At 37.1% G+C, this 60,948-nt stretch overlaps 2 protein-coding genes across 3 annotated transcripts; both read left to right on the plus strand.

Moving 5' to 3' along the window:
- Window positions 1–9,979: 9,979 nt before the first annotated feature.
- LOC110927096 (probable LRR receptor-like serine/threonine-protein kinase At1g56140) lies at window positions 9,980–21,647 on the plus strand. 2 transcript variants are annotated; one of them, XM_022170700.2, is made up of 24 exons: window positions 9,980–10,209; window positions 13,627–13,810; window positions 13,975–14,046; window positions 14,130–14,201; window positions 14,315–14,386; window positions 14,516–14,587; window positions 14,661–14,732; window positions 15,089–15,160; window positions 15,242–15,313; window positions 15,398–15,469; window positions 15,921–15,992; window positions 16,085–16,156; window positions 16,274–16,339; window positions 16,432–16,509; window positions 16,607–16,651; window positions 16,778–16,839; window positions 16,939–17,324; window positions 17,396–17,591; window positions 17,662–17,799; window positions 17,888–18,009; window positions 18,603–18,813; window positions 19,635–19,866; window positions 19,978–20,128; window positions 20,899–21,647. In XM_022170700.2, exons 1-24 carry the CDS (start codon window positions 10,080–10,082, stop codon window positions 21,331–21,333), a joined length of 3,156 nt encoding a protein of 1,051 aa, XP_022026392.1. In that variant the 5' UTR covers window positions 9,980–10,079; the 3' UTR covers window positions 21,334–21,647. The 2 variants fall into 2 exon arrangements, with proteins under 2 accessions (XP_022026392.1, XP_022026393.1); XM_022170701.2 differs by having other exon boundaries at window positions 10,056–10,209; window positions 17,891–18,009.
- A 9,834-nt stretch (window positions 21,648–31,481) lies between these two features.
- LOC110927097 (probable LRR receptor-like serine/threonine-protein kinase At1g56130) lies at window positions 31,482–60,708 on the plus strand. Its single transcript, XM_022170702.2, has 24 exons — window positions 31,482–31,666; window positions 39,178–39,361; window positions 49,727–49,798; window positions 49,944–50,015; window positions 50,170–50,241; window positions 51,129–51,200; window positions 51,291–51,362; window positions 51,451–51,522; window positions 52,145–52,216; window positions 52,302–52,373; window positions 53,148–53,219; window positions 53,342–53,413; window positions 53,631–53,696; window positions 53,844–53,921; window positions 54,018–54,062; window positions 55,955–56,016; window positions 56,117–56,499; window positions 56,910–57,105; window positions 57,203–57,340; window positions 57,435–57,553; window positions 57,737–57,947; window positions 58,362–58,593; window positions 58,680–58,830; window positions 59,958–60,708. Exons 1-24 carry the CDS (start codon window positions 31,546–31,548, stop codon window positions 60,315–60,317), a joined length of 3,066 nt encoding a protein of 1,021 aa, XP_022026394.1. The 5' UTR covers window positions 31,482–31,545; the 3' UTR covers window positions 60,318–60,708.
- Window positions 60,709–60,948: the final 240 nt, after the last annotated feature.

Here is a 60,948-nt window from a genome sequence, read left to right on the forward strand (position 1 = left end):
GGCGGCGTACGTGGAGGGGTTGAACAATGAAGATCTGATGAATTCTTCGATATCTGATTCTGTGAGCCTACCGCGAAGGCTAATGGAAATTCGTCGTAGATGGATGCATGATAACACCCAACTCCACCAAGCGCGGGCTACTATTCAAGAGTTGACGGATGATAAGTATCGCTTGGAGAGTCAACTTCAAACTGCTGGGTTGAAGGAAGCGAGGTTTTTGTCTGAGAAAAACAAGGCTGAGGAGGATTTGAAGAGGGTTACTGCCCATCTTGCTGAAGAAAGGATTATGTGGGCCCGCGATGTGGCGGAAAAAGACCGAGTTCTGGCTCAAGCCAAGAACATACAGGAAGAGTTGGAGCACAAGGCCATAGCGGAGGCCCAAAAGGTGAGACTTGAATTATCGACACAATTGGAAAAGTTCCGTGTTGACACTGATTTTGTGTCTCAGGTTCAGGAACGATACCAAGGCCTGACCGCCGAAGTGGAAGCCTCCCATACCAAAATCCGGCTACTTCAGGCGGAGCTAGAGGAGCGAGAGGGAAAGGTTAAGGAGCTCCAGAACCATTGTGATGTTCTTGTAAACCAGAATAACAAGCTGGCTACATCTTCCGCTTCCCAGCTGAAGGAGGTTGAAAATGCATTGGCACAATCTAACGCCGAGGTGGACGAGTTGACTAGCCAGTTGGCGGCTATTCGCGGTGACAGGAACTGGTTGATAACTAATGGGCTGGTGGGGGCATTTGAGTACTTACGCGAGTCGTCCCACTTTACCAATCTAATCGATCGTCTCTCCGCGGCTGCTTATCAATCCGGACATCATGATGGTGTGTATAAAGGCTATGTGGAGTGTCATCAGTTGGACAAGATACCTCCAGACTTCCACACTGTCAAAAGCAAACTCCAAAGTGACATGTCAAATGCCCTTGAAGCGGCATACACCGAGCCGCTGCCCTGTTATGGCGATTTGATGGATAAAGTGAATGAAGATAGTATAGAGTCGCTGCGTTTGATGCTGGACCCCATGGAGGAATCTGAAGAAGAATGATAGATTTGTTTTGTTTTGTTTGTTATGTACTTTGTGGCTTTGCTAATGACACTGTTTGACTCGGGTTTGGTGCCCGTGTCTGTTTTGATTTGACAGCCATTTTAATGCTAATGCCATGATTTCTGACACCGCCGTATTTTGAAAATATAGCTCTGTGACGTGTAATGATTATTTTCTATTAATGCTTCTAACGTCATCATCGTCACGTCTTTTTAACCTCTCTATAAATTTGCCTTCTTTTCCTTATTTGGTACTTATTCAGGATGGAGAGAAAAAGGTATAGGCAACGTCTTTCCGAAATCTTCCGAGTGCTGGATGCTGCAGATGGCTTACTCCAGTTGCAGAATCCAGTGACAAGGTCGATGCTTCGAAGAAGAAGGCCACTTCCCAATGTTGCGCCGACCCGGGCAAACCGGGCATGCCAGAGCATTGTTGTCGAGGACCCTCAGCCAATGGATCCTGAAATGCCGTCTTTGTCAGTTGACGTTCTGACAGATCTTATCCCGGTGGATCGTGACCGGCGATGCCGTATTACGTACCAACGTCGCTCTGGTGGTCACCTCAAGAAGCAACAGATGGATGGGTCGGGAATGGTGGTTCCGGTGGTGGATGGTGAATCATCTGGCAACTTTGCCGTTGATCCAGTTACATTTGTTGATGGTGATGTGGTGCTGCATACCCCTGCAGTGGTGATGGCACCCAATTTCCATCAGTAGATGTGTTGAACATGTTCTGTTTTTTGGTTCCCATGTGTTGGCTTTTAACGACAGGGACAAGTACTTGGTTTGTGTGAGATAGGTTATGTGTATGTAAAAATGCCTATCTGTTTTGTGGCGGTTTATGTATCTATTACCAAGATACCCGCCGTTAGCGCTGTATTTCTTAACCCTACAACTTGTGTCAATGAAAATATTTCGTGTTTAAGGGTGTTGTTTGTATTTTTACCGTTTGATGCATTCGCTGTGCGATGGTAACTCATGGTAAAAACAAAAGTAAATGTTTTTTATTAAACTTGAACTGAAGTAAAAACGAAAAGACACCGCTGAGGGTGAGTTACAATTGTGAACTGAGAAAAATAGTTAACTCCTGCTGTTAGGAGCAGGGTTTTACAGGTAGCATTTCCTTAACTGGGCGATGTTCCAACTGCGTGGTACTGGTGTGCCGTCTAGTCGGGATAGGCGATAGGCCCCTTTGCCCAGATCTTCTTGGACGACATAAGGGCCTTCCCAGTTTGGGCCCAGCTTTCCCGAAGGTTCCATCCTGCTTGCTTCGTTGTCACGCATAACGTAATCTCCTGTTTTGAAGTTCTGTTTGGCCACTCGCTTGTTATAATATTTTTCTAATGCTTTCTTGTATTTGGCTTCGCTGATGGCGGCTACCTCGCGCCTTTCCTCCAATAAGTCCAGGCCTTCCCTTATAGATCTGTCATTGTCATCGCCTGTGTTGAGGCGGCGTAGTGACGGTAATCTCGCTTCAGCGGGTATCATTGCTTCCGCTCCATAGGTTAGGCTAAACGGGGTTTCGTTGTTGCTGGTTTTGGGCATTGTTCTATGTGCCCAGAGGACATTTGGCAATTCTTCCACCCAGGAGCTTCCCTCGTGGCCTAGTCGTTTCTTGATGCCATCCAGCAAACTTCTGTTTGTCCGCTCTACCTGGCCATTCCCCTGGGGGTGTGCTACTGACGTGAAGATTTGTTGGATGTGGAGATTAGTGCACCATTTCTGGAAAATTCTGTCTGTAAACTGTGTTCCATTATCGATCACCAGGTAGAGCGGTAATCCGAACCTGCACACTATGTGTTCCCAGAGGAATTTTTTGGCGTTGTCTGCCGTTATTTTGGCCAAAGGCTTAGCTTCCACCCATTTGGTGAAGTAATCTACCGCTACAATTAGGTACTTTAACTTTCCGGGGGCCGGCGGGAAGGGTCCTACGATATCCACGGCCCATTTCTGGAAAGGCCATGCTGCTGTCACCGGTACCAGGCTGTTCTTGGGCCTTATTGTTTGAGGAGCGAATTTCTGGCAGCTGCGGCATTTCCGTAGTTCCATTACGGCGTCTTCGTGCATCCCAGGCCAATAATATCCCGCGCTATGGATTTTGGCTACCACCGCCCGGGGTCCAGCGTGTATGCCGCATAGACCTGCATGGATTTCGCTGATGAGATACTTTGCCTCTGTTGGAGAGACACATCGCAGCAGTGGGCCCAGGTAAGATTTTCTATATAGGATACCATTATTGATCTCATATTGCAATGCTTTCGTTTGTATCTTCTGTGCTTCACCCTTGGCGGGAGGTAGCTCCCCTGTTTCAAGGAAACATAGAACCGGAGTGTACCAGCAAGGCTCTTCCGCTGTAACGGCGGAAACATTCCGCGGTTCAATTGAGCGTGTCTGCAACGTTTCGACTTTGACTTCCTTTTCCATACCCGAGGTGGCGAGTTTACTGAGAGCATCTGCTATCTGATTCTTGCCTCTATGTACATGATTGAGCGTGACGTTGTCAAAAGAATCCATGAGTTCCTTTGTTTTCACCAAGTATTTTGCCATTGATTCATCTTTGGCTTCGTACGTTTCGTTTACTTGATTGTTGACCAGCAGCGAATCAACGTATGCGTCCACCCTTGCCGCTCCCATAGATTTCGCCATTCTCAGACCTGCTAGTAGTGCCTCATACTCCGCTTCATTGTTGGAACATTCGAAATCGAAGCGTAAGGCGTACATCAGCCTGATCTCATCTGGGCTTATCAACATTAAACCGGCCCCAGATCCCTTTCCACTAGATGACCCATCAGTGTATAGTTTCCAGGTCTGCCGGGCGGTACTAGACTCTGGGATGTCCTGGACGACTGGGTCTAGAATGGCTTCCCCTTCAGGTATTTCTGCTAGAAAATCAGCAATTACTTGCCCCTTCACTGCTGTTCGTTTTTGATATTCGATATCCAAAGCGCCAAGTTCGATTGCCCACTTGGCCAGTCTGCCAGAAATCTTCGGCTTGTGTAGGACTTGTTGCAACGGGTAATTGGTTAAGATTTGCACGCGGTGTGCCTGAAAGTATCTTCTCAGTCGCCGCGTGGCGTGTACTAGTGCCAAGACCAGTTTTTCTAACGTGGGATATCGTGTTTCGGGCCCCGCTAATACCCGACTTATGTAATATACCGGTGTTTGCCTTCCATCTCGTTCAACCATGAGCACAGCGCTTACCGCCGTATGAGCTGCCGCTAAATACATCTTTAATACTTCGTTAGGTCTTGGTGCTGTCAGCATGGGTAATCCCTCTATGAAGCGTTTCATGTCTTGCAAAGCTTGTTCTGCTTCGTTGGTCCACTTGAAGTTTTTCTTGTTAAGGCAATCTTTCAACGTTTTTATGAAAGGCAGGGACTTCTCGGCATGTCTTGCCAAGAACCTGTTGATTGCCACCAGCCGCCCATTCAGGGCTTGAGCTTCCTTCAATGTTCGTGGGGAAGGCATCCGCGTTATGGCGGCCACCTTTTCTGGGTTAGCTTTGAAGCCATCTCGGGTGACTACTACCCCTAGGAACTTCCCTTCTTCCACCCTGAAAGAGCATTTCTTTGGGTTTAATTTAATGTTATATTCTCTAAGCCGCTGAAAAGTTTCTTCGATGTTTGCTAACATTTGCTTTTCTTCCCTGCTTTTGATTACAAGGTCATCGACATAGACCTCCAAATTTCGTCTGATTTGTGTCTCGAACACCTTGTCCATGAGTCTTTGGTAGGTAGCTCCGGCGTTCTGTAAACCAAAAGGCATTTTTGTGTAACAAAAAATGCCCACGTCGGTATGAAACGCTGTTTTTTCTTCGTCTTCTTTGGACATCTTGATCTGGTGGTACCCTTTGTAAGCGTCCAGGAAACATTTGAATCGGTAGGGTACCAAGGAATCGACTTTTAAATCAATCTCGGGTAGTGGGTATGCATCCTTGGGGCACGCCTTATTTAGATCTTTGAAGTCAATACACATTCGCCACGTGCCATCTGGCTTTTTTACCGTAACCGGGTTGGATATCCATGTGTGGTATTGCGTTTCCCTGAGGATTCCAGCTTCCACTAATTTTCGTACTTCTTTGACGACCGCTGCCTGTCGGTCCGGGGCCATGCTACGTTTACCCTGAGCCACTGGCTTAACGCCTGGGAGCGTGGCGAGCTTGTGTTCTGCTTTGTTACGGGGGATTCCTGTCATGTCAGAATGCTCAAAAGCGAAGATGTCCACATTTCTTTTTAACAGTTGCTTCAGGTCGTTTCTAACTTCTGGAGACAAAGTGTCCCCGATTGTGACCATCTGGTCCGGATGGCGTGTGCTTAGTACCCATCTCTCTGGGCCCGTGGCTCCGGTGGGCCCTTGGCGGCATCTTTTGGTACTCAGTACTTCTCCAATCTTGTCACGAAACACAGTAGCGATACCTCGCGGTGTAGGAAACTTCATGAAACCTCTTGCCGTGGAGACTATGGCATCCAATTTTCCCTAGGTGAATCTTCCGATTATCACGTTGTGGTACGACTCAACGCGAACCACAAGGAAGGTCAGGAGTATGGTTCTTTCTTTAGGTGACTGCCCGAAAGTTACCGGGAAAGTGATTTGACCGATAGGGTCAACCTTTTCCCCTCTGAACCCTTTGATGGGGGCGTGAACTGATTCAAGCAACTTTCTGTCTTCTGGTTGCATTCTGTTGAAGCAATGTTCATAGATAATGTCTTCCGAGCTCCCGGTGTCGACCAGGATTCGCCTCATGCGGTAGTCTCCTACTGCCGCGGATATGATCAGGGCATCTGTAGTGAGGTGCAAGTCCTCCATTCGAGGTTCTACGGTCATTGTTGCCAACATCCAAGGTTCGAGCATGGAGAAACTCCGTTTTGCCCCCTTCCCATATCCGCGTGTACCATGTTCAATTCACGCGGCCTCTTGCCTGCCGCCTTGTCATTTTCTTCTTTGACGACAGGCGGGCCTTGCTTGATGTCTCGTACTAGGTGTGCCAATTTGCCCGACTTTACAAAATATTCGATCTGTTTCTTAAGCTGAAAACAATCGTTGGTGTCATGCCCGCTCCCTTTGTGGTACTCACAGTATTTACTCGTATCCTTGTTAGGGTTATCTTTCAATGGTTTTGGTGGGTTAAGTCTGAGGTTTTCTGAGGCTAAAATTTCAGCCGTTGTCTTGCTTAAGTTGGGGTATTCGGATCGAGGTTTCGACGGCTCATTCCTTGAATAGGAGTTTCGGTGTCTGTCATACCGCGCGTCTTTGTCGTTTCTCTGGTATCGGTCTCCCCTACTTTTGCTTTTAGATCCCCGGTGATCTTTTTCCTCCTGGTTCTTTAGGGCTTCTTTCTTCCTATTGGCTGCGTGGCTAGCTGCTACCGCCTTCTCTTGTATGACGTATACTTTGGCTATTCGAAGTATTTCATCAATTGTTGGGGGTACACCATCCCTTCCATGTAGCGTTCTCAGTAACTCGTCATCATTGACCCCCTGGAGGAAAGCTCCACATGCCAGATCATTCGTCACGCCCGGGATCGCCAAGCTTTCCTTGTTAAATCTGATGATAAAGTTTTCTACCGTCTCATTATCTCGCCGACGGATGTGGAGGAGCTCGTTTCTATCTTTCGTGTGTCTGCGCTGCTGGCTAAACTGTAAGATAAACTTTGATTCTAAATCTTCAAAGCTGTCTATTTCACCTGTAGGCAGGCTGTCCCACCAAACTCGGGCCGCGCCCACTAGCGTTTGTACGAACATTTTGCACCATAAGGGCATGGACCAACAGGCCACTTCGCCGGCGCTCTTGAATAAGTTTAGATGATCATCCGGGTCGGCGAGACCATCATACTTGCCAACCGTTTGGGGCATCTTGGGTTTTTCCTTGATAGGAGCCTCGGCGATCCTTCGAGTGAATTTGGACCGGAACGTTGCGTCTATCGGCTTGTACGGTCTGGTAAGTTCATCTTCTTCCACATTTATAGGCAGTGTTGGTGGGGCGTCCATACCCGGGGCAGCTCCCACTATAGGGTTAGTGTTTCCTATTGGGGACACCCGGGGTCTAACCGTGTTTCCCCTGTCGTACACAGGCTCAGCCGTAGGCAGAGTCTGGGTATAAACCGGTTGTGGCGTTGGGACATTCCACCAAGGCGGCATGTAAGCCGCGTATGGCGATTGAGTGCTACCCTGCGCTGTTCCCTGGAACGGATACGCCGAACCCCCGTACGAGGGTAAATACCCATAAGGGGGTGCATAACAATACCCCGGGAAGTATACTTGGTTTCCTGGTGTGACGGGGGCGTTCTTAATTCCGGCCGGCATGACGACCGGCTGGTGAGGCGGTGTTGATAATGCCGCCGTGAGCGCCGCTGAGTATAGCGGTGGCATCGAGTTGGAAATCAGAGGTTGATAGTATTGAGGCATGCTAGTTTGTGATGCGATGGTGCTGGGGCTCGCCGATGTGATAACAGGGATGGAGGAGAGGCGTGAAGCCTGTGCGTTAGTGGTTGTTGCTGGGGTGAACATATTACCGCTAGCTCCCCCCAACTCCCTTGATTGCAGTTGTGAGGGCATGTAAAGAAACGGACTCGTCACCACAGTCTGGGAAGAGACGGTGGTGATGTTGTCAAAACCTGGCGGTGGTCCTTCTGCCTCGAACTCTGGGTCCAGCGACCTCGTAACGGCTGGGGAAGGCTGTGTGGTGGCACCGAGGTTCACCCCCAACGTCCGGTTATTGTTTGTCATCGTTTGATCTGCTACGTTCTGATCACTTGCCATGAGGTTCTGTCACTGAATAGGTCCCACGGATGGCGCCAATGAAGAAACACTGACCTATGTAGTGATTATGGGCTAGGACTTCAATGATTAGTGACCCGAACGCCTGGCTGCAAAACAGAAACACCGTTAGGACTCGTTACAGGAATGGGGTTATTCCTGTAACCACCCTCCGGCGTGAGAATAAGTCTCGGTTTGTGGAAGTAAAAGGAAATTGGGAAGAGAAAGTTATATGAGAGCAAGATGATCATACCTTATACGTTTACCTTTATTTATAGGTTTTCCATTAGGGTTTCCTCTAACCTAGGATATATTCCGATAAGTTAGAGATTTACATGATCTTCCCGAAAAGTTGGAGATTTGGTTGTGTAACTTCCATGCAGATATGGAAGGTTCTAGAATAATCATTTATATTTATATTAAGATAATAGGTTGTAACCGGGTCGGGTTGACCGATGCGGGTCACACCTCGTCAATTATCATTTGCTTCGTTTCGCCGTAGCGCGCGACGTCAACAAACCTAGTAAATTATTAAATTTCATCAAACCACTTCAACCTAAGAATATGTGTTGTGAAGGGGTGAAAGTGATTTCTTTTTGCTGACACCACACCGAGTGGTTTCGCTTTTTACACCCACTAAAATGTGTTATAAAGTGTGAAATGTGGAGTAGTTCTTTTGTTAAAGGGGTATGAGATGTGTGAATAAGGTTGGTTGGTTGAAGAAGTGATCTGATGGATTAGCTAGCACGCCCAAAGAGAAACCTATAGAAATACGGGCAAAGCCCTTTCGTACCTGGGTGTTACGCGCCCACGGTCCACCGTGGCACAATTCTGCATCCATCTTTAACCCCCACGATACATAGTCTAACCATGAACGTAACTAGGATATCATATATTTTCTTATAATCAAAGGTCGATGGCTTTTGCCACCGACCCATCACACCCCTATACTTTCAAAATACTCATTTTCACCCCCTATATTTTCTATAAACTCTAAAAATTGTCATTTTCACCACTTGAGTTCTAACTTTTCAAATTTACCCCACATATTTTCATTCTTTTGTTTAAAAGAAAAAAAAACTATTTTCTCATGTGGTTATTTTTATGTACTTGTCGGTATAAATTGACGTCTGACGCAGTTTTTTTGGAAACGAGTCGAGTCAAATAAAACGCGTTTTCATGTTTATTTTTATGTACGTTTTCAGTTGATATATGTTTTGACGTAAATTAAAAAAGACAATATTTTTACACGTGTTTCTTTTAATATACGTGTCGGTATAAATTCACGCTTCAGCATAAACGATACACGTTTCTACATATTTTTTTTGTCAACGAGTTTGATCAAATATAATATGCTTTCTTGCTTATTTTTGCGTACATTTTCGTTTGGTATACGTTTTGACGTAAACTGTGTTTGGAAACAAGTTAGGTCAAACATAATACATTTTCATTGGACGATATAAATTCGAGTTACTGTACGTTTTGACACTGCCAAACCCTGATGCAAAGGTGATGGTAGCGTAGTGGTTAGGTGGAACACTCACTAAACAAACCAACCCGGGTTTTATTCCCTTTCTTTTTCTAGACGCAATGCTTATATAAATTACATTAAGTTAGATCACATAATATGACGCTAGCTATAAACAACTAAAACATTGTTGCGAGAAACACGAGAACAATCTAGTCATCTACCTATAATTAAATCCTATAATTAATTAAATCCCTCCACTTGTGGGCTAGTGGTAGGATGCTTGAGTTTTCTAATGGAGACTCAAGTTCAATTCACACTTGTACACTTGTGTCATATTGTGGTGTATATTAGCAATGAAAGATTTGGACTATGCCTTGTGTGAGGTTGTCAGTTCAATTCCTGAGCCCATCCGGGTTTTCGTCACACCGTGTGTTACGCCAGAGAGCTCTGCTCTTGTGGTGGTACAACGACTGTTAAGTGGCAGCCGACGGTATGGTTTTCTGAGAGAACGCCCAAAAAAGCCAAACTTTGAAGGCAGCGTGGGCCCGGTTAAAACAACATAGTCTTGCCAAAGTGGAGTAATACATAACTCTCCGATTTAGATAATGTGATAACCTTATAGATGGAGACATGGAGTTCCCTCTAAAAAAATCAATCTATAGTTAAGTTTGACACCTTTCATGTGACCCACCTCGGCTCGTACGTGTAACATCCCTTCACTCAATTGAAAAACCTTTTGTACATATACTACCCTATTGACCTTTGTTTTACTGATTTTCTGTCAATCATCAGAGAAGATCACGTATGCGATGGTTTTCCGTTTCAATTTTCCGGCACCGTTAATTTCACTTTCGAATTTCATCATCATTTTCTTTCTCTGCGTCATGATGCTTCAGAAATCCAGTGCTCAACCTGCTCCTCGAACGGATCCTTCCGAAGGTACTCTCAAATTCTTTCTCAATTCTTACAGTTTGTTTGATTGAATACGCGGTTAAGCTGATTAATATTTGATATGAGTCTAGTATTCAAGTGTTTGGATAATTGGATCTTAATTTTAGCTCATGATGCGTATTGTAATTCAGTCGGTTTTTATTTCGTGCCGGAATATGAACAAAAACTTCGTTTATTAAAGTTAAATGAACGAACATGAACATGCGTTCGTGTTTGTTCGATTCGTTTAGAATAGCCGTCAAAGTTCAGAAATGTTTGGAAACAGTTATGTGTTTCCTTAACAAGATAATACATATAAGTTGTCAAAGTTCAGAAATGTTTGGAATCAGTTATCCTGTTTCCTTAACCGGATAATACACATTACACAGTTTCAAAATCAAAATGTGTAAAATTTTCTGAGAAATTTTGAAGGCATTGATTCGTCAAAATTGGGGACTCTACTTTTAGCAAGTATTGTCGTATTGACTAGCTGGAGGCTTTTTGAAAGAGAAATCACAAATTAATTATTTCGGTTTCTTTATTTATTTTAATTTAAACTTAAAAGTTAAAACAATTTGTAAAGTAAGAAGTGGACTTGTAGTATATAAATATGGTAAAGTTTGTTATGTATCTACTTTTTAATTATTGTTTTAAATAGTCCAGTGTGAATATTTGAAGATATTTATGATAGCTGGTAGGCATAAATTACATATATAAATTACATTGTAGAAATTATTGCATGTCCTTACAAAAAAAGAAGAAATTATTGCATGTATTTATGATTATAGGTTTATAGTGTGATGTGACATTGTTACCAATTTATATAACAACTTGTAACATAAATTAACAACTTGTATTTTGCTGACTTTATAGTTGAAAGACTTACATGTTGACTATTGTGAGTACCAAATCATTTCAGATTAAACATTGAACTAATAGATATCTTTAGGAGAAAAATCTTCATCGACATATAAAAATATATAAAAGAGTTGTAGCATATGCCAACACCTTCAATGTACTTGTTAAGATGCATCAAGCATTGACCTTTGTGATTCATATATTATCAATCTATATTTTATTTTAATGCTATTATAATTCAAAGTTACTAAATACAAGGGAGACACTGTTTTTGACGTTTTTTTCTTCTTTCCCAATAGCAATGGTTCCCAAAAAAATTGCCTATCTCTTGGTCAAAAATGATTAAATTCATCTACAAATACCAATTAAAATGCATATCAGACGTATCAAACCGACTATAGCGGTTCAGTTACACTAAAAATATAAGAGTACATCATAAGCAGTTTTAATAGATTAATATATCTTTTAGATTTAAAAGAATAAAAGAAATATATTTCTTTCAAAAAATAATTCTTGAAAAAGTTTTAAAAGAGTATTTAACTTTATTATCTAGAAATATAACATCAACTTATAGATTAGTTTATAAACTCTCTTTTGTGACAAATTGTGAGTATGGAATACCTTACCCATATTAGTTGAAAAACACTTATATACAATTATTGAAGGATCCAAGTTAAAATGTTATAATCTAAAAAAAATATCATAAATTTTTAATTTGGATCCCAAACCATCAAGTCAACCCATGACAACCGGTTAGTAGTCTCATCCGGTATAGGAGGGTCATGTTCTAACAAGTAACAACATTGTTTGCACTTTGCAGTTACCAAAACAAGAACCTTTTGATTCTATTCTCTCATGTTCACTACTAAGAGTTCACGGAACATTTTTATAAAAGAAATTCAGATTTTATAAAATGTGTTCCCAGAGTCTAACTTAACGAGGGAAAAGTCGTGTTCCACAATTTTTTTTATAAAGGTTTAAATAAAAGAGGATAAACATAAGAAAGCTTGATGCTTACCTTCTTTCTTCCAAATTGGAGAAGAAAGAAGGTGACCAAACTCCAACTCTTAACTTATAGTTGGAATTGTAATGTAATTTTTAGAGTAAACTGTCATTTTGGTCCCTGTGGTTTGGTTAATTTTGCCATTTTAGTCCAAATCTCAAACTTTTTGTAATTAGGTCCCTGTGGTTCCAGTTTTGTTGCCATTTTGGTCCAAAAATGAAAACAGACCAGATTCCCCTAATTAAACCCTTAACTTTTGTCCTTTTCCTCAGGGGTATTTTAGTCATTTATGTTTTATTATAACTGATTATCAATTAAAATTAATAAAACTAAATTATAAAAACTGAAACTCAGTCTCTCTCTCCTCTCTCTCTCTCTAAACTCATCTCTCTCTCTAAACTCTATCACCACACACACAGAGAACTTAATCAAACACCCACCACCAACCGGATAACATCCACCACCACCTCTAATAGCCATCGCCCACCAGAAACACTCCACCACCTCTAACCGCCATCGCCCACCACCGGATCGGAACCCTAGAAAACTACTAGCCGCCATCGCTAGAATAAGGAGTTCAAACCAATAGGGTTAGGGTTTTGTTGTCGGCAGCACGTTAATTGTTGAGCCAGAGGCTTTTCCAGCCTACGGCTGCGTAGTTCCAAATAACATGATTCCGTATGTTGTTCCGGCACCGTCGCCGGAGACGGTGGCGTTGCGGCGGAAAAATTGAGAGCTTGAAGTTTCTGCAACGCTAGGGTTTTGGCTCTGGTTCGAACACCGAGAGAAACATCGAGTACAGCTATTGTGTTGCCGGTGAATTTAGGTTTCCTCATGTATTTCCCCATTGATTGATGATGATGATGATGATACTCTGTTTGAGAATGCCATAGAACTGTAAATTGTTTGAAGATGATGGTTGCAGGAGTTTGGAGAAGAGATGATGATGATACTCTGTTTGATGATTATTTTGATGATTTGGGTGCCGGAACAAACTCGTGGGTTAGGGGCGGGTGGCTATGGGAGGTGGGTGGTGGTGGAGCATGGTGGGTGTGGCGGAGAATGGGGTGGAGAAGATGATGGTTGCAGAGAGGAGAATGGGGTGGAGAAGATGATGGTTGCAGAGAATTGGGGTTTGGATTAGGATTTGCTTGTGACTCATTTGGGGAAGATGAAGATTTTTTATTTAGTTTTATTATTAATTAATAAGCAGTTATAATAAAATGATAATGACCAATTTACCCCTGAAGATAAGGACAAAAAACAAGGATTTAATTTGAGGAATATGAGCTGAATTCACTTTTGGACCAAAATGGCACAAAACTGAAACCACAGGGACCAAAATGAAAGTTTTGGACTAAAGTGGCAAAACTGCTCAAACCTCAGGGACCAAAATGGCCGTTTACTCTAATTTTTATTCTTCTCATGTCGGAAACACATAAGATTTAATTTTTAATTATTTTTTCTTGGAAATCTAGAACATGAAATTACATTATATCTTTCGATTTCCTTCCTTTTCTTTTGTACTCCTTAATTCTCATTCCCTTCTTTTAATGATGGTACAGTTAGCGCGTTAAACTCGATATTTGAAAAATGGGACGTGCAAATACCAAGGAACCTATGGAACATAAGCGGAGAACCATGCACTGGAACAGCCCTCGGACAAGATTTCGATGAGGATTACAACAATCCATCCATCGAATGTGATTGTAGCTTCGACAACAACTCCACTTGTCATATTATCAAACTGTAAGTCTTTTGTTTTCTTGAGGATTTTGACATGGAATCACCAGATTTGAAATTACATTTACTATTATTGTGAATTTACATATAAATGGGTGTTCTTTTACCAAATGTATTGCGTAAAAAAGTTTTAAACTGGTGTTCTAAAACTTCTCATCTTATGCATCCAGCAAAGTCCAACAACTTAACAGGCAAGGGGTCATTCCTGAAGAACTTGCTGCTCTAACTTATCTCACTGTATTGTATGCATTTTTCCTTTTATTTAAATTGTTTTAGTGATGGTATCATTTCTATATGCAATCAATTATATCTTTCACCTCTGCAGGAAAATTGATCAGAACTCGTTCACTGGTACCTTGCCCGCGTTCCTTGGAAATTTTTCTTCCATGATGTACTTGTAAGCGCAGGAGTTTTATTAAGTTAATTATTTATTTCAGTTGACACATATTTATAATCACAGTTTTGAACTACTTCATGGTGGTCAACTTTTATTTGATTGATGTTTAACAGGTCGTTAGCCCATAATCAGTTCTCTGGTACGATACCTCGGGAGCTTGGAAATCTTAAAGAACTTATAATGCTGTGAGTATCCATTAATGTCATTTTCTACTTATAGTTATTTTATTTCATTGCATTCCATTATCTTCTTTCTTTGTTTAGAAATAAAAGTTGGATACTTACAATATGGTTAACGTTGTCTATTTGTTTCAGGGCTATTAGTTCCAATAATTTTTCAGGCACTCTTCCCCCAGAACTTGGAAACCTGGTCAATATGCGACTACTGTACGTTTCTTTGAATATATGAATGATATATACACACATAGATAATTCATACAATCTTAACAAAAAATTGCAGTTACCTCGACAGTTGTGGTGCTGGCGGCGAGATTCCCTCAACATTTGCCCGCCTCACAAATATGCGTGAGATGTACTATTTTTTTTAGTCCCATGAATATTCTTTTTATTTTTTAGTAACGTGCAATTTGCCTGCCTGTGGTTTTGTGGCGGGAGCAGCTTGCCAACCTCAAACTTAAATTTTGCTGCTTGCAAAATGTAACACTTTGCATCCCTGCCGTGTATTGAAATATAAATGATATATCGTTCAATAGATGACGGGGTTGCAAAGTGTTACATTTCGCAAGTAGAAGGACGCACGCAACAAAAATTAAGTTTGAGGGTGGCAACCTGCTCTTGCCACCATAGGAGGCAAATTGCATTTTACTCTATTTTTTAAGAATAAGTGAAAACCATGTATATTGTATTCACTTATTTTTTTGCTTTCAGGTGGGCTTCAGACAACCCATTTTCTGGAAAGATACCTTCTTTTATAGGCAACTGGACACAGTTAGAGAAGCTGTGAGTAAGAATGGTTATAATGCACTATTTCTATAGGTACAAAAATGTAATTTCTCATTTTGTAGATGTTTGATTTTATAGAAGACTACAAGGGAATAATTTTGAAGGTCCTATACCAGCTAGTTTTTCAAATTTAACCTTATTGCAATCTTTGTAAGCTACATGTTTTCTCTCTTTCTACATTCTCTCTCTCTCTACATATCTCCTATGTTTATTCAATTATATGAAATTTTGTAGGCGAATAAGTGATTTGCAGAATGTGAGTTCATCTCTTGATTTTATCACAGATTTAAGGAATCTAACTGACTTGTAAGGGACACAAATCTCTTTCAAATGCTATGATATATACTAGAGATGGCAGAAGACCGGGTAGAATGGGTAATGGGTTCGGGTGTACGTGTTGAAACGGGTTGGGTTGAGTTCACCCGAAACGCTTTTTGTCTACCTTTTGGATTACCTAGTGTGTTAAATATAATTGCAATAACTATATGATTACAAAATTAATTCAATTTTTTGGGTGACATGATATAGGAGGTTGTCTGCATTATAACTAAACTTTTGGTGACTTTCGGTCCATTTAATTCTTTCCTATATAATTATTTTTTATTTATACGTTTACCCATTAGAGTTAAGAGATACCTGAATCGACCCATTAACTAGTAAATGGGTCAAAATTGCCACCTTTACTATATTTCTATCTTCTTATGGGGTTTTCAGATATATACCAAGTTACTAACTGTTTTACTAATGTCTTGACTAGAATTATAAGAAATGCATTAGTTTCTGGTCCTATTCCAACAGGCATTATTCAATTGCAAAAACTAGTTACACTGTAAGTTATTATGCAAAATTTAAGTAAATATACTTTCCAGAATTTTCTAGAAGGCAGACTATATTTCATGCACTATCCATTCAATTTGGCAGGGATTTAAGCTTCAACAATTTAAACGGTTCACTTCCACAAACATTAATGAACATGAGTTCCCTAGTTTCTTTGTAAGTTATTACAATATCTGATAAATGTAGTTGTTTCTGTTATAGGAAGTTTTTTATTTGTTGTGATTTTTATATTATTTTGTATACGTAGTTGTTAATCGTTCTTTATGTGGTCAGGTTTCTTGGAAACAATAGCCTGACTGGTTCTCTTCTTCCTGACAAAAGTGAAAATCTTCAGAACATGTAAGTTGATTACAACTACTTGAACATTAATCAATTATTAGAATTTATTAAGATTTCATTCTCATGGTGCTTTTGAAATTTTAATGTTTCAGCGATTTGTCTTACAATCATCTGTCGGGATCTTTTCCTCGATGGGTGATTCCATCATGGGCAATGGCTAATCTGCAATTGTATGTTTACTTCTCTGCTTTGTTTTTCAGGAATTTAGTGGCTAAAGACTTTGGTGGCACATAACTTTAAATTTGAAATGTTTGTTTATTATTTCAGGAATTTGGTGGCTAATAACTTCAATTTTGACAGCTCAAACACAAGGTAATCGTTTACATACCGTGTTACTTGATATGGTCATTGTTTCGAGCTGTCAGATACCCTAACTATATAGATTTACTACATTCAGGTGTTTTATATTATTTTGAATACTTGCATCACCATTTGCAGCATTTTCCTAGGATTAAATTGTCTTCAGCGAGGCTTTCCTTGCCACAGGAACACGACGCCTTGTAAGAATTTTTATCCTCCAAGAATTTTTATTCATTGAATTTAGTCAGAAATGACACGTTGACCTGGCGATTGATGATGATATTTGTTGCTTGCTAAAGATACCAGCTTTGCAATCAAGTGTGGTGGCTCAGAAATGAGGTCCACAAACAACATTTTATTCGAGGCTGAGAATGCTACAACCCTTGGACCAGCTTCCTATTACGTACATGAAGAAAAATGGGCAGTTAGCAATGGAGGCATTGTCATTGACCGAATTCAACGCGACCCATCATTTGTAGCTTCCACCTCAATCCAAGTCAATAACACAAGATATCCAGAACTTTACAGAACTTCTAGAAAGTCTCCAGGCTCTCTTAGATACTATGGTTTAGGGCTGGAAAACGGGCCTTATACTATAACCCTTTTCTTTGCAGAGACTGTTTTCAACCGAACCCCACACACCTGGCAGGGTCATGGGAGACGTGTCTTTGATATTTACATCCAGGTTAGATCTTTAAATATTGTTTTTTTGTCAATTCTGTAAAGTCAACTTAAATACGTTCTTATGTTCTCTAGGGAAATCGTAGACAGAAGGATTTTGATATATCAAAGGAGGCAGGTGGTATTGGAATAGCTCTTGAAAAGAATTTTGACGTTATTGTGACACAAAGTTATCTTGAAATTCATCTTTTTTGGGCTGGCAAGGGGACCTGCTGCATACCTGAACAAGGAGATTATGGACCTTTAATATCTGCCATAAGAGTGTCGGCTGGTATGCAATACATACATGTTATTTCTTTCTGTTCCGAATCTAGTGATTGTTAACTTTTTTTGTATAATAGGTTTCAAACTCAAGAGCAATTCAAACAAAACTGGAATGATCATTGGTATTGTAGCTGGCGTGACGTGTGTCAGCCTTCTGCTCTTAGTTTTTGGTGTGTACATGAAAAGGAAAAGGTCAAAACATGCGGAAGAAGATGGTAAGATTTTAATTTCGTAGTACGTTTTTTAAAAATTATTTTTGTATCTTGGAGGGAGTCCTTACCCTCTTTTTTCTTTCATTTTTAGCAGAGTTTCTTGGGATAGGGCCTAAAGTAAAAACTTATACCTATGCGGAATTGAGAAGTGCAACGGCAGATTTCAGTAGTTCAAATTTGCTCGGAGAGGGTGGTTTTGGACATGTTTACAAGGTTTGATATTAACTGATTTGCGCTCATATGATTGCATTCTACATTTTTTTATCCCTATATATTCCAAGTCCAGATATATCATAACCACCGAATCTCGTATCCCTTTATCTTTATTTTACAAAAAAATGTTTTATCGTTTCATGTTTCACAAAAGTTGCATTTGCAAAAACTATTTTGTTCTAAATGGCTCTTTATTTTAGAACAAGTCATTCATCCTTATTCTTTTTGGGAAAACTGTATAAAAAGTAACTGAATTTCGACTGATTTTGTTTCATATACTAACCTTTGTTTTCAAGACACAACAAATTTTCAGAAGATAAAAATTTGTAAAGAACGGTGCAAGATGTAAATACTTATTATTTTTAATGACAGTGGACTACTTCATATCATATTTTATACGCCAATGAAATTATTTTCTGGATCCGCGGTGGTAGGATACTGTTATACTTGTTTTTTAGGTGTTGTTTTTGCTGCCAATTGTACATTATAAATCTTTGTGACATGTAAAGAGTAGTTCCAAAATTCACCATTTAAATTGAATGCGCATAATTGTTTTTTAGTGTTGTGTAATAACAAGTTATAATATGTCCCAGGGGATACTGAGTGATGGAAGTGTGGTAGCCGTGAAGCAACTGTCGGTAGCATCACACCATGGAAAGAGTCAGTTTATAACAGAAATTTCAACCATTTCAGCTGTCCAACATTGGAACCTTGTGAAGTTGCATGGTTCTTGTATTGAAGGATCTAAAAGACTCGTGGTTTATGAGTATCTTGAAAATAAAAGTCTTGATCAAGCGCTCTTTGGTATGTGAAATATTTATACACCTTGATCATATTTTAGTAAATATATTTCACATGTTTAGAATAAAAGAGGGGAAACATCAATCTCTTCTTCTGTCCCAAAATTATTGTCCACATTTCTATTCTAATTTTTCGAGCCCGGGGTTTCACTGGAAGCAGCCTCTCTATTCATACGGTGTAGAGGTAAGGCTGTCTACATCTTACCCTCCTCAAACCCTACCTTAGCTTTGCTATTGGTGGGATTTACTGAGTATGATGATGATGATGACTTCTATTCTAATTTTTTCCGAAAACAATTCCCAAATTTAAAATTGAAGAGTTATAAATTATTAATATTCCCATTTTACCTTAACTACCCTTATCATCATATATGCATTAAGGGTAACATACACATATTCTGCTAATTAAAAGCTGCATTAGTTGTACATATCTTAAGTCATCTATTTATGTTCATGACTTCAGGGGCAATTATTTAGGGACAGAGGAAATAATAATTATGATCAATCTTCATGGTTTTTTCCATTGTTGATCAATTTGCATATTAATGGGTCGATTCGTGTTATGTTTTATCTTTAATGGGTCAAACATGTAAATAGAAAACCTTAGTTTTAAAGAAAACGTGAAAAGTGTAACTTTGATGCATGAACCTCCTAAATCATTTTATTCAACAGTTTAGATTATTACTGAACTAATATGATTTTACTAATCATTTTTTGACACTAACTATCTAAGAAATAACAAAACATTATGGGACAAAAATGTTCCCGGTCAATCTTGTGATCTATATCTATATCTAAATATCTTTCTATCTTGATTTATCTTAGGAAAAAACAATCTACACCTTGACTGGTCAACTCGCTTTAATATATGCTTGGGAACGGCAAGGGGACTGGCTTACCTTCATGAGGAATCAAGGCCTAGAATTGTGCATCGCGATGTGAAATCAAGTAATATTTTGCTTGATGGAGAGTTATGCCCCAAAATATCAGACTTTGGATTAGCAAAATTATACGATGATAAGCGAACCCACATGAGTACCCATGTTGCAGGAACTATGTGAGTTCTTCTAGACTTGTTTAAGAAATATGTTACTTTCATTTACTAACTAACTAACTAACTAACTAACTAACTAACTAACTAACTATCAATAACATGTATCCTATATAGTGGCTATCTTGCACCAGAGTATGCAATGCGGGGTCATTTGACATCAAAGGCTGATGTTTTTGGATTTGGAGTTGTTTGTCTGGAGATTCTTAGTGGGAGGCCCAACTCTGAGGAGAATCTGGATCCTGAACGGAAGTATCTGCTACAATGGGTAAGATGATTGGTGATGTATTTGGCCCGTGGCTTGAAAAGCTGATGCTTGATATAGATTGCCTAAATCTTGAGTCTAGTTGGTCTCCGCTGGGTTCATATGAGCTTGAGTTTTGGCTCGGCTCGTATATGCTTGGTTCATATGGCTCATATAAAATTAGAAGTGAACTTTTAAACAAATTTACAAAAGTTGTGTTTAGTCAAGACTAGCGCATGGGCTAAAGCAAGCTTTTTGTTAGCCATATCGTATCGACTATGCTCCTACACATGACTCTTAAGAGGTGGCAACATGGGTGGGCCCACAAGTTTCAGTTAACGGGTCAAAATAGATTTGTGTTGAAACTAGTCATATTGGGCACGTGGTTTAAAAAAAGAGTTGGGTTAAAACTAGTAATATTTTAGTACGGGTTCGGTGCGTTTGGCTTGCCTTGCCCTCATGACACCATTTGTTCATTTTTATTTTCTATAAATAGTTACTTGAGAATTATGATTGGAAACAATATTACTATAGTAATAATCTAAATCTTTAGACAAAATCGATTTAGTCAAAAATAGACTTAAGATGACTTTCAACGCTTTGACCCGTTCCTCTTTTAGCTGATGTTTGAGATAAAACACAACACACAAGGGTAAAGTTGCCACCATGCTAGGTAATTTTTGTGGTGATAGTGAGAACCTGTTACCTGAAAACTCTCCGGTGGTTGTATTAAAATGAATAACAATTTCCTTAATTTCATATATAATAATAAAAGAACTTATGGTACTTTTCAGGCATGGAGTCTATACGAAAGCAACCGGCACTTGGAACTCATAGATCCATCTTTGTCATCTTTTGACGAACAAGAAGCTACCCGTATGATAGGGGTGGCCCTTTTATGTGTTCAAGCATCACCAACTTTAAGACCAGCAATGTCGCGGGTGATTGCCATGCTTTCGTGTGACGCTGAAATAACCCCAGTCACAACAAAACCAAGTTACTTGACAGATTGGGATTTTAATGATATTACCAACACTTTTGGTGATGAAGAACCTATTTCTTCTGAAAGTACAACCATGCTGACTGCAACTGAAACTGCAACTACAACTACTACTACAACTACAAATACGACTACAAATACAACGATATCAACTGGTGTTGAGTCCATGTCATCACCCATAATGCTGTCAGAGTTAATAAACAATGGGAGTCTTAGAGAAGGAAGGTGACACACCGTTGTTGATTATTGTTCATATGGTTGCATTGAGTTTGGAGTCTTATCAATGTGGTTCCAGAGCTACGTAGGGTCGTGAGATTCAACTATGGTTTGTATCAGTTTAAAAGAACAACAGAGTAGTAATATCGGTATTTGAACCTGTATTGGTATTTGTTTTTATGGTTTTTGAGCGTGGTAAAACATTTGTCGATATCCTTTTGGGCATTCATGATTTTACCTTTTTGGGTAACATGAGACAATTTTTGTCTAATTAAACCATTGTAAATAACTTTTTTAATATTGTAATGCACATAATTTACTGCCAAACCGGTACCACCAGAGCAATATTCATATGTTTTGGGCTAGGAAGGGAACCTGCTGCTTACCTGAACAGGGAGATTATGGACCTTTAATTTCTGCCATAAGTGTTTCTCCTGGTACCAAATATGGAATACATACATGTCATTTTGTTTTGTTCTAATTCTAGTGACTGACTAGTTTTTTAAATTACAGATATTAAAGTTAAGAGCAGTTCAAACAAAAAACGGGTTAAGGAGGGAGTATTGATACGAACCGGGCTTGTCTACTATTCTGTTATTGCTTTTGTTTATTTATTTTAAGTCTTTTGATGGTTTGCATGTGTCTAGGACCATTATGGCCTTTCATCTTTTATTGGGGCCGGTGTCTTGTGTAACTATGGTTATTTTGTATTTGGTGATTAAAACCTGGTAGCCGATTACATTCTGGGTCATCCAGAAATCGGTTTTCTTATTCTCTTGCATTCTGCTTCTTAACCATATCATGGACATGGAATGCATATGTGTTATTTCATAATATTCTGAATCTAGTGATTTCTAACATTTTTTTTGATAATAGATTTCAAAGTTAAGAGGTATGCATTCGCTTCATGATTCCTTTATTCCCAGTTGATGAGGTATGCCCTTTTTGTCATAAGGCGTGTTTGGATTCCTTTGGGGGGCATTCAATTCATTGTAGAGAGCTCTCGGGGTTCAAATACCGAAATGACTTGGTTAGGGATGCCCTTTTTGACATATTTAGGCGCCTTGGTATTCTGCTAAGAAAGAGGCACCCGTTAATTTCTTAATTGACCCGTTGGAAGGGAGATCTACCCTTCGACCAGCCGACATTCTGGTCTTTGGATGGGTAGGAGGAAAACATGCCTGTGTGGATCTAACAGGGGTTTCCCCACTTGTGGGCTTAAGGGGTAGTGCTTTCACGGTGGATCAGACTGCTTTAAAGGCTGCTTCGGGTAAAGTGACCAAACACGAGAAAACGTGCCTTGACAACCAACACGTGTTTCTGGCGCCAGAGGCTGTGACATTCTTAGTCGAGTTTAAATGGTCATGCATAGTAATGCATAGTGGTGACTAATAATTTGCTTGGAACAAAGTATCAAGGACAACTACCTGTGTGCTGTCTTAAAACACAAGTTTAATTTTGATGGAAAAAATAAATTAAAAAACAAGACATGTAAGACTTGAACTTGGGATCAATTTGTTGGAACACACGCAAATTTCAAACCACACCATCTTTGCTTTTAATACTATAGAGTCCAACTAATTTATTTTATGGGGTCCTTAAAAAATCTAATATAACAGTTCTACTATTTCTTTTAAATAAACATTGAGTTCCGTGGACGGTTTTGACTCCCTCTTTTAAGGTCGAGACTATCTAAAAATCAATATGGTCTAGCTAGTTCTCACTTCTGAGCTCTAACTCCCGACCCACACCATGTGAGTCCGCCCGTGTCAATAATAGTTGATAACATAATAGTGCATTAGTAAAGCTTCATTATAATGTTTAGCATTTTAGCACTTTCCCTGCTACATCTTACAAAATATACCCGCTTCAAATATAATCCCATTTTTCTTTAAAAAATAAACCAGACTCAATTTGCCCTATCCAACAAAAATATAGGTGCCATATAATATATTAAAACCCGAGTATTAGGTAAATAAGCAAGGGTTTTTTTTTTCATGGAAAACATATCCTAGTTTGGGATATTGGATTTAAATAACCTAATTTCACTAATCGGCCAATAACAGTACTTTCAACTTTCAACTTATTGGCTGATAACACTCCCTAACTAACTGAACCCTAACGCGGTTAGTTTTCATTGATATGTCATCTGACATGGCCCTTATTGCTGACATGGCAGCTGGTGTGGCTTTTTTATGACGTGACAGCTGATGTGACATTATTTGATGACGTTGCAGCTGATGTGGCAAATTTTATGATGTGGCAGTTGACATCAGCCAACTGTGTTAGGGTTCAGTTAGTTAGGTAGTGTTATCGGTCAATAAGTTGAAAGTTGGGAGTGCTGGTGTACAAATCGAAACTTGAGAGTGTTATAGGCCAATTAGTGAAAATTTGGGTTATTTAAATCTAATACCCCCCCCCCCCACTTGTGGCCGGCCTACCGGTAGGAGACTTGGGTTTTTCAATGGAGACTCAAGTTCAATTCCCACTTGTGTCATATTAGGGTGGATATTGGGCAATGATGGTGACAAAATCCACCGTGGGGGGTTTGATGCTGAGCTGCACCCCGGTTTTCATCCGACTGTTACTTCAGCGAGGCTTCTCGTGTGGAGGCCGTACGGTTTTCGGAGGAACGCCATAATCAAGTCTGGCCAACCCAGCGCGGGTCTGCTTAAGACAACGTAATCTGAGCAGCTCTTGGCTAGAGCCGCCGTTTAGGCGGTGTGACATTGGGACACTCAAAAAGAAAGTCACCGTTCAAAAAAAATTAATCTAATATCCTTGTTATAGTTTTGCGTTTATCTACGGATCTTATTTCTTCTTTCTACAATCCTAGTACTTGGTTCAATGACAAGTAACGAAATATCTTTGCTTTCTTGTACATGTTTAAATTTAAAATGTGTTATCTATTTCTATAAGCATTTTTAATATAAAATTATACATTGTAAAAACAATATATTAGATAACGTTTGATTGATGTGTATAGAGTCACTTGTCAATTAGACTAAGCGGTATGGAGGCCGGCTGAGGCCCGACTTGGTCCGGCGCTGGTCCCTCACACCGCCCCCCACAGGCCCGGCTCGTCCTTTTCGTCACCCAGCAGCCGAACTCGACGGGGCTCTTCTCCTCTCTCCTAACACACACACATCTATACATACATACATATATATATATATATATGTATATATAGGGTAAGGTTCATGCGAGAATCACCTTATTGCGAGAACCGCGAGAACCAATGTGAACACAACCTAAAATAGCTAAAAAAACCCTAAAAAAACCTAACCCCCACCCCCCAAAAACCTAAACCCCCCCACCCCCCCCCCAAAAAAAAAAAAAAAACCTAACCCCCCCCCCCCCCCCAAGCTAAATGTTAAAAACTAAAACCCTCAAAAAACCTAAAAAAAAAAACCTAACCCCCCAACCCCCCCCCCCCCAAAAAAAAAAAAAAAAACCTAAACCCCCCCTCCCCCTCCCCCTCCACCCCCCCCCCCACCCCCAAGCTAAAATGCTAAATACTAAACCCTCAAAAAACCTAAAAAATCTAAAAAAATAAAAAAAAATCTAATTTTTTTACTATTTTTTATGTTCAAATCGCTACTTTTAGTAGCCAAAAAAATTTTTTTTTTTTTGGATACTAAAAGTAGCGATTTTTATATAAAAAATAGTAAAAAAAAAAAAAAAAATTTGGGTGTTTTTCAGATTTTTTTAGGTATTATTGTTTGTGTTCTCGCGGTTCTCGCAATAAAGGGTGGTTCCTAACGGATCTTTGTTCTCTCTCTCTCTCTCTCTCTCTATATATATATATATATATAGGCTAGGAGTTGGCCAGAAAGTCCAAATTTCCTAAAAAGTGTAAAAAGTCATAAAACACCATAATGTCAACCATAAAACACACCAAAAACCCACAAATAATATGATGAAGATTACTAAAACATCATGTATGTGGGTTTTGTGTTGTGTTTTAGATGTTAAGGCTCTGATTATGGAATGACAAATATTATTGTGTTTTATGTTGTTTAGCATTGTGTGTTTTACATTCATAGTTATACGATGGTGTGTTTGAAGTTTTTATGGACTATTAGAGTTTGAATATGGTGTTTTAGTAATATTCATTCTATTATTTGTGAGTTTTAGATGTGTTTTATGCCTGAAATTATTGTGTTTTATGACTTTTTACACTTTTTAGGAAACTTGGACTTTCTAGCCTATATATATATATATATATATATAGGGGAAGGATGTATAGAAAACCCACTTGAATTTAGAAAACCTGGGAAACTCAAAGCTCCCGATGTTTTTTTTCTTGAAAAAATTTACACATGTTATATACATGTTTTTAAGGGTTTTGGGCAAAAAAAAAAAAAAAACAAAAAAGCGCCGAGTAGATATTTTTTTAAAAAAATAAACAAGTTTTGGTGTAACACATGTTACATTCATCTGACATATTTGTAACATGTGTTACACCAAAACTTGTTTATTTTTTTTTTAAAATATCTACTCGGCGCTTTTTTGATTTTTTTCGCCTAAAACCCTTAAAAACATGTATATAACATGTGTAAATTTTTTAAAGAAAAAAAAAACATCGGGAGCTTTGAGTTTCCCGGGTTTTCTAAATTAAAGTGGGTTTTCTATAGATACTTACATTATATATATATATATATATATAGGGGAAGGTTCAAATGAAAACCACTAGTTATTGTGAAAACTAGAAAACTAACTAAAACCCACTAAAAAGGAGGGAGGGAAGACTTTTAATGAAGGAGGGGTAAAATTGGAACAAAAAATATATAACTTTTCAAACATTTCCCATTTCTCCATACGTTATCATTTTAAAACAAAAATTGCACCATAAGATCACAAATTTTCTTATCTTTCATTCAAGTATATTCGAGCATATTTTTTATGACATAAAAAAAGATTTATGGTGTCGTCTTGTTTTCAATACTATTATTATAGTAGTGCACATGTGCAATATAACATGTACTACAATGTGCATTACATGATTAAAATTAGTTTTTTGATTCTAGTTTAGCTTTTAGGGTTAGTTTTTTTTGGAGGTTTAGGATTAGGATTAGGTTTTTGGGTGTGGGGGGTTTAGGTTTTTGGGGGGTGGGGGTGTGGGGGGGGGGGGGTTAGGTTTTTTCGGGTTTATGTTTAGGGTTTAGTTTTAGGTTTTCGGGAGGGTGGGGGGGGGGGTTTAGGTTTTTTTTTTTTTGGGTGGGAGGGGGGGGGTTAGGCTTTTGGTGGGAGGGTGAATTTAGGTTTGGGGGGGGGGGGGGGTGGGGGGTTTAGGTTTTTGGGGGGTGTCGGTGGGGGGTGGGTTAAGTGGTTTAAGCTTTCCGTATTAGTGCACATGTGCAGTACAACCAAAATTTTTTTTTTTTTTTTGAAATTTTTTTTCCATATATAAAAAGTAGCGATTTTTCTAAAAAAAATTGTAAAAAAAAAAAAAAAAAAATTGTATGTTTTTTAGGTTTTTTTAGGCTTTTTTAGTTAGTTTTCGAGTTTTCACAATAAAAGTGGTTTTCATTTGAATCATCCCCTATATATATATATATATATATATATATATATATATATATATATATATAAAGAGGTTCATCCCCCACCCCCTAGGTCCATTCCCTCCAAACCGAGCCCACGTGGCGCTGACGTGGCGACCCATCCCTTTGGAGATGGGGCTCTCCATACCCACTAGTCTTAACTTATGAGCTAGGTGTATGATAAAATGTCACAGGTTATTTCGCCACTTGCACTAGTGCTTTCATTATGAATCTTCTTTCCACGTGGGGTTGTGGCAGGTTCCGAAAGACTTTCCAATTTGCAATCGGTGAAGGCACCAGGAAACTACTGGCAAATAGACTCAAAAAAGTGGTAGGGTATGTGGATTTTGAGTTTCAAATGGGGGTTCTTAGCGAATAGAAACATCATGGACCGTCCTTTAATTTTAAATGAAACTAGTTGTTTACCATGCGCGCGCGTTGCGGCGCGCTAAACCAAATCGTTCTATAAGAATGACAAAACATGTCAAATAACAAAAAGTAACTCAAACTAAAACGTCACGTATTTTCGGTACCGGTTCGGCACCGGTATTCACCGATTTTTACCCTCAAATACAACCCCCGCCCAAGGGGCCACGCCGAAACCCAAGCCCACCCGGGGTGGTGACTTGGGCGTTTGTACCCAACCCACGACACAACCCCAGCCCCATACCCCATATTCTAATATTTCCTAGATTTTTTTTAAACACATAGCCGTTGGCAAACGGCTAGCACAAACGGCTACTTGTCTTGGCCAATGAGATCCCGCCATGTCATCTTGATAGCCCCGCCCAACGCTCGGGCTGAAACCCCCCGCCTAAGGGGCCACGCCGAAACCCAAGCCCACCTGGGGTGGTGACTTGGGCGTTTGTACCCAACCCACGCCACAACCCCCGCCCCATACCCCATATTCTAATATTTCTTAGATCTTTTTTTTTAAACACATAGCCGTTGGCCAACAGCTAGCCTAAACGGCTACTTGTCTTGGCCAATGAGATCCCGCAATATCATCTTGATAGCCACGCTCAACGCCCGAGCTGAAACCCCCGCCCAAGGGGCCACGCCGAAACCCAACCCACCCGGGGTGGTGAATTGGGCATTTGTACCCAACCCACGCCACAACCCCCGCCCCATTCCCCATACCCCATATTCTAATATTTCCTAAATCTTTTTTTAAACACATAGTTGTTGGCAAACGGCTAGCCCAAACGGCTACTTGTCTTGGCCAATGAGATCCAACCATGTCATTTTGATAGCCCCGCCCAACGCTCGGGCTGAAACCACCGCCCAAGGGGCCACGCCGAAACCCAAGCTCACCCGGGGTGGTGACTTGGGCGTTTGTACCCAACCCACGACACAACCCCCGCCCCATACCACATATTCTAATATTTCCTAGATTTTTTTTAAACACATAGCCGTTGGCAAACGGCTACTTGTCTTGGCCAATGAGATCACGCCATGTCATCTTGATAGCCCCGCCAAACGCCCGGGCTGAAACCCCCGCCTAAGGGGCCACGCGGAAACCCAAGCCCACCCGAGGTGGTGACTTGGGCGTTTGTACCCAACCTACGCCACAACCCCCGCCCCATACCCCATATTCTAATATTTCCTAGATCTTTTTTTTAAACACATAGCCGTTGGCCAACAGCTAGCCTAAACGGCTACTTGTCTTGGCCAATGAGATCCCGCAATGTCATCTTGATAGCCCCGCTCAACGCCCGAGCTGAAACCCCCGCCCAAGGGGCCACGCCGAAACCAACCCACCCGGGGTGGTGAATTGGGCATTTGTACCCAACCCACGCCACAACCCCCACCCCATACCCCATACCCCATATTCTAATATTTCCTAAATCTTTTTTTAAACACATAGCTGTTGGCAAACGGCTAGCTCAAACGGCTACTTGTCTTGGCCAATGAGATCCAACCATGTCATTTTGATAGCCCCGCCCAACGCCCGGGCTGAAACCCCCGCCCAAGGGGCCACGCCGAAACCCAAGCTCACCCGGGGTGGTGACTTGGACGTTTGTACCCAACCCACGACACAACCCCCGCCCCATACCACATATTCTAATATTTCATAGATTTTTTTAAAAACATAGTCGTTGGCAAACGGCTAGCCCAAACGGCTACTTGTCTTGGCCAATGCGATCACGCCATGTCATCTTGATAGCCCCGCCCAACGCCCGGGCTGAAACCCCCGCCTAAGGGGTCACGCCGAAACCCAAGCCCACCCGAGGTGGTGACTTGGGCGTTTATACCCAACACACGTCACAACCCCCGCCCCATACCCCATATTCTTATATTTCCTAGATCACTATTTAATTAATATATGTTCACTATTCATTCACTTCTATTTTTATTAGTATATAATATATAATATATAATAATATAATATAATATAATATAATATAATATAATATAATATAATGGTGTTTTCAATGAAAAAAAAATGATAAAACAAGTTTTATCACCCTAAAAAAGATATTGAAAAAAACTTATGATACAATCAATTGTGATTTTATTGATTTCATTCTCCATCAAATCAGATTCCCTAGTTTATGCTATGGAGGGCTCCGCCAGGTGACCCATTGTCTCTATTTATATTATTGCAATGGAAGCCTTGACCGGTTTTTTTTTTAAGCAAAAACATTATCGACCGGTAGTATTAAAGGGATTCAATTAGCAAACGGTGGCCCAAGTTTGACCCACTTGATGTATGTGGGCGATGTCGTTTTTATGGGAGAATGGGGTGAGAGCAAGATACGAAACATCATAAGGCTTATGAGGTGTTTCCACTTCATCTCGGGCCTTAAACTTAATCACAAAAAATCTTGTCTCACTACAAGAAATTGAGGCAATAGTTGCGACACTAATGGCGGTGATGGGCCATATGTCGTTGGTATTGGTCGATTCGGAACACGGTGTCCCACAACTAACCCCAGCCACTCATTACTTATAAAGATCCAACGGCTGGGGTAAGTTATAAGCAATAGCGGCGACATGGACTATTAGCAGCGACATGTTGGTCAATAGCATCCAATCAATAGCGGTGACATGTCGTTGCTATTACCAACAACGACGACGATCTGGATCATTAGCGGCGACATCCGTCGCCTCTATTGCCCCGTTTTCTAGTAGTGTCTCTTCTGCCACGGTGTGGAAGGGTCAAGGGTTATGGGAGTGGCGAACATAATAAAATGTAATACGGGGAAGTTGCCTTGTAAATACCTTGGTTTATTGGTCGGTGCAAACATGGGCTAAGCTAGACACTAAAGAGGTGTTGTTGATGACATTATGTTATCTAGTGGAGGTATGATGACATTATTGAAATCGGTCTTAGATAAACTTCTATTTACTTTTCTCTTTACAAAATGCTTAAATGTGTTTTGAATACTTTAGAAATCCTTATTGTAATGCTTTTTTTTTTTTAATTTAGTGTAATTGTTTTTATTTTATTTTTAACTTAATGTAAGTTTAAAAAAAAATTGGTTTGCCTAATCTCAAATCCTATACTTTTTGGATAATAGGCAAAATGTTTAGGCAAATTACATGACACAATTCAATTGGCTAGAGGAAAACTTTGCCGGGGTTAGGCATGCATCCTATTCACTCTAAGATGACAAGAAGCCCGGTGTGAGATGACGCAGTTGAGTTGATACAAGCGTGAGAAATGGATGGACACAAAAGTCAATTTCTTCAACTAATAACAAAGGCACTCATCATCATCACTTTTTTTTTTTTAAATTTAAATATTATTTTAATAGGATGGATTGTAAAACTATTACAGGTAAAAATGAAAATAACAAAGATAAAAATAAGTGAGAGCTCATATTTACGTGACGGTAATATAACATACACTTTTTGACGTGACAACGAAGAAAAATAAACCATCAAACAAATAGCCTTACCCGATAACTTTTATCAAAACAAATACTTTCGAACCCTGAACATCCATAGAAGTGTAACTTCACCTCCTACCTTCGGGTTAAGAATCGAGTCAAAAGGCATGATTTGAAATGGGAAAATTGGCTTATGTTCAATATTCTAACTGTATAAATAGCAGCTAACTATGGTTAAGTTTGACAAATTTCCTAGTACTTCAAATGCCCCTTCAATCACATGAAAAACCTTTGAGTAAACTGTGATTTTGGTCCCTGAGGTTTGGTCACTTTTGCCACTTTAGTCCAAAACTCAAACATTTTAAATCTGGGTCCTTGTGGTTTCACTTTTATTGCCATTTTGATCCAAAAATGAAATCAGCTAATATTTAGCTAATAAAATCCTGTTATTTTATCCTTTTCCTCAGGGGTAAAATGGCCAAATATCAGCTGATTCCATTAATTGAATTAATAATGTGCTATAATAAAATTATATTGACCGTTTTGCCCCTAAGGAAAATGACAAAATAACAGGATTTTATTAGCCAAATATTAGCTGATTTATTTTTGGACCAAAATGGCAATAAAAGTGCAACCACAGAGATCCGGATTTAAAAAGTTTGAGTTTTGGATTAAAGTGGTAAAAATGACCAAACCTCAGGGACCAAAATGACAGTTTACTCAAAACCTTTTGTACATATAGATATAGATGCCCTTTGTTCAACTCCTTTTGTACGTATAAATAATAGATACCCTTTGTTCAACTGTATCCTTCTCTCAATCATCGGAGAAGATACTTATGCAATGTTTTTCCGGTTCAATTCTCCGGCGCTTTCGAACTTTATCATCATCTTCTTTCTCTGCATCATCACGTTTCAGAAAACCTCTGATGCTCAAACTGCTCCTCGAACGGATCCTACCGAAGGTACATACTCTCTTGATTTCTTTCTTAATTAATTCTCACAATTTATTAGAACGAATACGCGATTAAGCTGATTATTAATATTTGATATTCGAGTTTAGTATTCAACTGTTTGGATGTTTATTTTAGCTCATGATGTTGTATTGTAATTCAATCGGTAAGAATTCGAACACGCTTGTCGTTTCATTGCATAAATCGATTCATTTAATATGAAAACTGAAAATTGACATGTTATTCGTCAGAGTTGATCAACATGAATTAGTATCAGGAGGATTTTAGAATGAGAAATCATCAAATTACAATAAAAAAGGTTCGTGGGCGTTGCGACAAGGGCGTTGATAACATTCAAAACTTTTTGTAAAAGAACGAAACTTGTATGACGTGACCCAAAAAATAAAGCCGTGTTTTATATCGATTGAAATCTATAAAATTAAAAGTAAATACCGGTACCGATATTGTTCAGTCGATATCGGTTTGTTTTGTGATGGTACCGGTTCTCGCTATCGATTACGATTGAAAAGAAAATATTCTTTTTTTGAATATAACTTTGTTTTCAACAAAATATGAATGCAAAATAATAATAATAATAATAATAATAATAATAATAATAATAATAATAATAAAACACAAACACGTATTTTTTAAGTTAACGGAAATTATTAAAAATAATCAAATAACAAAAAGAAATTATTAAATGTGTATGAATATAAAGTGTAAGGGGAGTAAAAAATGAATTTAAAATTTTTTAAAAACTAAATCACTTTTTTTTCTTGAAAAGTAAATTTCATTGAAACGGCAAACACCTCAAAACAAGGCAGCCACAACCAAAAAAACTACATATTTACAAAATTACACCAATCAACCCAAGAGATGGTTTTGTTTTTTGATCTACATTTGAAACATAAATAACTGACCGACTTGATCTCGCAAATAATTTCTTCCATCTTTATAGCTTTATTATTGAATTTGGCTTCATTCCTCGCCCTCTAAATGCTCCAACACCCGATTCTTAAAAGTGTATGTAGTTGTGAGTGAATGTAGTATATTAAATTTGTGTATGTTTAAAAGTGTATTTTAATGTGTAGTTATGATGATACCTTTATTGTTCTTATATATGTGTCAAAAGTTTGTGTAATTTTTTTAGACTATACCATATATCTATAAAAACGAAGACATTTATATTAATATGGCTAAACATAAAAATATATAAAACATTTAAGAGTAAAAGTATATAAAACATTTAAGAGCAATTATATCACGTATATATGTTTTATATTTATAATTTGATATGACATTTTTACTGATTTACGAATAGTGACGGATCTAGAAAAAATGTCAATGGGCAACGTTCTAAAGATTTATTTTCTCTAGGGGTAACAAAATCGAAAAAACGTCAATTTTTTTCAAACTTTACACTACCGCCGGAGCGTCAAGGGGTACCCCTTGTCTCAAGCTATATCCACCCCTGTTTACGAAGGTTGACATTTTAACAAGTTGTAAGATAAATTAACACCTCTGTATTAAATATATTGAACTAATTAATATCTTTAGGAGAAAAATCTTTGTCGATACATAAAAAAAATAGCATATGTCACACCTTCTCTGTATTTGTTAAAGATGCATGTATTGACCTCTGTTAATTTATTATCAACTAGTATTTTAGTACTAGAGATTCAAATTTATGAAACTCGGACTGGGTTCCAGTTCGATCAAGTCATGAAGATCACAATAGCAGTCATGGGAAAAAAAAAGAGAATGAGAAATAAAGGGAAAGCACATTTATTAGACTGTGGGGTGTGGGGCTTGGGTTGGGGTGTGGGTTGGGGGAAAACGTCCAAGCCACCACCCCTTGAGGCTTGGGTTGGGGCGTGACACTTGGGGCTTGGGTTTGAAGCCGGGCGTGGGGCGGGCTTGGGTTTGATGTGGCGGCCTCCTATTCGCCTTGGGTTTTAAATTTTATATATATATATATATATATATAAATTTTATATATATATAAATTTTATATATATATTTTAATAACCTGCCAACCCACGCAGTGCACCCACGCCCCGCCATACCTTACGGACACGTCACTAGGCGGTGGGAGGACTCGAACTCCACGTGTCAACTCATGCCCCTAACTCAAGCCCCACCATACCCCACGGTCTTAGAGTAGATGACCTGTACGTCGGGTTTCCAAATATATATTCTTCCTATTTTAGTTTTTATATACTTTTATCATCTCAGAAAATTAAAACTACAAAAACTAACCATGGTGAATTAGTAACTATTATATTCCTCAAAGACTATTTTAGTTTTTATATACTTTTATCATCTCAGAAAATTTAGACTACAAAAACTAACCATGGATTAGTAGACTATTATATTCCTAAGGACAATGAAAATGGTAATAGGGTAAACTGCCAAAATGGTGACAATGAAAAATAGTAATAGAGTAAACTGTGTAAATGGTCCCAAAGATTTGCTCATTTTTTCAATTTTAGTTCAAAATTTAAACCTTTTGAATCTGGGTCCCTGTGATTTTAATTTTGTTGCTATTTTCATTCAAAGCTAAAATCTGTTAAGATTTTACAGTTAAAATCCAACGTTTTGTCTTTTCCTCCTATTTAATGAAGGTCAATTGGTCAGATTTTTTAATTTGTTATAATAAAACGTTAAAAGTCCATTTTGCCCTTCATTAAAAGAGAGAAAAAAGACAAAATTGTTGGATATTCACTGAAAAATCTGACTAGATTTTGATTTTAAATGAAAATGGCAACAAAATTGAAACAACAGGGACCCAAATTTAAAAGGTTTGAGTTTTAAACTAAAGTGACAAAAATGACTAAACATCAGAGACCATTTTGACAGTTTACTCGTAGTAATATAAAAATATTATGAGGTGTAGTTAGGGTACAACTAACCATTGTGAATTAATAGACTATTATATTCGTCAAAGACAATGAAAATAGTAATATAAAAATATTTATGAGGTGTAGGTAGGGTATACATGTATGTATGTATATTATTTGATATATAACATATACACTTTAAGTATGCTTATTTAACATTATGATAAGATGATTAAATAATATATATTTTATGTAAAATCATAACAATGAATATATATGTAAATAATAATTAAAAAATATAGATAAAACAAGTTAATAATAAACAAGTCTAGCCTAAATCAAACTTAAACTTAAAAAACTACTCGTAAGTCAAGTTTAAGCTTCAAAAATAAAACCTAAAACAAATGAAACTTGAGCATATATGAGCTTTGGCTCAATCTGGCTAGTTTATACCCCTTTTGAATATGCAATAATTGGTCAAATTTGGGGACTTTATTTTAAGCAATTATTGACTACCAGGAGGATTAAGAGAAATCATAAAATAATCATTTTAATTTTCTTTATTTAACGTAATTTTTAAAATAATAATATTTAAGTATTTATTCTATGTTGTGTATTATTGAAGTAGCTTGTAATATATCGATATGATGGTGGGGAGAGAGAGAGGGGGATAGAGAGAGAATATATATATATATATATATATATATATATATATATATATATATATATATATATATATATATATATATATATATATATATATATACTAGTTTAGAACCCCGTGTATTACACGGGTTGAATAAATGTAATTTTATATATACTAAATAAAAAAATATTATATTTTTAAAAACCTCATTTATTACATGTATTGAGTAAATATAATTTTATATATTAAATAATAAAAAAATTATATCTTCAAGAACCTCGTTTATTGTGCGGGTTGAATAAATGAAATTTTATATACGAAACAATAAAAAAGTTATATTTAAAAAAAAAACCCTGTGTATTCATGGGTGGAAGAAATATAATTTTATATACTAAATAATAAAAAAAAATTATATTTTAAAAAACTCCGTGTATTGTACAGGTTGAATAAAGCTAATTTTATATAGCAAATAATAAAAAAATGTTATATATTTAAAAACCCTGTGTATTACACGGGTCTATCTATTGTTAAAAAAAATCTTTAAAATTATATCTTTAAGAACCTCGTTTGTTGTGCGGGTTGAATAAAAATGGATTTTTTTATTAATTTTTAAATTAGGTTAATACTATTTTAAATTTTTGGTTTGATTAATAAGTTGTTTAATATAATTTCTCATAGTTAACAATAATAACATTAAAAATAAATAATATGCATACTATGTTTTTTTGTTTAGATAAGACTTTACGATTTAAAGTTAAGTTTATGCCAATAATTTAGGGTTGAAAGATTTATATTAATTTGATTAAATAATAATTATCTACAATTAAGGATGGTCTAGAATAATGACAAGTGTCTTAAAGTTGGTTTTTTTTATTATATAAAGTATAGATCCAGACATAGATGTTACATATTTAGCTAAAACTCAATTTAACGTGTCTTATATAAAAATGTTAAATATTTTAATGAAAAGATGAAAAAAAAATGAAATTATTATGTTAAATTTAAACATGGTGTTAAGATCGTAATCCTTGATCAGATTGTTTTTATCTTCGCAAGATAATGATTATAACCTCAAATTAGAATATATTTAATATTTTTTTAATATTATAAAAAAATCTTGTTTTAGTGTTCATCCATGATAAGATTTATATTAATTTGATTTAAATTAAATAATAATTATCTACAATTAAGGATGGTCTAGAATAATGACAAGTGTCCCAAAGTTGGTTTCTTTTATTATATAGTATAGATATATCTAATAATAATAATTTTTTTGTTTTAGTTTTTAAATAATATTAAATAAATTGGTAAAAAAACTAAAATACCCTTGTGTAATTTGATTTAACTAAAAAAATCTAACTGTGTTAAGGTTAAAGGACATAACCTGCATGATGTTGAAAAATTAAGTACAAAACTTGTCAACTTTAGCGTCAAAGGACACCGTCTGAAAAAAGTTATTAATATAAAAGACAAATTGTAATTTACTCTTTTAAATTCTATTGTTCTGTTTCTACTTTATTCTTTAAAACAGGCCACTTTTGTATATATGAAGATGCTATATAAGAAATTATTTCATGTATCTTGAGTCTTGACTATTGATTTATAGTTTTATGTGATATTCTTACTAATTTATGACCGTATCAGATTAGATTAATGGTTGACCTTTTAACATAAATGAACAACTACTTTATTTTATTGAATTAGTTGTTGAGAGGTTATTGTGTTTATGATTGTATCAGATTAGATCATTGGTTGGCCTTTTAACAACTTGTAACATAAATTAACAACTCTATTGTATTTTACTGAATTAGTTGTTGAGAGGTTATCGTGTTTACAATTTGAGATGCACGCATTGACATTTCTGATTTATTTATTATCAGTTTGAAATATTTAAAGTTACGAAAGCGATACATGTCTTTTTTTCGACTTTTTTTTTCTTGTTCCCATATAGCAATTCAATCAAACCATAATCTAAAAGTCCAGTCAACTAAAGAATACACCACTTTATCATCGTACTAGTTTATAGTCCCGTGTCTTACACGGGTTGAATGATAAGATTGGTTGTATTCAAAGAAGAAAATAATTACAAAATTTGAATTATTCTTGATATTGCACATGTTAAAAATAACTTTTGATATAAACACATATTACCCTAACACGAACTATCCATCGTACTAGTTTAAAAATTACACCACTTTATCATCGTACTAGTTTAAAAATTACTCGCTATAAATGACGCGTTTAAGTAAATACTTTATATTTATTTGTTACTTTAGTAATAATAATTAGATATACATACAATATATTTATATAACAATTAAATTTCAATATTGTGTTATGATACGATACGTAAAGAATGTGAAGAAAATTCTTAAATCTCATCCTTATCTTGGGGAATGAGACGAAGTAGAAAAAAACCGATGAACTTCAAATTTTGGGATGATAATGAGAAGGCTCTTAAATCTTAATTGAAATAGAGTTGGTAGCTGAAAATGGTGGTGATGGAGATGGATTGTGATTTGTAATAATATTATTAATTAATTAATTTTTGTTTCAATTAATAGATAAATTCATCACAAAATATTAAGTTGAAATAATCACTTCACTACATTATTTTTAATATATAAACTCAAATCCGAGTGTTATTATTTTACATATTTTTTATGATGTTGATATGAAATATTGATGCATATAATTAAAAAAATAGCACTTTTAATAATGTAACACTATAAAAATAACATTTCAATAGCGTAGCACCATGTTTCTTAGATAATAGCAATTATTTTTCTCAAATTTGATTTACGCAAAACAAATTACGTAAACTAAACCATATGCTTATCCATTTCAAGAAATAATAAAAACATAGGTTTTAAAATTCTAGATAATTTATATATTTTTTAATCATAAATTAGAATAACATATTAATTAATAATATCATTAATATTAATGATTGATGGAGAAAATATCATGTGGGATTATGCTTATGATTTCAAGAAGTAATAAAATCAAAGGTTTTAAAATTATAGATAATTTATATATTTTTTAATTATAAATTAGAATTAGATATTAATTAAATGATAATATTATTAATATTAGTGAATTGATGGAAAAAATGCCATGTGGCATTGTTGAGTGTCTTTTATTAGAATTAGATGCCATGTGGCATTAAATTGACTCTTTTATTAATATTAGATTTTCCCTTGAAATAATATTCTATATTTATGATTAGAATAATTTATTTATTTTTTTTGAAAGGAATAATTTATTTAATTATAATTATAATATCGGTGATTGAGTAATAAGTTACAATTCAATGAACAATGAAGGGTCACTCTCATTTTATTAATATATTTTTATGATTACAATTCTTTTAAGTTTTTTTCTATAAATATTTTTAACACATGATATGTTTGCTAAAAAGCTTTTAGTATGCTATTAAAACGTGTTTTCATTTTAATCTATGTATGACACAAATTTTGTTTAAAACCAAGTTGTGAATAAAACACACAAATAATCGATACACAAACGTACATATCATCAAAGTTACTTAATGTTTTTTTTATTTATTTATAAAGTGATGTTTTATAGGAAACGTACCTAAGGTGCGGTTTTATTTTGCATAGGTTGTTGTACAACATGCTTTGTAGGTTGTACATGTGTGTAAGTTAAATACCAAAATATAAAGTTTATTTATGTCTAAATGGTTAATTGATGACACAAACTTGCTATAGGAAACATTCAAAAGTTATGTATATTGTAATTTTTTGTGCATTAATTGGTTAAGAAAAATGGTGTGCTTAGCGTTTCATGCCTTTGTTTTAGACTTTTTCATTTTTGTGCGTTTCTCGCTTTTTAAAACTAAGCTATTCCAAGTGTTGATATCTATAGACATTGTAACGAACCGAACCGAACCGAACCGAACCAAACCAGACATATACCTTCTAAAAGCCTGCCGCGTAGCGAAAATCTCACTGGTTGTTTATATAATTGATATTTTGTACATCATATATATTTTGATTTTGGCAAATGAACAGTGAGGGCGTTAAACTCAATATTCCAACAATGGGACGTTCAGATTCCGGGGAACTTATGGAACATAAGTGGAGAACCATGCACCGGAACGGCACTCGGACCAGATTTTGATGTGGATTACAACAACCCATCCATTGAATGTAATTGTACCTTCGACAACAACTCCACTTGCCATATTACTAAATTGTAAGTTGTTTGTTTGTTTGTTTTTTTTCCAGTCAATCGATTATGAAACTGCCATTCTGTCTTTTTGTTTTTTCTTGAGGTTTTTATATTCAACATTGTTGTGAATTTACATATAAAGGTCAAAAGTTTTTATGGTATGTTTTTTTTGAACGGCAAATTTGGATCACTGACAGACCACTAGAGTATCATCGTGCCACCAGCGAAACCACCCGATCATATCCATCTCCATTAGGCATAATGCCTATACACCAATTCAGGAGGAAACCCAATAAATATGGGAAAACCCCCTTGTGGGAATCGAACCCAGGACCTATTGGTCCCAAAGCCTTATCCCACTCCCAAGATACCACTAGGCTATAAAGCCATGGGTTTAATTTCCTTGAATGCTAATTAAATATATACCTTTTAAACATACAACCACAAATCCCTGTACATATGACTAGAGATATATCGAATTCTGAAAACATATCTCTTTACTCATATTTTCTTACATTTCGTAGCGGGCAAAGCTCAAACTAGTCCGAAATGTTTGAAACAAATGTCGTAGAGACGTCTGGTAAAAATGTCTGCGTACTGAGAAAATAAAGGTACACGGGGAACTCGGATATGACCAATTTCAACTTTTTCCCGGACAAAGTGTATGTCAATCGCTACATTTTATGTCCATTGATGTTGGACGGGATTCTCGGAGAGATAGACTATTGAAACATTGTCATAGTAAGCAAGCGATAGTTGCCTTGCGAATAAGGACATGCAACTTAAGCATTAGATTACGCAACCATCAGGTTGGGTAATTGCTTTGCCACCAACTAGAATTCGGCTTTAGGACTAGAGTGAGAGATCGTCTGCTGGCGTTTAGAAGACCAAGAATACAAGTTATCCCCAAGATAAACGCAATGACCTGAGGTGGAGCGGCCTGAGTCTGGTTACCCAACCCAGTCGGCATCAGAGTATGAGTATGCTATGAGATTGTGACGAGAGAAGTTGTGATCCGTAGTCTGTACTCCATTTAGTGTAGCGAATTATGTTCTTGGAACTGAAAATGTGGCTCACGGGGAGCATGCATGAGGGGGCAAACCTACTGAACCATATAGGGTACGTCAGACCGCGTAAAGTGTGTTATTGAAGCGTCCTGACCAAACTGCGGTATAACTGTTGGAGATTCGTGTAACTTTTAGAAAATAATTATTTTAATCAATTTGTCAAACAAACTGAACGCAGCGGAAAACATGTACACGAGGTTCGGTTCTAAACCGTTTCCACCAGTGATCTCATTACAATCAAAATAGGTTGTATAAAATTAAAGAATCGTGACATCCAAGAAAGACACCTTGGTTCAACGAACGATCTCGCTAGATGATCGTTGATCACGAAATCATATTTGTTCTTTTGAAACGATTTCAAATGAAACCTTTAAACTAAAGAAAATAAAGTTCAAAACTTTACTTACCTTTTTGCGTAAACGAAGAAACTAAAGGTTGAGTTGTACTCGCCACCGGAATCTTGAATCTTCCGGTTATCCTTGAATTGAAATCAAGTATGAACTCACAGAAGCCGGAGCTTGCGATTTTAAAAGATTGGATATGGCGATGATGTAAGGAGAACAGGAGGAGTCGTCAAGAAACCCTAGGTAGAATGAATGACCCCACCAATATTAATAACCTAACCCCAAAATCCTTTTTTTTCTCATTCTTGATCCATGTGTCGTATATCATATATATATATATATGGAGCATTCCTTCAAAGAAGTTATATCCAATATGCATATATATCTTTTACTATTAAAACTAAAAATAAAGAATTGTAATCCAATTACAAATCCTTTTGTCATTATCTTATAATTATCTTTAATTATCTAATATATATATATATATATATATATATATATATATATATCATAATTAACAAATTAATTATAATATTAATCCGGCTGTCCGTAATTATTCTAAATAATTACCCGTTTCTTTTATTACGCTTATAATTTCGTGATCCGGTGATTAACGATTAAAACACCGCTAAATGTTCGTTGCCCAAAGTGTAACTCTTTGGGTCGTACCTTGACGGCAACATTGAATTATAATCGACAATTGAACATTATATCCAACAATCTCCCACTTGGTCGATTGGCCGATTATGTTTCAATGTAGACAATAGTGGGTGCCTAGCTGCATCATATTGCCCCCGGCAAGGTATGACATACTTATGTCAACTAATTCTTTGCACTAATCAAACCTTTGGTTATGCAAATACTATAGCCCGGGTTATCGACTCATTTATCCCTCTGTATTGAACACTTGTTGAACATGAGACATGGATCCAATTCATTCTCATATATTATTCAACCATTTCTAAATTCGTTCCTGATTTAAAGTGGTTTATCAAACTACTACTAGTTCGAGCGTGGCCACGCATTTAACACCAGTTCAAATCAACGAAAGGCGCCAGAGTGTTCCTCTTCTAAGTATAGAAGTACAGATCCCTTTGGCTACAAACAACTCCCACTAAACTTCAGATCATTCCCAAAACTATCCTTATTACTGCCAGTTACGTACAGCGTTAGATAGAATCAAAGAGCAACCATTCATTTAAGTTAGTTCTAGTATGTACCGCAGGTCTAAGGATACAATGATCGTACCTATTCAAAATGTCTTATGACTAAGATCCATGAAGATCATTTTGAAACGAGTTACGCCCAATATGATTCAACTAATCATATCAGTGAATATGGTTCTCAACACTTTGAGTATCCATGATATGGATCAACCATCTAATTCACAATAGTCTTTTACCAAATTGGTTCTCACGAATCTGATAGACTACGGACATTTTAGAATACAATATTCATAGATACTTAACGTACTAATATTTGAACACAAATATAATAGTTTAAAAGACATTCAACCATTAAATTCAAATAAACATAAAATACTGTTTACAGTTCAAAATGCACCAAATTACTAAATTACAAAATCAGACCCACGGTCTAGCATATCTAAGACCTATACTATCAGCATGCTTCTCGTGTCTCACTTGAGGTATAGGCTTAGTAAACGGGTCCGCTAGATTCTGATCAGTATCAATTTTCTCTACTACGATGTCTCCTCTTTCCAAAACTTCCCGTATGTAATGGAATTTTCTGAGAATATGCTTCGTGCTGTGATGCGACCTTGGTTCCTTTGCCTGAGCAATTGCACCTGTATTGTCGCAAAATATCTCGATAGGCTTCTGTATGCTTGGTATAACTTCGAGATCAGCAATGAACTTTTTCATCCAAACAGCCTCCTTAGCAGCTTCTGAAGCCGCTATATATTCTGATTCAGTGGTCGACTGGGCCACCACGCTTTGCTTAGAACTCTTCCAAGTTATAGCACCACCATTTAAAGTAAAAACATAGCCTGTCTGAGATCGTGAATCGTCACGATCCGTTTGAAAGCTTGCGTCAGTGTAACATTTTACTTTCAGCTCTTCTTCCAAACCGCCAAATATCAGAAACATATCCTTAGTTCTTTTTAAGTACTTTAGGATATTTTTCACAGCAATCCAGTGACTTTTACCAGGATTCTGTTGATATCTGCTAGTCAAGCTCAGAGCAAACGATACGTCCGGTCTAGTACATAACATGGCATACATGATGGAACCGATAGCAGAGGCATATGGAACCTTTTTCATATCCTCTTTATCTTTGTCCAATTTGGGACACTGATGACTATTCAGTACGGTTCCACTTGCCATTGGCAAGAGACCCTTCTTGGAATCTTGCATCGAAAAGCGCCGAATGACCTTATCGATATATGTACTTTGACTAAGTCCAAGTAGCCGCTTAGATCTATCTCTATAAATCTTTATTCCTAGAATATAAGCAGCTTCTCCAAGATCCTTCATTGAGAAACATTTACCAAGCCAGGATTTAACGTCCTGCAGCATTGGGATATTGTTTCCAATGAGAAGTATGTCATCTACATACAGGATTAGAAAAGTAATAGAACTCCCACTTGCCTTCTTGTAAACACACGGCTCATCTTCATTTTTGATAAAACCAAATTGTTTGATTTTCTGATCAAAACGAAGATTCCAGGTTCGAGATGCTTGTTTCAATCCATAAATGGATTTATTCAACTTGCAAACTTTCTTAGGATTCTTAGGATCTACAAAACCTTCAGGCTGCTCCATATAGACATCTTCTGTAAGGTGTCCATTTAGGAACGCGGTCTTGACATCCATTTGCCATATCTCATAGTCATAATACGCGGCTATGGCAAGTAGAATCCTAATAGACTTAAGCATGGCTACTGGCGAGAAGGTTTCCTCATAATCAACTCCTTGAGTCTGAGTAAATCCTTTAGCAACCAACCGAGCCTTATAGGTTTGCACGTTTCCATCCATGTCTGTTTTCAACTTGAAAACCCATTTACTTCCTACAGTCCGACATTCGGGAGGAAGTTCAACCAAATCCCAGACTTGGTTGTCATACATGGATTGCATCTCGACGCCCATGGCTTCGAGCCATTTTTCAGATTCGTTACCTGAAATCGCAGCTTTGTAGGTTGAGGGCTCTTCTTGATCTATTATCAAGACGTACCTATCAGGTGAATACCGATTAGGTTCATGACGATCCCTCGTACTTCTGCGGACGCCTAGTGTTACATCAGATTCCTGAATCCTATCAGGTTCAGGTCCAACAATATTTTGTTGAGAGGCAGATTCGACTATTGGTTGATTAATTTGTGGTTCTCGAATTTCCTCAAGATCCACAAGATTATCTCCAATTCCTCGCGCCATAAGCTCATCCTCTAGGAATGTTCCTCGACGCTTAGTGAAAACTCTATTTTCAGTAGGATTATAGAAATAATAACCAACCGGGTATGCATATCCAATGAAAACAACTTTTTCACCGCGAGGATCAAGTTTGTCCGAAGACTCACCGGTAACATAAGCGTTACATCCCCATATGCGAAGGTAAGAGACTTTAGGTGGTTTACCATGCCACATCTCATATGGTGTCTTTTCTACCTTTTTAGTAGGAGCAATATTCACAAGACGTGTAGCCGTTTCAAGAGCATAACTCCAAAAAGAGTGTGGTAAGTTTGTACGACACATCATTGATCGAACCATATCTAATAAGGTTCGATTTCTCCTCTCAGACACACCATTAAGTTGTGGTGTTCCAGGTGGAGTTAGTTGGGATATAATCCCACACTTCTTGAGATGTTCATTAAACTCTTGATTAATGTATTCACCACCTCGATCGGATCGAAGTGCCTTAATCGTTTTCCCTAGTTGATTCTGTACTTCATTTTGGAATTCTTTGAACTTTTCAAAGGTTTCATGTTTAAACTTCATAAGATAAACATATCCATATCTACTATAATCATCAGTAAATGTAACGAAGTATCTTTCCCCGTTCCTTGACATAGTCCTGAATGGACCACATACATCAGTATGTATGAGTCCTAATAGGTCTTTAGCCCTTTCACTAGTTCCGGTAAAAGGGGCCCTAGTCATCTTGCCACTTAGACAACATTCGCATAAATCATAAGTCTCTTGACCCGTGGATTCTAGAATCCCTGCGGTCTGGAGCTTCCTCATGCGATTGATGTTAATATGGCCAAGACGACAATGCCAACGATATGTTTGATTAAAGCTAGTTTTAACACGTTTAGAGGAAAGAGAGCATACTATATTATTTGATCTATTGTTAGAAGTATCTATTTCATAGACACCATTGTGAGGCTTAGCCTCAAAATAGAACACACCATTTAAAAATGCAGAAATGCTACCATTAACAATATCAAAAGCATAATTAAAACCTTGTTCTCTTAAAGCAGAAACAGAAATAATATTCTTAGTCAAACTAGGAACATAAAAAACATTGTCTAAAGTAATAAACAATCCAGAAGGTAATTCAAGAATAAATTCTCCAACTGCCTTCACAGCAACATTCTGCCCGTTCCCAACGTGCAGCTCTAAGTCACCCTGTTTCAGCTTCCTAATCCTTTTTAGTCCCTGCAAATCATTACAAATGTGAAAACCACATCCAGTGTCAAACACCCAAGATTTGCTCGAAAAGGAAAATAGATCAATAACATGTATACCTGAGGATTCTCCAATCTGCAGCTTCTTAAGCTTCAACTCAGCCAGGTACTTGGGACAATTCCTCTTCCAATGCCCGATCTCATCACAGTGAAAACACTTGGCATCTTTATGAGGCTTTGCCTTCGGAGTGGCAACCTTTTTGCCTTTGCCCTTGTCTTGCTTACTCGCCTTGCCTTTTCCCTTGGATTGCTTCTTCTTGGTAATTCTTCCTTCCCTGATCGCCAGCACTGGATTGCCCTTAGTTGGGATGTTTGTCTCAGCAGTTTTTAGCATCTGATGCAACTCTGGGATCGTTCTTTCCCACCCATTCATGTTATAGTTCATTACGAACTGATGATATGAATTGGGTAGCGAGTTAAGGATCACATCCGTAGCTAACTCATTACTAAGGGGTGCGTTCAGACGCTCCAGTTGATCAACGAAAGACTTCATTTTCAGTACATGAGCACTGACCGAAGTACCTTCCTGCATGCGACATGTAATGAGAGATCTCATCACCTCAAAACGCTCATGACGAGCTTGCTGCTGAAACATGTTTTTCAGCTGCTCACTCATCTCATATGCTCCCAAGTTTTCCAGATTCTTCTGAAGTTCTGGAATCATCATAGCAAGCATAAGACATGTCACATCTTGGGAATCATCAACATGTTTTTCCCATGTCCTACGGGCTGCACCCGTATTAGCAGCAGGTGCTTCGGGAATTGGTCCTTCAAGGACATAAGCCTTTTTCTCCGCCCTGAGAACAATTTTCAGGTTGCGGTACCAATCCATGAAGTTAGAATTATCAAGTTTAGCATTTTCAAGGATGGACTTAAGCGAGAATTTGGTGTTATCAGAATTGTTTGTAGACATCTGTAGAATTTAGAAGAAAATTTTATTAGTAATTTTCATGCATTAACCTAATTCAATTTTGACCCAAGATATACAAAATTTTAGGAATTAGGATGAGATCCCATCTCCCCATAACTCAGTGAATGGACTTAGCACTCTTCACTGGCATAGATTGAAGGGTAGGTGACGATCACCAATTGTGTCAACTACACAATTCTCGGTTTGGGGTCGCATGACGAGTGTTGTCAAGCATTGGTACGTTAACCCCAACTACGCCCACTTTCACAACCGTAGAAGACGAATGCAGGGTAAACACTAACATTCGCTCTCGTGTCGCAAAAGTGATATTTGTCCTCAAATCAGAACTGTAGCCCGGCCCATGTAAGCATGGAAATCACGGAACTACCCCTAACCAAAACCGTAGGCCTGGATGCAGGGTAAACACTAGCACCAGGGGTTCGGATAGATCAGTTCGGGTGTTCTTAATTTAGGGTGGCGTAGAATATCGATTTTAATTTGGGTTATATTTTAAAATTACCAGTTCGGGTCGTTTTAAAATACTTGTACGGCCTATGGCATGAACATAGGCTATACAATTCCTTTGTAAAAATCATTTTTACGTTTTAATTTGTGACGACTTGAAACACCTTTCAATCACTCGACCGATTAATTTTAAATACCCTATTTAATCTAAGTTGGTCGTGTCGCAAATTTATTTTAATTAATAACTTTTATTAATTATGGTTTTCAAATTAACTTTTAATTTTTGTAAAACCAATTTTGATTTTTGTATTTTAAAATAAACTGTTTATTTTAATTACCTATCCAATACTTAATAAACCTTTTATTAAAATTGTCGTTTTAATGATCGTGTATTAGTTATTAATTTTATGGCGTAATAAACATCTCATGGCAAAACGCAAAATAAATAAATAAATATGCAATTCCGGGTTCATAATATGTTCGGTTCGTTCGAGCCCAAGAATATGAACCGAGCCCATTAAGTGTAGCACAAACCCTTTTGTGCTCCCACTTAATCTTGGATCCAATCCTAAAAAAACTTCCTTTTTTTTGTTTGTTTAAATTTCCGATTGGAAAAATTTAATGATTTTTTTTTAATATTTTAGTTTGGTATATATTAAAAATAATTATTTTAATATATTCGTTTTTCTTTAAACTAATTTAACGCGTGTAGCTCCAAAAACTAATTTAGTACACGTGTTATGAAAAACGATTCTAGACCCGGATTTGCATACTACGATCATTAAGCTAAACGAAATAGGTTAAGGCCAAATATTTGGTCAAAGAGAACTTTGACAAGTGTTCATGTTTGGCCTTAATAAAACTTGCCTATAACTATTATACGTGACAGGATCCTATGCCAAATCTACTCGATTTTAAGCATGCAATCCTATAACTATTTTATAGATCTACAAACACTATAATAAAATTAGCCTACTTTGATTTGTAAGGTGGCTCTGATACCACTGTTGGAGATTCGTGTAACTTTTAGAAAATAATTATTTTAATCAATTTGTCAAACAAACTGAACGCAGCGGAAAACATGTACACGAGGTTCGGTTCTAAACCGTTTCCACCAGTGATCTCATTACAATCAAAATAGGTTGTATAAAATTAAAGAATCGTGACATCCAAGAAAGACACCTTGGTTCAACGAACGATCTCGCTAGATGATCGTTGATCACGAAATCATATTTGTTCTTTTGAAACGATTTCAAATGAAACCTTTAAACTAAAGAAAATAAAGTTCAAAACTTTACTTACCTTTTTGCGTAAACGAAGAAACTAAAGGTTGAGTTGTACTCGCCACCGGAATCTTGAATCTTCCGGTTATCCTTGAATTGAAATCAAGTATGAACTCACAGAAGCCGGAGCTTGCGATTTTAAAAGATTGGATATGGCGATGATGTAAGGAGAACAGGAGGAGTCGTCAAGAAACCCTAGGTAGAATGAATGACCCCACCAATATTAATAACCTAACCCCAAAATCCTTTTTTTTTCTCATTCTTGATCCATGTGTCGTATATCATATATATATATATATGGAGCATTCCTTCAAAGAAGTTATATCCAATATGCATATATATCTTTTACTATTAAAACTAAAAATAAAGAATTGTAATCCAATTACAAATCCTTTTGTCATTATCTTATAATTATCTTTAATTATCTAATATATATATATATATATATCATAATTAACAAATTAATTATAATATTAATCCGGCTGTCCGTAATTATTCTAAATAATTACCCGTTTCTTTTATTACGCTTATAATTTCGTGATCCGGTGATTAACGATTAAAACACCGCTAAATGTTCGTTGCCCAAAGTGTAACTCTTTGGGTCGTACCTTGACGGCAACATTGAATTATAATCGACAATTGAACATTATATCCAACAATAACAACGTCAAGAAATAGGTCACCGCAATTGGCACCAAGATTCATGGGCATGGATGGGCATAGTGCATGGATTGCAAGAGTTCATGGAAGCACGATGAAGAGTGTCATGCTCATAATCGGGTCTGAGACAAAAATAAATCGCTTTGTCACGTGTAGCCGAAGACCCAAAAAATGGTGCAAGGATTCAAGATCCAACACGACAAATTCCCATGGGAGAGTAGCGATAATGTTTTAAAATAACCGGGTTGGGGGTGGTGAGAATAAAATCATCATCCCAAGTAGATCTGGTGTTTGAGCCCTTGGCATAAACAAGTAACGAGTCGTCACACACACATACTACCACAAAACTTGTGAATGGTAATATATAAGATGAGAACATATAGTTGTCAAAGGTGCAAGGCGTAAGGGGTTAGCCTTGTGCCTATAGTATAAAAATACCTTTTTAGGGGTCTTGTACATGTTTTAGGCTAACTTAGGTTAATTGTAAGCTTCTTTAGGGCCAGTGTAATTGTTTAAATATTTCTCTATGTGCTAATAAAGCTGTGTCTTTGATAAACAAAATATCTGAATCAGATTTGCTAGACACCTAACTAATTATGGTGACTTAACATTTGCTACACATCAACTATATATGAAGTCGTCGTCATCATCATCATACTCAGTAAATACCACCAATAGCAAAGCAAAGGTAGGGTCCGAGGAGGGTAAAATGTAGACAACCTTACCTCTACCCCGTAGGAATAGAGATGCTGCTTCCAGTGAGACCCCAGCTCGATAGTAGTTTTGCATCAAGCGTTGGACATAAGACACATAACACTCAACAATTGGGACAAAGACCGATTAGTGCATGTACCCTTTTGTCTTTCAGCTATCAACGTCACCACATAATGCATGATTAACCGTCCTCAGTTTGGATATTGCATATATTATTAAGTGTTATCAGTTCTTTGAATAATTATCTTAATTCATCTGTTATTAAAGTGGTATCCTAAAACTTCTCATCTTATGCATCCAGGAAGGTCCGTCAACTTAACAGGAAAGGCGTTATTCCTGAAGAACTTACTGCTCTAACCTATCTCACCATGCTGTATGGATTTTTCCTTTTCTTTTCTTTAAAATTTTGTTAATCAAATTCCAACTTTAGTTTTAGAAATGTTTAGAGATGATCGTTTATCTATCCACAATGACGGTTTCATTTCTATATGCAATCAATTATATCTTCATCTATGCAGTAAAATTGATCAGAACGTACTCACTGGTCCCTTGCCCGCGTTCCTTGGAAATTTTTCTCACATGATAGCGATGTAAGTGTAAGATGTGTGTTAATTATTTATTTATTTCAGTTGACAACTAAGTCGCAATATTAGATTACTTCATTGTGTTATTATACCATCCTTTGCTGATACTTTCTCTTAATACTTCCATCTTGGTCAACTTTTATTTGATTGATCTTAACAGGAATTTGGACCACAATCAGTTCTCCGGTACGATACCTAAGGAGCTTGGAAATCTTAAACAATTAATCATGTTGTGAGTTAATCTTAAATGCTTATAGTTCTTCTATGTCTTTGCATCCCTTTAGCTTCTTTCTTTTTTTTCTTTTTTTTTTTTTTTAATTATTGGGCAGTTTCAGAATAATGAATAGGCTTGCAAGATATGAATAGACTCTAGGTTACATTAATAAAGTTATCTGTAAAGTTAGAGTAAATTACGATTTTGGCCCCTGTGGTTATATCACTTTTACCCTTTTAGCCCAAAAAGGAATCTTTTAACATCTGAGCACTAAACGTCTTTTTTTCTAACCCTTTTGACTCCCAACGTCTTTTTTTCTAACCATTTTGGCCCCTAAAGTAAATGGATGAGGTTAGTGTTAGGGGCCAGAAGGGTTAGGAAAAAAGACGTTGGGGGCTCAGATGTTAAAAAAAAAATTTTGGGCTAAAAGAGTAAAAGTGATATAACCACAGAGGCCAAAATCGTACTTTACTCATAAAGTTATCATCACTACCGGATTTAGTTGGAGAACAAGAAATAAATCGACTTTCTGGTTTTGACATTGCGAACTTAATCTCCCCCGTGCTTAGCTTGCCGGAGGAGCTTAGAGGTTGATTTCCATTTTGTTAGAGAAAAGGTAGCCGAATGGAAGCTTTTGGTACAATTCCTTTCTACTAATGATCAAAGCTACACGTCGTTTCCCGGCCTAGCTAGCGGGGGAATATGAGAGCTTTATAATATGAATAGACTTGGAAGATGAATATGAATAGACTCTAAGTTACATTAATCATGTTATGTGTATATATATCCTTGTAACTCTCATATTCATATACAGAAAACAATTTACTATTACCAAGTTAATTATCATTTATAAATTGAAGTTGGATACACATTTTAATATGGTTAAACTTTTCTACTTGTTTCAGGGCTATTAGTACCAATAATTTTTCGGGCACTCTTCCCCCGGAACTTGGAAACCTATCAAACTTGGAACTACTGTACGTTTACTATATGAATCGTACAAGCACACACACATATATAGTATCTTATAAAAAGCTAATTCATACAATCTTAACTCAAATTTGCAGGTACCTCGACAGTTGTGGAGCTAGCGGCGAGATTCCATCAACATTTGCCCGGTTAACAAAAATGCGCGAGATGTACTTTCTTTTGTTCCGTGAATATACTTTTCTCGTTTGGAATAAGTGAAAACCGGATATTTTATGATCACGCACTTTTGCTCTCCAGGTGGGCTTCAGACAATGCATTTTCTGGAAAGATACCTCCTTTTATAAGCAACTGGACAAAGTTAGAGAAGCTGTGAGTAAGAATGTAAATTATTTCTATACGTACACAAACTAGTTTTTGCCCCGCCTGCGTTGCGGGGCAATAAACGGAATATTTCTCTCTCATAACATGTGTGTCTGTATAGAGGGCAAAATCGTAATTATATTTTGAGCTAGAGGCGAAATCATAATTTTAAACTGAGAGCAAAATCATAATTTTGAGGTTGTGGGGGGATCATATTTTTATTTTGAACTGTGGACAAAAACGTAATTTTGAGCTGATGGCGAATCGTAATTTTAAGGTAGAGGGAAAACCAAAATTTTATTTTGAACTGGGGGCAAAACCGTAATTTTAAACGAAGGACAAAACCGTAAATTTAAACTGAGAACAAAATTAAAAATGAGTTTTTGAACCGAGGGCAAAAGCGTAATTTTGAGCTAGGGGCGAAATTATAATTTTATTTTGAACTGTGGACAAAAACGTATTTTTAAACGAAGGACGAAAGCGTAATTTTAAACTGGAAATAAAATAAAATTAAAAAACATGTTGGTCCAATGGGGGAGTGCCAGGCAGCTGCCTGGCACTATTCCCCCATCTTGTAATTGTATATGTAGATAATGTAAATTACTCATTTTGTGGATGTTTGATTTTGTAGGAGACTACAAGGGAATAATTTTGAAGGTCCTATACCAGCTAATTTTTCAAATTTAATCTCGTTGAAATCTTTGTAAGCTACATGTTTTCTCTCGTTCTACATTTTCTCTCTTTAGATATCTCCGCCTATGTTTATGCAGTTACGTGAACTTTTGTAGGCGAATAAGTGATTTGCAGAATGTGAGTTCATCTCTTGATTTTATCACCAGTTTAAGGAATCTAACTGACTTGTAAGGCACACAAATCTCTGAGACAAAGAGTGATATATATATATATATATATATATATATATATATATATATATATATAGGGAGAAGATCATGCGAGAACCACACCTCTTATTGTGAGAACCGCGAGAACCAATGTGAACACACCAAAAATGCCTAAAAATAGCTAAAAATCACACAAAAAATTTTTTTTTTGAATTTTTTAATATTTTTTATAAAAAAATCGCTACTTTTCGAAGCCATTTTTTAGCATTTAGCTTGTGGGGGGGGGGGGGGGGGTTAGGTTTTTTTTTGGGGGGTGGGGGTGGGGGGGTTTAGGTTTTTTTTTGGGGGGGGGGGTGGGGGTTAGGTTTTTTAGGTATTTTTAGCTATTTTAGGTTGTGTTCACATTGGTTCTCAAGGTTCTCACAATAAGGGTGGTTCTCGCATGAGCCCCTCCCTATATATATATATATAAGAGGTGGCAGAATGGGAGATTGAGTGGATTGGGTAACGGGTCGAAATGGGTTGCGTTGAGTTCACTTTTTCTCTACCTTAACAAGTGTGTTAAGTATTATTACAATAATTACAATATTAATCCAATTTTTGTGTGATGTGATTAAAACTACCTTTTTGGTAACTCTGGATCCATTTGATTTATTTTACCCATTTGACCCATTAGCGGAAAGGCATACTTGCAAATGGGTCGAAATTGCCCCTTTATTGTATTTCTATCTTCTTATGGAGTTTTCAGATATATACCAAGTTACTAACCATTTTTTCTTATGTTTTGACTAGAATTATAAGAAACGCGTTAGTTTCTGGTCCTATTCCGACAGGCATTATTCAATTGCAAAACCTAGTTACACTGTAAGTTATTAATTATGCGAAAGTTATGTGAGTAAACTTTTCAGAATTCTTTAGAAGTCAGTAAACTATTATTGTATCAACCTTCCTGCTATTTTTTATGCACTATTTATTCTCTTTGGCAGAGATTTAAGCTTCAACAATTTAAATGGTTCGCTTCCAGAAACATTAATGAATATGAGTTCCCTAGTTTCATTGTAAGTTATATACTAAACCTTCCTTACAATATCTGGTAGCTGTCACTGTTTCTCTTATAGGAAGTTGTTCAGTTATGTGACCCGCTATTCTACCGACCTGTGACCGTGATCCGTTTTACGAACCGTGACCCGTGAACCAAACCCGATTATAACCCAACAAGTTATTGTATTTTTTCTATTTATTTCATTCTTATACAATTGTTCTTAATGTGGTCAGGTTCCTTGGAAACAACAGCTTGTCTGGTTCTCTTCTTCCTTACAAAAGTCCGAATCTTCTAAACATGTAAGTTAATTATACAGATATTTGAACATTAATTGGTCATTTTTTTGAGATTTGTCTGTTATACAAGAATAAGTTGTGGTTTTGCATGAGTTTTGTTCTTTAAACAAGCTTTTATGATTCTCATTTTTTTGAAATTTTATGTTTCAGAGATTTGTCTTATAATCAACTGTCAGGATCTTTTCCTCGATGGGTGATTCCGACATGGTCAATGGCTAATTTGCAAGTGTATGTTTATTTCTCGCCTTTATTTTTTCAGGAATTTAGTGGCTAAAAACCTTGGTGTCATAACTTTAAATTTGAAATGTTTGCTTGTTATTTCAGGAATTTGGTGGCTAATAACTTTGAATTTGATAGCACAAATATAAGGTAATCATTTAAATATTTGTGTTGCGGTGGATGTGGGGGCATACCAGGTTAGACATGATAAGAAATGAAGTTTTTAGGAATAGAATAGGGGTAACTAGTATATCAGATAAGATTAAGGAGGGGAGGTTGAGATGGTTTGGCCATGTAAGGAGGAGGTAAACGACGGCTACAGTTAGAATCGTGGGAACTCTTATTGTCGAGGGAAAAAAGGAGTAGAGGTAGACTGAAACTGACTTAGGACGAGCGAATTAGGAAGGATTTAATAGACTTGCACCATGGTCGAGGATAGGTGTTCATGGAGACGTAGGATTAGGGTTAAGGACTTTTAGGAGGTTGGTACGGTTGGGTATTAGAGACTTGTCTTAGGCGCCTTGCTTTTTAGTTGTTTTTGGTGGCCTTTGCATGTTAGTGTTTGCCTTTGTGTCTATTTCTTGTGTGTCTGTATTACTTTCTTTATTGCGTCGTAACTTTAAAATGAATATTTCCAGGACCTATGTTTTCTAGTTGCTTCTAAAGTTGTTATATGCCTATTTATGATTCATTTGATGCTTATGGTTGAATGTGGCTTTGGAGCTGGGGGTCTCATCAGAAGTAGCCTCCTTATCCCTTGGGATAGAGATAAGGTTTGCCTACATCTCACCCTCCCCAGACCCTACTAGTAGCCTGGCTATGAGTGAGATTATACTGGATATGATTGATTGATTTATATATATGTGTTATTTGGTATGGTCATTGTTTTGAGATGTTAGATACCATTGTAAATTGGTAAAAGGTTAAACGAATAGTACATTAATCAGAGGAGTCAATATATACAACGGTATTTACAACTAAATGTTATATAACTGTGGAAAGGATATCAATCAAACAAATACAAAAGATACAACACAATAAATATAATATTCGGTGGCTAAGCCAAAGATGGTGGAAGGCAAAGACTAGACCGGAAATGAGTGAACAGTTAACGAGGTAGACCCTTAGTGAATATGCCTGCGTGCTGAAAATTAACCCGTATGTGTAGAACTTTAACTGCCTTGATGTGAACCTTTTCTCTTACGAAATGAATGTCTAGTTCCACATATTTAGTTTGTTGGTGCTGGACGGGATTTTCAAGTAAGTATACCGCAGAGATGGCAGAGGGTGGCAACGGCGGTCTCTTGCGGTGGTGGCGATGATGGGTGGTGGTGGTGGTGGTGATGAAGGGTGAAAGTAGAGCTAGCATATCATATCAGACACAACTCGATAACACATGCTGACCTAAGGGGCTAGACACGAACACGACTTGACGTGTCATTTTTTCAAACATGAACACGAATTAAATGTGTCATAGGTGAGAATCCTTGTGTAATAGGTGATTCCATTCCATTCACGAATCAAATGTGTAATGGAATGAATTTGAGGGAATGGAAATCCTTGTGTAATAGGCGATTCCATTCCATCACCAATCAAATGTGTAATAAGTTTCAAGAGAGCCATGCTTTTGAGAGTAAGATCGTTAAACACACGTTCAAGAGCATTCGTTCTCGCCCCCTTATTGTTCAGTAAGATTGATTTGATATGAGACGAAACCACAAAGTTGTGGAGCCACTATCTATGACATGTCCCAGGAGGTCATCCGACAGTGTCCCTTATTGTTCAAGAAGATTGATTGATTGATTTTTTTACTTCCTTTTCTTTCAAATATATACCCATTTCGTATCCCATTTACGAACCAAACGGCACCTATACCATTATATTTTGATTAAGTCATCCTTAAGTTTGATACTGATTACAGTACGGCTTATATACTATGATAATTTCATGTGGAGTGTAAAGGAAGTCTATAGCTTATATATTCAGTTCTGATTAGAGGTTGTTTTATATTATTTTAACACTAATTGCATCACCATTTGCAGCACTTTCCCAGGAATAAATTGTCTTCAGCGAGGCTTCCCTTGCCATAGGAACGCGACACCTTGTAAGTTCATTGTTTCTTATCCTCCAAGAATTTTTAATTCAACAAATTTAGTTATAATGATGCCATGGCGATTGATGATCATATTTGTTGTTTGCTAAAGATACCAGCTTTGCAATCAAGTGTGGTGGCCCAGAAATGAGGTCCATGAACATATTATTCGAGGCTGAGAATTCTACATCCCTTGGACCAGCTTCCTATTTTGTACATGAAGAAAAATGGGCAGTTAGCAATGGAGGCGTTGTCATTGACCGAATTGAACACGACCCATCATTTGTAGCTTCCACCTCAATCCAAGTCGATAACACAAGATATCCAGAACTTTACAGAACTTCTAGAGTGTCTCCAAGCTCTCTTAGATACTATGGTTTAGGGCTGGAAAACGGGCCTTATACTATGACCCTTTTCTTTGCAGAAACCGTTTTTAACCGAACCCCTAACACCTGGCAGGGTCATGGGAGGCGTCTCTTTGATATTTACATCCAGGTTAGATCTTTATTTTTCTTGGATATTCACAGTCTTGATTTTCAGTTATCATTGATTGGTTCACTAATGAATGTATTGGTTGGGTTGGTTTTACCTCATACGGGTCAAATAAAAAAGTCAGCTACATGGCGAGTGGGTGCAAATGGGGCGTCACTCCAAGTCTACTTTTAATGTGTAGAACCTCCTAAATAACTATTATTCAGTGATTTAGATTACTACTATAATAATATCGTTTTTTTAATCATAATTACACATAACTATGTATAAAAATAAATATTGGAAAAATATCAGAAGCTCAGCTTAACCCAACCTGACTCCTAAATAACTATTATTCACTCAATCTTTGTTTTATTGTTTTTATTTGTTCCATTTCTTTAAAGGCGACTTAAATGCATTCTTATTTTGTCTAGGGAAATCGTAGACAGAAGGATTTTGATATATCAAAGGAGGCAGGTGGTAATGGAAGAGCTCTTGAAAAGAAGTTTGATGTAATTGTGACACAAAGTTATCTTGAAGTTCATCTGTTTTGGGCTGGGAAGGGGACCTGCTGCATACCTGAACAGGGAGATTTTGGACCTTTAATTTCGGCCATAAGTGTTTCTCCTGGTATCAAATATGGAATATCAAATATGGAATATCAAATATGGATTGACTATTTTATTTTATTCTGATTCTAGTGATTGACTATTTCTTTTAATTACAGATTTCAAAGTTAAGAGCAGTTCAAACAAAACTGGAATGATCATTGGTATCGTAGCTGGTGTTACGTCTTTCACCCTTCTGCTCTTAGTTTTTGCTTTTTATATTACAAGGAAAAGCTCAAAACATGAGGAAGAAGACGGTAAATGATTTTAGTTCCATTATGTTCTCTTATCATTTTTGTTTCTTGAAGGGTGTCCTTACCCCCCCCCCCCCCCCTCTTTCATTTTTACCAGATTTTACTGGAATCGGGCCTAAAGTAAATACTTACAGCTATGCGGAACTGAGAACCGCAACTGAAAATTTCAGTAGATCAAATTTTCTAGGAGAGGGTGGTTTTGGACCTGTTTACAAGGTTTGATATTAACTGATTTGGTTGGAATACTGCTATACTTGTTTTTAGTGGCTGTTTCTGTTGTCAATAATACATAATAAATCTTTGTGATGTGTGAAGAGTAGTTCCCAAATTCATCGTTTAAAATATACATGCACAGTTGTTATTTAGTTTTGTTTAATAAAAAGTTATTACATGTCCCAGGGGATATTGAATGACGGAAGTATAGTAGCGGTGAAGCAACTGTCGGTGGCATCACACCATGGAAGGAGTCAGTTTATAGCTGAAATTTCAACCATTTCAGCTGTCCAACATTGGAACCTTGTGAAGTTGTATGGTTCTTGTATTGAAAAATCTAAAAGACTTCTGGTTTATGAGTATCTTGAAAATAAAAGTCTTGATCAAGCACTCTTTGGTATGTCAAATCTTTATACACCCTCATCATATTTTAGTAATATATTTCATATGTTTAGATAAAAAGAAGGAAAAAATGAATTCTTTTCCTGATGATCGATGTTTGTCTCAGTCTTGTTAAATGAAATGATCGTTACGTCCTCTGTATAAATACCTATTTTGACCCGTTACCTAATCCATCCGTTTTGGCACCTCTAGTTCTAATGTTATTTCTTTTGCAGGAACTTATCAACCGATAATCAAATTGTGTAACCAATAGGATATGGACAAGTATATGAAAATATGTAATCCTATACATCAACATAGCTTAATTCTGAAAAACATAGTTGTATACATAAATTATGAAAAGGAAATTCCAACCCATCTAGTGATCGTAGTTATAATATCAAAATCTAAATATCTTGATATCTTTTAGGGAAAACCAATGTGCACCTTGACTGGTCGACTCGCTTTAAAATATGCATGGGCACCGCAAAGGGACTGGCTTACCTTCATGAGGAATCGAGGCCTAGAATTGTGCATCGCGATGTAAAATCAAGTAATATATTGCTTGATGGAGAATTATGCCCCAAAATATCAGACTTCGGATTAGCAAAATTATATGATGATAAGAGAACACACATGAGCACCCGGGTTGCAGGAACAATGTGAGTTCTTCTAGCCTTGTTAAAGAAATATGCTATTTTTATTTACTACTAACTAACTAGTTATTTATAACTTGGATCCTATATAGTGGCTATCTTGCACCAGAGTATGCAATGCGCGGGCATTTAACATCCAAGGCTGATGTTTTTGGATTTGGAGTTGTTTGTTTGGAGATTCTTAGTGGGAGGCCCAACTATGATGAGAAAGTGGATCCGGAACAGAAGTATCTGCTACAATGGGTAAGATGATTGGGCCTTGGGGACGGACATATATATATGAGCCTAGCCGGGCCAAGCTCTCTCTTAGTGTTGGGCTTGGCCCCTGGATTGAAGCTTGAGTTTTGGCTCTCTCTGTATAGATTTAGCCTCTATGGGTTCATATAAGCTTGAGTTTTGGATCGCCTCTTATATAGGCTCATATATGCTTGGTTCATATGGACTCATATCAAATTAGAAGTGAACTTTTAATCAAACTTACGAAAGTTGTATTAGCCAAGATTAGCATGGGCTTAAATACATAACATGTGTAGGTACATCTAGTTGTCGAGCCTGAGCCAATTTAGTCCGATATTTAAAAAACTTTTTTCAGCCCTATTGTCTTGTCTATGCTCTTAAGCATGATTATTAGAGGTGGCAAGATGGGTGGGTCCGCTGGTTGGATAAAGGGTTGGAAAAAATTTAAGTTGAAAATGAAACTAGTCATTTTTTTAGTACGGTTCGATGATACACATTGCAAGGGTTTTGTTTTGACCTGCACACATGACACAACATTTGTCCAATTTATATTTTTAGCAATGGTTAGTCTTGAAGTATGATTACAAAACAATACTATTACAATAACTAGGTTGACACCCGTCCAATGGACGCGGGTACATCGTAAACATTGAATGTAAGCCTACGTTTATATGTAAAATATGATGAAGTTATTTAATGAATTCACATTCGCATAATACTTAAGAATATATTAAATTTGTCGACTAATTAAGTTTAGACACAAGAGAAGCATAACGAAGCCATAAATCATTTTAGGAGGTTGTATGCTTTTCTTTTGCACGCGAGGAGGTTGTATGTATCTGAAAAGGACTTGAGATGACTTTCAAACCGTTTGACCCATTCCTCTTTTAGCTAACTTTTGAGATAAAAACAACACAAATGGATCGAGTTGCCACCTTTAATGGACTAAAATTATCATGCTATATTTTTTTTTAAGTTTCTGGTTACTGTAATAACTCGTTACTAGAAAACTCATGGGATCCATCCATGCATCCTACTAACTAATGGGATCAGGATCATGCTAGTCATACCAGTATGTCAAATAATTTCTTCTATTTCATATATAATTATCAAAAGAATTGATGCTATTTCAGGCATGGAGTCTATATGAAAGCAACCGGCACTTGGAGCTCATAGATCCATCTTTGTCATCTTTTGACGAACAAGAAGCCACCCGTATGCTAGGTGTAGCCCTTATATGCGTTCAAACATCGCCAACACTAAGACCAGCAATGTCACGTGTGATTGCCATGCTTTCAGGCGACGTTGAAATAACTCCGGTCACAACAAAACCAAGTTACTTGATAGATTGGGATTTTAATGATCTTACCAACGCTTTCGGTGATGAAGAACCTTTTTCTTCTGAAAGTACAACCATGCTTACAACTACAAATACAACAGCCTCAATTAGTGTTGAGTCCACGCCATCATCCAGAATGTTGTCAAAGTCTTAGAGAAGGAAGGTGACACACCATTGTTGATAATTGTTCATACGGTTACAATGAGTTGTATAAAGGTGGTTCTAGAGCTGCGTAGGGTCGTTAGATACAAGTATGGTTTGTATGAGTTTAAAAGAACATCCGTACCAATATCGGTATAATCGAAACAGGTATGGGTATATGTTTTTATGGTTTTCAACCAACGTAAAACATGTGTCGCTATCCTTTTGGGCATATCATGAATTTACCTTTTTGGGTTACATGAGACAAACTGCAACGGTGTTCATTTCTTGGTTTCGTTATTTTTTCACTATATGTACATAAGTGGTACCAAACCGCAACGTAACTTTGTAAATCACAACTTTATGTTTGTAACTTTTACTTGATTTGGTTTGTTGCTTAGAAACTTGATAAACACATAATGATGGAATACAAACAATCGAACTTGATTTCCTAATAATATGCATACAGACTTTGACAACTAAACATATTTATACATCATGTATCGACGCCATGAAGAGTTGCGTCCCATGGTGGCGTTGGTTCTTAACAAATGTAATGACCCACATGTTTTTTGTAGGTTACACACTTTGGGTCTTGACACTTAACACCCGTAAATTTCAATACACGCATAACTGACTCTAAA

Source organism: Helianthus annuus, chromosome 2, assembly GCF_002127325.2.
Source record: "Helianthus annuus cultivar XRQ/B chromosome 2, HanXRQr2.0-SUNRISE, whole genome shotgun sequence".
Classification (NCBI taxonomy): Eukaryota; Viridiplantae; Streptophyta; class Magnoliopsida; order Asterales; family Asteraceae; genus Helianthus; species Helianthus annuus.

Coding starts and splice junctions, on each gene's coding strand:
- LOC110927096 (XM_022170700.2), top strand. CDS start 10,080: ATGGTTTTCCGTTTCAATTTTCCGGCACCGTTAATTTCACTTTCGAAT. Junction 17,592..17,661: donor TGCCATAAGAGTGTCGGCTG/GTATGCAATACA, acceptor TTTGTATAATAG/GTTTCAAACTCAAGAGCAAT. Junction 17,800..17,887: donor AAAACATGCGGAAGAAGATG/GTAAGATTTTAA, acceptor TTTCATTTTTAG/CAGAGTTTCTTGGGATAGGG.
- LOC110927097 (XM_022170702.2), top strand. CDS start 31,546: ATGTTTTTCCGGTTCAATTCTCCGGCGCTTTCGAACTTTATCATCATC. Junction 51,201..51,290: donor CTATCAAACTTGGAACTACT/GTACGTTTACTA, acceptor TCAAATTTGCAG/GTACCTCGACAGTTGTGGAG. Junction 56,017..56,116: donor CCATAGGAACGCGACACCTT/GTAAGTTCATTG, acceptor TGTTTGCTAAAG/ATACCAGCTTTGCAATCAAG.